The sequence below is a fragment of the Sturnira hondurensis genome, unplaced genomic scaffold, assembly GCF_014824575.4.
Source record: "Sturnira hondurensis isolate 20B ecotype Veracruz unplaced genomic scaffold, ASM1482457v3 Scaffold0018877, whole genome shotgun sequence".
NCBI classification, from domain to species: Eukaryota; Metazoa; Chordata; class Mammalia; order Chiroptera; family Phyllostomidae; genus Sturnira; species Sturnira hondurensis.
In genome coordinates this window covers 748,257-819,558 of record NW_028091508.1, presented here as the reverse complement: position 1 = coordinate 819,558, position 71,302 = coordinate 748,257, and the positions used below count along the sequence as shown (strand labels likewise).

Sequence of the window (71,302 nt, the reverse complement as noted above, 5' to 3'; positions counted from 1 at the left end):
TGCCTACAGCAGATGCACAGGTGTTCAGAGGCAGTTAGAACTACATGCAGGTCACACCATCTGTACTGTTCTCATTCACATACACACTTTGGAATGCTGCATGTGGCCAGTGTGCTGCCTTCCTAGAGTGGCACACAAAGAACATTCCAGTGAAGTTCTTAGAGCTAAAGGCCTTTTGCTGTTGTTTGAACACAAAGACTCTAAATAGCATTGCCAAGGAATTATCTGTGTGTGTGATTCAGTGTATTTTCTTCCTTAATCTGGGTCCTTTGAGACTTGGAACAGCTACACAGTGATGGGCACTTCTGTGCAGTGGGTGGTTAAGATGCTAGCAAAAGCCATAATTGTAGTGGCAGTACTGTGAGGCCTCCTATCTTAAGCACAAACCACCACAGGTGTTTTTTTTTTTGGGGGGGGGAGGCAAAATGTACAGCTGCCATTGGGATTAGAATAGCCAGCACTTTGCCCAAATGTTAAAATTATCAAAATTCTGATCAGAGGCATCACATGCAAGCCTGTTTTGTTCCACATACACTGCTCAAAAAGTGTTACTTTTTTTTTTATCTACATGAATACCAATGGCAGATCAGACGGGTCTTTAAAAATATTAAGTGAAGTCGATATAAAAATGCACTTTCTAGACATCACTGAAAAACTAAAGACTGACAAAAATGCTGATTTTATAGATTTATTTTCAAAGGGCAAAAACACTTAGACAATTTAAATACAAGTCTAACTAGAATCACTGTCAATGTCAGCAGTAATGCCAAAATGTGATCTCCTGCCAGACATTCTTCTGTATATTCCAAATCTTCTATCCTTGAAGGAAAGGGATCTGGAAAAGACAGGAAGTTCAGTGTTCCTTTTGCTGTACTGTTACTAACATTCCATGAAGATCTCTGAGGTGCTATATACAGAGTAACTGAAGTTACAAGCACTAATAATACAATGTTCTATTTAAAAAGTTTTATCATTTGATTATCCTAAAGCTCGAATAACAGCAACTAATATTTATTGACAGGCTTCTTTACCATCAAGCATTGTATTAAATAAGTTACATACACCACTGATTTTTAACCTTACAAAAGTCCCAGGTAGGTCCTACCTTTATCCCCATTTTACTTATGTGGAAACTGAGGCTCACAAGAGGCTAAACAGACTTAACAGAATGTGGCAGAGCTGAGAATAAACAGATGTCTGACTCCAGCATCTGCTTTCTTGCCCATGAGACCTCTCTCAGCCAATAGCAAGGCCATCCCAAAGTTCTGGATAGCAGGCGGGGCTGGCCTGGAGTGAGGTAGGCAGCAGTCTCTACTTCTGGGCTAACTCAAGCGGTGTTTTCTACAAGACTGCTTTTAGGAGGGCTAACACTCAAGGGAGTCTGTCTAGGAATGAACTTCTTTCAACCCCCCTCATGGATACAGATGGTCATTAAGGCTGGCCCTCTTGGATTGACCTATAACCAGAGGGGCCTGCATTTTATAACCAGTGAAAATGTCGAGCATTTCCATTTCTTCCTCAGTCTTACTTTATTAAAGAAACCCAGAGGAATTAATTCTATGGGAGAACATCATTCTGTAAGTCAAATTACTTACCTCATACCTTATTCATACACATCCTTCTTATCTGCAATGTAATCTACAATTTCTTGTGGACACATCAGCTTCTCTGCATCTATATCAGGAATCTCAAACCCTAAAAGTACAGTTTACAACAGCGCATGAGTATAGAAAAAGGAGACCCTTCAGTTTAAAGCACTGGCACTTCTGTAACACCCACCAAGTGTCTAGCAACCCTGAGTCCATTTCAGTTGTGAGTCAGTGCTGTTCTAGACAATGTGTGTATCATATTGGGTATAATGGTTGGCCCTTTTAATATATATATACATATATAAAATTCACACGGTAGAAAAATCACCCATTTAAAAGTGTAAAAATCCAATGGTTTTTAATATTGTCACACGGTTGTGCAACCATCACCACTATCCAATTGTAGAATACTTCATTACCCCAAAAGAAAGCCGGTACCCACCTGACCCCCATGGATGCCATGCCTCTCAGTCAGCATCATCTGTGTGGGATCTCAACTGAGTTTAGCTCTGTGGGATGGCACAGAAGTCCCTTGGCTTCCACTGAGGAAATCTGCCTCCAAAATTACTTGTGGAGCCTTGAATGGTCTCATTTGCACAACTAACCGTCCCAAACCAGAATAACTTGGAGTGCGCACAGGAAGCACAGCTGGAAACCAAGGTACGTGTATGGGGGTGTGCTTTTATGTGAAGGGGGGACTTAATGTTTCTATTTATATATTTGATTCAAATCCCAATTTAGACTCCCAACATTCCTTTCACTTGAATCCACCCAAATCAAGAATTACAATACGGAGACCCAAGACTCAGCCTGTGTGTGTTACCAAATTCATCCTCCATAGCCATGATAATCTCCACTTGGTCCAAACTGTCTAAGCCCAGGTCTTTCATAAAATGGGAATTTACTGAGAGCTGAAAGAAAGAGACACCAAACACAAAATCAGGCTGTGAGAACTTCTGCTTTGTAAGACTACTGAGTGGTACAATGTTCATCGTTATATGGAAAATTTACTTTTAAATAGGAGGAATCATAATTAACATTATATACATTTAATGTGTGCTGGCATTTACTGAGTGTGCTTTACATGTCAACTAATTTAACCTTGTTTTGAACTGGTTAACAACAAATAAAAGCTAATGATGGATTTCACTTTACATGTTTAATTAAGATCTTTGATTACTGCTCTGAATGACATTGGAGAGTTTGGTTTTTCTTCCTCTCCTGTTAACAACTAAGAGTACACCTTAGAAGTGACATTCCTTCCCCTCAAGAATAGCAGACTGTCTTTATCATCACCTGCCTTTAATTTAGACTTCAAGCTTCAAAAAGCCACATGCAAACAAACTATCCTAGGGGTGTCATGTCATGTGCATACAGCATGGTGACTATAGTGAATAATACTGTCTTGCAGCATATTTGAAAGTTGCTAAGAGAGTGGATCTTAAAAGTCCTCATCATAAGAAGAGAGCTTTTATAATGTGTAGTGACCCGTGTTAACTAGATATATTATGGTGATTAATTCACAATATATACAAATACATGAAACTAACAATGTTACATGTCAATTTATACCTCAAAAAAACAAACCAAACACCCCATTTATCCTACTCACACAACAGATTTAATTATTAACAGATGAATTTTTTTTATGTTACTATAAAAAAATTTCAAAGGTTAAGAAAGGTACAAAATAGTGTTTACAGTAGTACACTACCCCTGGGGTTTTTAAAAGGGTAGGAAGTACAGATCACACAGCACATATAACATACACACATGTATGTGTACTTCCCAGCACATGCACTGAGTGCCTCTGGAAATATACACAAGAAGCTGCTTTTACTACCGCCTCCCAGAGAGGAACCTCTGGCTGGGAGCACAGAGATTTTTTACTGAATGTCCTTTTGGACCACTTGAATTTTGTATCGTGTGATTAAATACTCATTTAAAGAAAAAAAGATTTAAACCACATCAGTTACCTTCTCTGGGTCAATCTTGTCATACAGTTTCAAAACGTAAAGTACACGGTCCTTGATGCCCTCTATCGTCAGAGGGGGCGCGTCACTATATGGCCGGCACAGCTGTGTAACTCTGCCTGGTACCTAAGGCAAGGGCAGGAAGGAAACGCTGAACCTAAAATGCCTTCAAGTAAATGCACTTGCTTGTGTTAGGTATCTCTCACAAAGCTTTTAAGGCTCTAGAGCACAAGTGTCAAACTCATTTTCACTGGGGGCCATGTCAGCCTGGAGATTGCCTTCAAAGGGCCAAATGTCATTTTAGGACTGTATAAATGTAACTACTCCTTAACTAGGGGCAAGGAGCTCGGTGCAGCCGCCAGGTAGAAACAAGGTGCTGGGCCGGATTTGGCCCATGGGCCTTGTACTTGCCACCTGTGCTCTAGAGAACTGCCTCATTTGATTGTGATTATGGCTCCTAGACCACACTGGTTCACTGCTGAAGAATCGCAGAAGCTCTAGCAGTTCTGAAGCATAAACATGGGCCTCCCTTCCCCTCAGTTTGGACATTCGTTTTGCTCCATGAGACTAAAATCATCCAAGGTGTGCAGAAGAGCCTAAGTCTAAGAGCCTAAGTCTCCTCATGTCATCTGCAGCAGCCATTGTAGCAGTAATTGCCTACCACCTCTAATGGGCACACACAAGTCAAAGTAACCCACATGGAAAGAGCTGTCATGTTAAACTGAGGCAGTTCGCTGAAGACCATATATGCAGGGTCTGATCTAGCCCATTGGCTACCAACCCAAAGGAGAGGAAGACGGAGCCTGACAGTTGTCACAGTCCAGTTTATTTCCCTTCAGGGTCCACGCCTTATTGACACCAGCCAATAAGCCTGGTGTCAATAAGCCTTCCTGATGGCTATGAGCCTTCCTGATCTTTGCCATGATCATCTCAAATCTCTGATATTCACCTGCTTATATTTCAACTGGGTACTAGGGTCTTGACTCCTTTATGAAATGTGAGAAAGTTTCCATCTCACAGGTCAGCAAGCTTAAAGGTGTGGAAGGTACCACACAGAACAAGAGAAAACAAAATAGCACTCAGATAGTTTTGCGTGCTATGGAAGTCCCTAATCTGAACTTGTTTGTTTGCCTTCTAAAATTGATTTTAATACTATGGTTTGGAGTTTTTACAGTATTTCCCATAGAAAATAGGTTTTGCCTGTTGGGGCTCAGGCGCCTGAGACTCACTAAGGTCCATGAAAAATCATAATTAAACAAATTAACCAAACCCGTACATACCTCTGTATAAGCACTATCTTGCAAAAAACAAAAAACCCCAACCAAACAAAAAACCCTCAGGCATTGAAGTTAGGTTTAATCAGCTGGTGAGGAGATCAGATGAGTTTTATAGACGTTCTGAAGAATACTTCTGGGTACAGGTTACCCAGAGGTTTGGAGCACTTGCTCTTTTCTGTCTAAATTTAGTGTACTTTCCCTTCTGATGACAGAATGGTTTAGGAAATCGCTGTAGTGAGAATGTCACCAGGCCTTCTCAATGACTAGAAGGTTTCTAAGCCACAGACAGAATGAAGTAGTAGAAAAGACTAAAGAGAAAGTGGGAGAAGGAATGAGCTAACTGTGGTAATGACAGACGAGAACTTGAAGAGTAAGGATGTAGTGGAGGCCTCATCTGTGTTTATTAAGAAGTGGTGGGAGGTGAAACCAGTGCTGAGAGGGACAGAGAAAGGGGAGGCTGACATGTGCACAGAGGAAGCTAGTAAGGATGCTTCTACACAGCTGTGGCCCACTAGGGGTCAGCATCATCCCCAGCAGTAGGGCAAGTGCCTGCAGAGGCCGGGTAGGCAGATGTCATTAAATGAAACTAAAGAGGCCCTGGCTGGTGTGGCTCAGTGGATTGTCAGCCTGTAAACCAAAGGGTCTCCAGTTCAATTCCCAGTCAGGGCACCTACCTGGGTTGCAGGCCAGGTCCCCAGTTGGGGCCACATGAGAGGCAATCACACATTGATGTTTCTCTCCCTCTCTTCCACCCTTCCTTCCTCTCTCTAAAATAAATAAAACCTTTTTAAAAAATGAAATTAGCCCTGGCTGGTGTGGCTCAGTGGATTGAGCTCCAGACTGTGAAGCAAAGGGTCACCAGCTAGATTCCCAGTTAGGGCACATGCCTGGGTTGTGGGCCAGATCCCCAGTAAGGGGTATGTGAGAGGCAACCATACATTGATGTTTTCCTCTCTTTCTCCCTTCCCCCGTCTCTAAAATTAAATAAAATCTTTCAAAAATGAAATTAAAGGAGTCTCCACCTAGAGGCCACATGGCAAGGTAAAGTGGGTGGCTACAGTGGGCTCAGGAGAGGTAGAAGGGTGAGAGCTCAGAGCCTGGAACGAAACTGCTTCATCTGTGCCCTTACCTTAAAATGGGGATAAACAAGAGTGCCAAGCTTGCAGGACTGTTGTGAAGAAGGGCTTAGAGCACTGCCTGATATGCACGCAGGTGCTCTGCGGGGCTGTCCAACAGGCCCCGGGAGGATGATGCCTGGCCAGTTTGTAGCTTTTGGGTGGTACACCCCCAAAGCACTTGATCCTGCTTCCTCCCATGCCTCCCCTTTGGGCCTCTTTATTGATTTCTTATCATTCAGTCAGGCTGTGACCCTGCCCTGGGCACTTTCCATATATCATCTCCTTTAGTTCTAACAGCACTATGGGGCATATAGCACCATCACCCCATTTAGATGAAGAAACTGAGGCAGAGAAAGGCCTCCTGGGTGGGGGGCTTACTCCTTACTGCCTCCTTCTGCTGGATCTCAGCCATTTACAAAATAATAATAATAATAATAATAATAAATGTGTTGTTTCTGATGTTAACTGTTTTCCCCAAGATATACACCCAAAACTTATATTTAACAGAAACCACCCAAAGACGTGAGAGAAGAAGGCACTATTTGCAGGAAAAGAGTGACTACCCTCTGGGTTAGTATAAACTAATCAAATCTGATTAGTGTCCATTAGAACCCATCTTTTCTCCACTGGGGCCCACCTCTGACTGAGGGAAACTCAAAAGGAACCTAAGGAGATGGCCTTAAAGGCCATTTCTACAAACTGCCCCCTGCACAGTTATACCCAGGCAGCACAGACATCTCAAAGTCCACTGTTTGGAAATGAACTCCCTACCCATCTGCCCACAAAATGCCTCCTTACAGACCTCTATTCCTCCTCCACCACCTGGGGCTATAGCCAGAAACCTCAGGACCAATTTCCAGTCTTCCCATCGTCTCCCTATCATGTCACTGGGTCACCCAGCATGTCTGGCTGGGGTGAAAAGGTCTCATTTATTCCTCCAAACAACTTTGTTTATTGTTCACTCCCTGACCTAGGCAAAGAACATCCACACACCTCAGTGGGCATACAGCAGCATCCTGCACAATATGCCTGCTGTCTTCCACCTCAACTTGGGCCTCTCCCTTCCACAGGCACTCTGCAGGTCAGCCATAAGTGTGCGCTGGTATTTACTGGCCTTAGCACATGGCACTACACCCTGCCCTGACTGCTGGTAACACTGCTGCCTTCAAGACTGTACTCTCTAGGGGTTAGTTCCCTCTTCTTGCTTCTGCACTGTATACACACCTGTCCTCACATACGGCAAACTCTGCCTTTACATGACCATCTCAGCAGCCTACAAGCTTTACCTGTATGACATGCACTGTGTTATGGGTTAGAATGACAAAAAGACATGACCTCTACCCTCAGAAAAGCTACAGTCTAATGAAAAAGACCAACCCAAACAGATCATTTCGGTAGTAATAAAATGAGACAAGAGCCATAACAAGGTTACGGATCAGTAGGCTTCTTCAGTAACAAAAGTTGTCATTCAATCCTTGAGAGGCAGGGAAGGAGACAGGAGTTAACCAGGAAAAGGAAAGGGATAGATTATTCAAGGAGGGAAAGGCAGGCCAAGAAAAAAAAAGGAGGCACAAAAGTGTAGTGTGTCCATGTGTGAAGAAGTTAGTTCATGTTGCTGGAGTTTTAAGGGCAAGGTGGCACACCAACACAGGCTCTGACACTGAAGAGGCAGGGCCAGGGCTGCAGACCTCGAGTGAGTCAAAATAGGTTTATCTTAATAGGGAATAAATGATGCAGACAGACCACAGCCCAGAGTCCATCATTGTCATGTACGTCATCTGGTCTGGTACCAAGCATAGTGAAGCTTTCCCTGCATCAAGTGCTTTATCTTCACCTGGGTACCATGTCCCACAGAACTTGAAATTTTCTTTGTGCTCTGGCCACCAGACAGTTTAGATTCAGGGCCTGAAGAGGTCAAGTATTGGATACTGGACTTCTGGGCTCCATTTTAGACCACTACCCTTGTTTTTCTTACCTCCTATTTTTATAGTCTTACCTTTCTATACCCAAGAAAGCAGCTTTAGCTTTTTTTTTATTATTAAGAATATAAATGAGTACGTGGTTGCTCTGAGATCAGCATGATAGACAAATTTTGAGGAGGGAAAACCAACAGCTGGGAATGGGTGGAATGAGCATTCATCCAAATTAGATGAACAGAGACTGGAGGTGGTTTGGAATGATGGCACACAGCCAACAGAAACCCTCAAAGTGAAGAAACATCCCAGGAACAGTGTGTGCTTAAAGAGTTCTAAAGATAACCAACATTTAAGGATTAGGCTAGACAGAGAAAGTGCCCACTGAGTAGAAGAGAGAAAGAGGACATGCCAAGAGAAAACAGTGTCAGAACAGCCTAGGGAAGATGGAGCAGCAGGGACTGACCAGGCAAGTTTACTGTAATGGCTGCAAAGTAGCCAATGAAGATGTGAACATCCTTCTTAGTAGCTATCTAAGTATCCCTCAACAGGCTAGTATAAGGCCTGGCAGGCACATATCTGCCCCTCAGTATATTTCAATGAACAAGAATTTACTCTCCATTTCAATCCACAAAGGATATAAAGTAGTTAAATGGGAGCACTTAGTCAAAACCACTTTGTAAATATAAATAAGGCAGTTCCTCTGCTGTACATGAAAACCAAGCAAAGGTTGTGAGACATCTTTGGGTACCCTACTGTTAAACACACAATCCAAGGACCAACAGCAGCAGAACCTGCTGGAAGTCCTTTTAAAAACAAAGACTTTTAGCCTGTTACCAAAATCTATATTTTAACCCAAGTGATCTGTACACACAATCACGTGTGAGTATCAATACTTTAAAAACAAGGATATGTGCTTTGCCTGAATGCTGAAACCAGTCTAAGGAACAAAACACTCAGCAACTCCACATACTGCCGTTTTACCCCTTAACTTCAGGATGACATGTTTAGCCTCCGACTCAGGCAATAAAACAACGTCCTACAAATGAATCCATTACAGTGTCAGTAAATCTCAAAACTGGCTGCACAAAAGGATCACTTGGCAGCTTTAAAAAAACAGATGCCCAGACCCCACCTAGAGATTCTGAGTGATTTTGCCCCAGGAATCCTATCATCTTAAATCCTTTAAGATGTTAATCTTAATAATAATAAATCCTTTTTATTCTAACATCTTAGTCAAGGTTTAAACATTATTACAATGAAGTTCTGGAGACTGAAAAGGGGTTTCTCAATTTGACCTCACGAGTCTATCCAAGATTAAGACAGTAGTTCTTAATCTTGGTGCAGTTCAGAGTCACTTGAGGAACTTAAAAAAAAACCCAGTCCAGGGCTTTTTGTTTAATCCCAGAGAGTAAATCAGAATTGAGGGGCAAGAGATTTTTCTCTCTTTTTTAAGCTACCCAGGTAACATGAAATGTGAAGGTAGGGTTGAAAAAAATCACTGCCCTAAGGAGAGTTTCAGCCTTGTAATGGTTTCATCAGATTAAAAAAAAAAAGCTAAAAATATGGGGAGTTTCCTCTCTTTACTTCCAGGAGGCCCAGAAGCAGGCAAAAGGTGCCACATGGGGAAATTTAGGGAGAGAATTGCTCTGGAGAAGGCTATGGGCCAGCGTGGCTTTCCTTCTGCACCCTGTCATTAGTTTCCTCCGATAAAGCTACCATCGTCCTTAACAGTATCGCTTCTTAGGGATAATGGCAACCAATCATATTCTGAGGGCTTACCAAGCGCCTCTCTAGGTGTTCTACCTGCCTTCACTCCTCTAAGCCTGGATGCAACTCCACAGGGTAGAGACCGGTATCCCGATATTAAGTTTAGACTGAGGCTCAGCAAGGTTACGACCTAGCCTGAAGTTTCGGTAAGCGGCAGCCCGTATTCGAACCCGAGAGTGTCACTAGGTCGCACAGCCTCCGAGCAAGGTCAGCCGAGCACCGTTAGGCAGGGGAAGGGGGAGCGAGCCAGTGGTCCTCGGTCACACCTCCTACGACTGGCGCATCCCCGCGGCCTGACCCCCTCCTCTCCAGCAAGCCCGATCCCTGACCCCTGTCAGGCCCCAGCAAAGTCATCGCGAGTCACCTGCAAGAGCGCCAGGGAGGGAACCCCGGGCCTGGTCTGGGTCCCCGCGGGGCACAGCCTGATGCTGAGCGGCCGGGCGGCGGCCGACAGGGGAACCCGGGGCAGCGACCCCAAGGCCGCGGGCAGTCGGCGGACACAGGAGCAAAGGACACGAGCCGCCATGGCTACGCCGACCCAGGCTGCACTGCGCGGCGCCCGCGGGTCTAGTTTCCTCTCTGGTTCGGCGCGGGCCACACGCAGAGCGGCACTGCCGAAGCCCATCCGGCGGTGGCGGCCCCTGGCGGCTCCTGACGGCACTGCGCCCTCGGGGCGCGAGGTCCGGCCATTCCCGTTCGGAGGTGAATGGCTGCCGGGCCAGATTCCCTAAACACTAATCATTGACACGAGAAAGGAACTTATTTTCACTTATTCTCTGAAACTTCTGAAACACGTTTTTTAAACGTTTCGACGACGCATTTCTTCCATAGGAATTAAAATTAACAGGTCCATTTAAACTCATTAAATTGAGTTTAACTCAATGTAAAATAAGAATGTGAAAATGAGTCGATTTAAGTATGTAAGACTAATAAATGTGGAAATTACAATAAAAACCATATAGCCCTGGCTGGTGTAGCTCAGTGGATTGAGTTCGGGCCTGTGAAGCAAAAGGTCACTGGTTCGATTCCTAGTCAGAGCACATGCCTGGGTTGCAGGCCAGTTCCCCAATGGGGGACACATGAGAGGCAACCACACATCGATGTTTCTCTCCCACTTTCTCCTTCCCGTCCCCTCTCTCTAAAAATAAATAAATAAAATATTTAAAAAAACATATATATGTTTTAAAGTTAATAATGTATAAATAATAGAGCTCACCAAAAAATGGGTTCTTTTGGGAAACTTTGCTGCTAATATGCTTACATTCCTTAGCAGGGAGCCCAAGGATATTGAAATCCATACATGTAACTCCAAACTCTAAGTGTTTCCTGGATGGACAATCCAACACTGGCTTCAGTTTTATGTTTCTTTTACTTTTGTTAAATTTAAGTAAAATAAAGTGTAATGTCTGTCATTTAAAATACAATGCATAGTATGACCCCAGTTTTGTAAAATTATTTGTATGTTCACTAAAAAATTGAGTATCTGCCCTGGCTGGCATAGGTCAGTGGATTGAGCGCGAGCCTGCGAACCAGACGATCGCGGTTCGATTCCCAGTCAGGGCACACGCCTGGGTTGCAGGCCGGTTCCTTGCAGGCTAACTACCAGCAGGGGACGCACAAAAGGCAACCATACATTGGTGTTTCTCTCCCTTGCTCCTTCCCCTCTAAAAATAAATAAGTAAATAAAATCTTTAAAAATTAAAAAAAAAATGAGTATCTGCCATGTACTAGTTGTTGAGGATACAGCAGTGAGCAAGCCAGACAGGCAGTCTATTTTCATGGAGTTTACTTTCCAGTGGAGAGATAGACAATACATAAAAATATACCCCCCCCATAAAATTCCAGGAAATAGTGATAAATATAGGGAAGAACAATAAAGCAGGGAAGGGAATCGTGAGGGAATATAGAAGGTGAGTTACTTTAGGTAGGGTGGTCCCTGAAGGCCTCTTTTAGGATGTATATTTGATCTAATCAATCAGGAGGGAAGACAGCATTGAGAATCATTTGCTGTTGGTGATGCCCATCAGTCCCTATGGCAATGCCAGCAGTTGACACCAGGCTTCTCCTACACCCTGATTTAATCATCACCATTTCACTGCTTATTAAACAATTGCAAAAGCGATTGTGCCACCTCTTTGGACTGGTCCGCGAATAAATGGCCAAGCTCCATTTTGAGTGGTAGCTTTCCATTTCTACAGAAAACTGATTGGCACCAGAAATCTGGAGCCCAAGGATCAGGACCCATATCTGTGTGAATCATAGTGACACACCAGTCTCTGATTATGCCTTCCTAGCCACCCTTTGGGGCACACCCGCGCAACAGACCCAGGATGGTGACATACAGCATTAACAGAAGAGGGAGAACTCAGGGAGAGCCTGGTAGCCTACTAAGCCCACACTTGAGACCCTCTCTCCCCATGATCTATCTATATTTTGTGTTCCATTTAATCCTTTTGGTCAAACATAATGAATCACCTCTTATTTAAATGACATATGTTGGGAGAGCTACTTTTTCCTTCAGCAAGCAAAGAGAAAATGTCAGCCCATATGGTTTCTGGGGTAAAGTTCAATATTAAGATTGAGATCAAGCCCTTAGCAGCTGAAAAGATTTGAGGGAGGACACTGGTGCTTCTCAGTAGCACCCCCATCAAAGACTATATAAGCATAAACTATGTCAGCTTCCTGTACACATCACCCCACCAACCCAGAAGTTATCCCTCCCTCCTTCCAGCCCATTTGCACTATTGTCTCATACCCTCCTGTTCCCCTGGGATCATTTACTTCTGATTTCCTCTTCACATCTTCATCCTTTCTTTACTCTCCTTTGAGGCCAAAGTTTCTCCTGGCCTAAAACAAGTTCAGAGGCCTCATCCACTGACCTTCACATATCCCTAATAGTACCATTCCTGCTTCCTCTCATAGTGAAGCTTCTTGAAAAAAATAATCTACACTTTCAGTCTTTAATTCCTCACTTCCTATTCTCTTTAATCCACTCAAATCTAGATTTTCCTCAACCCCTCCACTTGCACAACCACTGAAGCTTGTCATAAAGCTCACTACTATATCTTAAATTGCTAAGTCCAATAGATATAACCTTTCTGGCCCTTCCTTTTCTACCTTTTTCATGGCTCTATCTCCTCCACTCATCATTTTAACATTGTTCCTTAGGGCTCTGTCCTTGATCCACTCTTGACTTTAAAAATACAAGTTTTCAAAATTGTTTTACTCCAGAGGTTTTCATTTCCACCTGCATCCAGGCCTGGCCTCTTCTGTGAGCTTCACATCCCTGTGTTCATTGTCTATTACTTGATCTATAAACTAGTACTAAACACTCAAATGAGTTATCTTTTCCCCTGTGTATTCTCTATTTCCATTACTGACACCATTACCCACTAAACCAGAAATGTAAAACTCCTTCATCTCCTATCTAATCCTGCATTTACTCAGCCCTGCTCATTTCTTTTTCCTCCTAAATCTCCCCTCACTTCCAGAATAAAAGCCCACTTTTGTTAACATGCCTCATACACTTCCTGGCTACCTCTAGGTTCCTGACTCCATTCCCCACAGCATAGTTCTCTAGTGCTGAGTTGTTTGTGGTTCACACCATACTGTCCTTTCTGCCTGTAACATCCTTTGCTTGTGTGCTGACACCCTGCAAGTCACAGCTATGTTGTCACCCTTTACAAAGCTTTTCTTGAACCTTATGTTGTGCTAACTGCCCATCCTTTGAGCTTCCATAGTAGCACTGTGAACACACCATTTAAATTTACAACACGGTATTTAACTACTGCTTTACGCATAGTCTCTCTCATTAGACTGTGTATTTCTGAATAGCAGTGGCCTCATGGCAATCATCTTTATACCGACTGTCATGTGCCCAGTGTTTGTTCAGTGTCACTGAACTGGAATTATTGCTTAGCTCTACTAAGTTTTCTGAACTCTTAAACAGAGCTAAGAGTTATGTTTCTCAGGGTTTTTGAGTCAATTAAATCGTTGTAAAAGCTGTCTATCATCTATGATGTACTAGCAAATAAACTATCAGTCATATAAAGTTAAGATCTTACTTGTGGGAAAAGAATATAGAAAAGTTAAATCTTCTACACAAATACATCAAAGGGTAGTAATTAAGTTAGCAAAAATCAGTAACACTATAAAAAGGTATATATTTTAAAGATTTATTTTTTAAAAGAGGGGAAAAGAAGGGAGAAAGAGAGGGAGAGAAACATCTATTGGTCACATGCCCCTTTCCCCCCAAGACCTGGCCTGCAACCCAGGCATGTGCCCTGACTGGGAACTGAACCAGCGATCTTTTGGTTCACAGTCTGGCACTCAACCTACTGAGCCACATCAGCCAGATAAAGGGTATCTTTAAAACAGAAGTAACAGAGCCCTGGTTGGGTAGCTCAGTTGGTTAGATCATCATCCTGTACACCAAAAGTTTGCAGGTTTGATTCCCAGTCATGGCACATACCTAGGTTGCAGGTTCAATCCTCAGAACATGTACAGGAGGCAACTGATCATTGTTTCTCTCTCTCAAATCAATAACATATTCTCAGATGTGGAGAAAAAAAAGAAACAGAGCAAATACTTATATAGATAATGACAGCATGTTAGGCAAATAAATAATTATAGCTTGGGACAAAATTTCCAGTGATACTACCAAATTTGGACTTAAAAAACTTGTCTCTTAAATCAGGTAAAAGTGAAGACGATGTACTCAGTACAGCTGTGCTGTTGACTTAAAGTGACTCCAGTGATAACATACCCACTTGTATCATGGATGCATGAGAATGAAGAACAACTATTTCTAAATGAACACATTTCAGTAAATCCTGTACTACTTTTGTAGGTATGTAGAAATAAAGTATTACAAATGGCATAAAAATATATTGTATGTGAGTATAGTAACCTAACTGCAATTTACTCTTACTATGCAAATATCATCACCTATTCTAGTTGTAAAATAATTACTTGTTTCTGAAAATGGTCTTAATAGGTGGGAAAAATAATATGCCAAGCAGAATATATAAAAAAATATTTATTTTTTATTTTCAGAGTACATTTATGAAAGCTGGGGATGGTGAAACAAGTGTAGGATAGAAGAAGCAAGCCTAGGCAGGGCTGCTTTGGCTCTTTAGAAATGTTATGGGAAAGAAGTGAGCCAAGGTGCAGCTGCTTTCAGCTCACTGGAGAGTCAGAGAAAACGGGACCTTGGGGTCAGGTTCAGGGGATTAGCCTGGGACGAGCTGCCGCTGCCCATTACTCCCCCAGTTGCCAAGTGTCTTCCGGACCCCTAGAACTTAGGGAGAAAAAGCACACCTGAGAAAGAAAGGGGGAAGAAAGGTGTGGGCATGCTCCTGGAAAGAAAAGCGTGCATAACAAATATTTATTAACATTTGAAGCTTTATGTATACTTTTAAAAGCAAATGTACAAATGAGAGGAATTACAAAAGTTAACCTGATGTTCTTTTCCCCAATGTATAAATGAACATTAACGATCAGGAAGGCCATCACTATCAGAATAAAAAGTCCATCTGAAATACAAGTAATTACTTTAAATGTCATTCAGATACTTTTTTTACAGTTATAACTTCAAAAAGCACAAGGAGGCCAAATATACCCACAACGGCGTGTTTTTACCTTTAACTTATTAGATACACAAATATGCTTCCATCTTTTTGTCCAGCCAGCAAATGAGAATTTGTACCTGACCATTTAACAAAAGACCAGTTCTGGTCAGAGACGGGTGGAAGAAGAGCAGTGCAATGACCTAGAAGTAAATCCCAAATGGCAATCGTTCCAGAAGTCAACACTGCTGCTGCGAAATTATCCTTCACATCACCCTCCAGGAACCTAACATCAAGCAGGGAAGAGAAGATTAAAACCACACACCCCTCCCCCCAAAAAGCTCCAAACTATGCTCCCTATACCAATAAGAGATATACCATAGATGCCTCTATTTGCAATGCTGGGGCGGCTAGCTACTGTGTTGCAGTTTGAAACATAATCCCGTGTGCAGTCCCTACCTAGCTCCTGATGTATTTTCTACCCCTTGCACTCTAGTTTACGATGGCCAAACCTAGTCTCCCTAATGTCTTTGCTCTTGCTAGTTACTTTTCTTGGAGAGCTCTAACCCCAGACCTGAGCATGGCTGGGCTTTTCTCATTACTCAGGCCTGCTGCCTCCACAGAAAGGTCATACCTAATCACCTGTCTACAGCAGTGCATGTGCGAACACCAACACACACACACACACACACAATCACACACACTATCACATGACCTGTTTTTATCTTCAGGGCACTTTTCACAATGTGAGATTATCCTATTTCCACATTTGGGAGGTATCTTTCCCATAAAAGTATAATGATAAGGCAGAAGTCTGGTTGTCTTTTTAAGACAGGTGTGCCAGCACCTGTAGCCAGCTACCTGGCTTTGAATTCTAACAGAGCTGTGCGACTCTGGGCAAGTTATTTAACTTCATCAGTAAAATGGGGACATGGTGATTATCATAAAGTTTAATGAAACAGTCGATAGTACAGTACCTAACACACAGGAAATACTTCATAAAAATGAGTTGTTATTCCTCATTGCCATATCACTAGCACCTTGCAGTGTGCCACTAATAAATAGATGTCATCAGTCAATAGTTAAATACTTATTAATAAAACAACATTAACTGCCTACATGGTGGAGGCTCAGTCAAATTTCAAAGAAGTTTTCTCAAAGTACACTTAAAATTTTTCTTAATGGAAAGACTAAATTGTAAGTTTTCTGTAGAGAACATTATGGGGAAAAAACAGGGCTTGGATACACATAAAATACGTATCCAATGTCATGGTGGTGGGATCAGGGTACAGGGAACCTGAGGCTTGATTCAGATCTACTAAATATTCTACTTAACATTCTTTACCCTGATCTATATATAGTATTTCATGTTTCCATTCATCCAAATGACACAATAACACCTTTTGTGGGTTGTTGTATTTGCACAAGGGCCTTTCAAAAGGTCACACTCATGGACCAAAAGTCACACACTTGCCTCCCAGCCTGCCCTTGAGGAAGACAGTAGAGCATCACACCCATGCTCAGGGCTGTCTTGGGGTTGATCACAATAAGCTGGAACACAGGGCTTCCTGATGGTTCCTTCTCTTTGGCACACGGATGACTCAGAACAACAAAAAGGAGCCCCTAACACAGAAGAAAAATTAATAACCAAGGAAATCATTAGGATTATGGTGAGAAAAAGAAAGGGCTGGCAGATTCAAAACTAAAGACTAATAGGAACAATCAATAGACTCATAAGTACCCAAGATTTCATCACTGGCTCACTTCCTTTTTTTTTTTAAAAATATTTTATTTATTTATCTTTAGAGGGGAAGGGAAGGAATGAGGAAGGAGACATCAATGTATGGTTGCTTCTGGTGCATCCCCTGCAGGGAACTGGCCCCTGCCAGAAACTGGCCTGCAACCCAAGCATGTGCCCTGACTGGGAATCGAACCGCGATCGTCTGGTTTGCAGGCCTGCGTTCAATCCACTGAGCTACACCAGCCAGGGCTGGCTCACTTCTTTTTCAGGCAGGCTCTGCTGAGATTATCACTGAGCTAGACTTCCTGCTTCTCCAACACAGGGCTCCCAGTGATTTTTCAGCCAGTTTTTTCCAGGTGTGAATCTAGCTCACACACCAATTCCTTCCACCTTAGACACCAGTAACACCCATGCCATCCATCTGGGGAAATACTGGCCCAGGGAAAGGCATATAAACACATGGAGAGTTCTCAAACTAGAAATGTTCATTTGTCAGTTGGTTTTTGAAAATTCAGAACACATTATCCCATAAAAACAATCTTGTAAGGGGTTATTGGATTTTTAGGCTGGCCTATAATAGCTTATTAATTTATATTTATAGAGAAGAATGACAATAAAAGACACTATCACCTATGGTTGGTTCTGTAGGAAAACGTATTACAAATTTCTCCCAGCTCTAAAATGACATATTCTGGGGGGTGGGATGGGATGGGAGTAATAGACAGAAAACTGTACTTGAAAAATAATTAAATAAAAAAATTGGAAAAAAATAATAAAATGACATATTCTATTAATATTATTGTATGAACATACATGTCACACACATATATAAATCTATATGTATCTCTTAAAATTTTTTTAAAGACTTTTTTATTCACTTATCTTTAAAGGGGAAGGGAAGGAGAGAGGGAGAGAAACATCAATGTATGGTGTTGCCTGCCGGGAACTGGCCTGCAACCCAGGCATGTGCCCTGACGGGGAATCGAACATTGATCGTTTGGTTCACAGGCCCGTGCTCACTCCACTGAGCTACACCAGCCGGGGCTATATGTATTTTTTAATAAAGATTTTATTTACTTATTTTTAGAAAGAGCGGAAGGGAGGGAGAAAGAGAAGGGGAGAAACACCGATGTGAGAAAGAAACATTGATCAATTATTTGCCTCTCGCACATGCCCCACTGGGGACCAAACCTGCAACCTAGACATGTACCCTGAACAGGAATTGAACCTCTCACTTTGCAGGACAACACCCAACCAACTGAGTCACATTAGTCATGGCTATATGTACATTACATACTGAAATAAATTATTCTGGGGGATGAAATAGGGAAAATTAATTACAGGGCCATCTTAGGATGAACAACACTCATTTCTACTTTATACATTTCCAGAATGACTGAATTTTTGTAATGAGAATGAATTACCTTTATAATAAAAAACAACTGTGAGTTAAAAATGTATTAAATGCCATATATTTAACTAGGGGTTGGCAAACTATGGCCCACAAGTCAAATCTGGCCCAAGGATTATTTCTGTATGGCCCATGAGCTAAGAATGATGTATGCATTTTGAAATGGTTGGAAAAAAGACAGAGGAAGACTATTTTGTGACATGAGAAAATTATGTCATCTCTGGGTGATTCTGTGCGACAGTGGCAGAGTCGAATAGCTGCAACAGAGACCATGTGGCCTACAGAGTTGAAAATATTTACTGTCTGTCCCTTTACAGAAATGTTTGTTGATTCCTGCACTCAACTATAAATTACTATTTCTGAAGGTTGGCTTCATGAGGAACTCTTACTATCTTTTCCATTTTTGTGCTAACTGTATTAAAATTAAATAGGTATTAATGTTGTAATACCAAAGATAGAACATTTAAATGCCTAGTAGGTAAATTTAATAATTACACAGACAAATTCAACCCTCTTTTTTTGAAAGTAACACATTTTTATTGCTTTCATTAGAACTTTTTAAAAATATATTTTATTGACTATACCATTATAGTTGTTCTATTTCCCCCTTCAATTCCCCTCCACCCTGCACATCCCCTCCCCCACTATCCCCCCTTAGTTTATGACCACGTGTCTCAAGTTCTTTAGGTTCTATATTTCCCCTACTATTCTTGCCCTCCCCCCTATCTATTTTTTACCTACCATCTATGCTACTTATTTTCTGTATCTTCTCCCCACTTCTCCTCCTCCCACTCCCGTTGCTAACCCTCCATGTGTTCTTCATTTCCATGGTTCCACTCCTGACCTAGCTGTCCTCTTGGTTTGCTTTTGTTTTAGGTGTGGTTGTTAATAACTGTGAGTTTGCTGTCCTTTCACTGTTCATATTTTTATCTTCTTTTTCTTAGATAAGTCCTTTAACATTTCATAGAATAAAGGCTTGGTGATGATGAACTCCTTGAATTTGATTTTATCTGAAAAACACTTTATCTGCCTTCCATTCTAAATAAAAGCTTTGCTGGATAGGGCAGTCTTGGATGTAGGTCTTTGGATTTCATGACTTGGAATACTTCCTTCCAGCTCCTTCTTGCCTATAAGGTCTCCTTTGAGAAATCCGCTGACAGTCTGATGGGAACTCTTTTGTAGGTGACTGTCCCCTTATCTCTTGCTGCTTCTAGGATTCTCTCCTTCATTTTAGTCTTGGCTAATGTAATTATGATGTGCTTTGGTGTGTTCCTTCTTGGGTCCAACTTCTTTGGGACTCTCTGAGCTTCCTGGATTTCCTGGAAGTCTATTTCCTGTGCCAGATCGGGGAGGTTCTCCTATATTATTTGTTCAAATAAGTTTTCCACTTGTGACAGTTTCTTTCCCTCTTCTGGTACCCCTATAATTCGGATGTTGGAACGTTTAAAGCTGCCCTGGAGGTTCCTAAGCCTCTCCTCATTTTTTTGAATTCTCGTTTTTTCATTCTTTTCTGGTTGGATGTTTTGTTCTTCCTTCTGGTCCACTCCCTTGATTTGAGTCCCAGTTTCCTTTCCATCACTATTGGTTTCCTGTGCATTTCCCTTCATTTCAATTAGTTTGGCCTTCATATGTTCCTCTAATTTGTGACTAAAATCAACCAGTTCTGTGAGCATCCTGATCACCAGTGTTTTGAATTGTGCACCTGAGAGGTTCACTATTTCCTGGTTGCTTAGAGTTATCGGCTCTGGGGCTTTGAGTTCTTCTTGAGTCATAATCTTTGGTCTGTTCGCACCTGTTATGTATGAGGGGCAGAGCCTTACGTGTTCACCAGGGCCTGGCAACCCAGTTGCTGGGTTGTGATGCTGTATGTGGGGGTGGGGCCAAAGGAAAGCAATGGTGGGCCCCCTCTGCTGCCTCCCACCACCACCGCCGGGCAGCAAGGTCTGTCCCACTGGGCTCAAATGTGCGACCTCAGTCAGCCCGCCACCACTGGGTTCGATAATGGGGGCTGTGCAGTCTGTCTCACTGTTCACTCCTAATGTGTGACCACAGCCAGCTTGCCGCCCCGCGCCCTCACTGGGTCAGCCCAACGCGGGTGGGGGTGGTCTGCCTGGGTGCCTGGGGTTGGGGGATCTTTCTTGCCTGTTCCTGCTCCACTGCTGGCTCCACCCCTCTTACCGGTCTGGTTGAAAGGTTCGTTCTTGTCGGATTTGCGTATAGTTCAATTTTCTGTTCTTTGGCTGCATCTTTGTTCTCCAGACCTTTGCTGTATTCAAACTTGGTTGTGGGAAAAGGCACAGTGTTTCCACCTACGCCTCCATCTTGGCGGAAGTCCTCAACCCTCTTAATTTAAAATGAATAGTAAGCCTCAAGAGCATGTGACAGATTACCTAAGACCACAAAACTGAGTTCATGTCCACAGATAGGTGCCACTGGGCTAGGGACAGATGCATTTTACTTGTTCAAAGCCTCCATTTGCTGAGGCTCATAGGTAGCCCTAAGGCTGGGCAAGTCGGTCTCCACACAGCACTAAACTGGCTGCTATTGCCTCTGCTCATGGCCCAGTGGTGGATACACCCAGCAGTCATCCCTACTCCAACCTGTACAGATGCTAAAACCAGGCTATAAGTCAAGTTTTTAACACAATAGCTAAGAGGCTGTAGGCTGTTTGTTTCTACACAGAACACTAAAGCCTAAGGGAAAAGTATGCCTATGACCATTTAATCATCCTCCCTCAAAATATTCATTCACATCATAACTCATTTATGGCAATGTGGTTGGGAGTCAAGTCTGGTAAGAGGGATAAACATTTCTCGGTATAAATTAAGCCAGAACTTGGCTGATGTAGCTCAGTGGATTGGGTGTCAGCTCACAAACTGAAAGGCCACCTGTTCAATTCCCAGTCAGGACACATACCTGGGTTGCAGGCCAGATCCCTAGTTGGGAGCGTGCGAGAGGCAACTGATTGACATCTCTCTCTCTGTTTTCAACTGTTGTTCAATTACAGTTGTCCCACTACCCACACCCCCTCCATTGCCTTCCCCTGCCCCGCCAACTCCCACCCCCATCTTGCTCCCACAGTCAATCCTGATCCCTTTGTCTGTGCCCATGAGTCCTCTATACATGTTCCTTGACTTGCCTTTTCCCCTTCTTTCACCGTTATCCCCCTCCCTCTCTCCTCTGGTCACTGTCAGTTTGTTCTTTATTTCCATGTCTCTGGTTCTAATTTTGCCCATTTGTTTGTTTTGTTGATTACATTCCACTTATAGGTGAGAGCATATGGTTATTTGTCTTTCATCACTTGGCTTATTTCACTTAGCATAATGCTTTCCAATTCCATCCATGCCGTGATTGATGTATATCTTGCACATTGAGGTTTCTCAACCATTTTCTCTCTCCCTTCCCCTCTCTCTAAAAATAAATATAATATTTAAAAAATAAATTCACAGCCAGAAATAAATGTTTGCCAATAAGTCATATAGCCAGAAAATTTACCAAGCAATCATATTGTACCAATACTTATTTTCATCTATAAATTTCAAGAAAGAACAAATACTGCTATCTAATTTTGAAATAGATAGGCAACAGGGAAGGCCAGTTAATTAGTACTTACTAAGTTATTGCTCTCATTCAGTGATACCAAAGTAATACTCAAAGTAGATACAAAGTGGTCCCAACTGATCATTACTTACCATTTCAGAATAGGCTTTGTGACAGATGGAAGCTTGGTAGGAATCACCAATGTAGATCTTTTTCAGGAGCTGACCAGTTTTTAAATTCCTTAGACACCAAAAATAGAAAAGCTGGTAACACTCTTCCAGGAAACTGGTTTTCACATAATAGTCTCTTATTTATCACAGCATCCTTTAGGAGGGGCCCAAGGTAAAAAACTAAGGGATGTAGTCCCCCCACTGTATTGTTTAGTCAGAGAATGAGCTCAAAATAGAACTGTATTTCACTTGGCCAATGGTTTACTTTGATAGTTTAGCCCTCTGCTATGCCACTAGGGAGAAATCTCTCCAAATTCTAGGAGAAAAGGTTTCTATTACCTCATTTTAGTTGGGGTCAATAGTAAAATAAACCACATGGTATAGCTCTATCATTATGACTTTGCTACAATTCTTGTTACATCTAAAATTTCCATGGAGGACAGTGGTCAGGAAACCAAATCTGGTATGCAAGAGAAAACACCTAAAACAGAATCATAATTATGTCTCTATATTATCTGCTTATTCTAGAGCTGGTCCAAGATAACAGAGAGAGAAGGGAAGACACTAACCAGGGGTGAAAATGCAAAAAAGGATGAGAGAAGAGGATGAATATAAAAGAGAATAAAAAAAGAAAGTTTGCTGGAACCACTTCTTAGCCTGAGGATTTGTGATACTAATAACTGTTCTATCATGGAACTCTGCCTATGAAAAACTTTCGGTTGGCTCCCATTGGCCACAGATAAAGTCCAAGTTTTTTTTCATGGTACTTACAACCCTCACAAATTTAGCACTTGAAGTACTGTGTCACTCATCCCTCCTTTACCTGAAATCTTCTCACTATCTGTTCAACATATTATGCTTATTCCCAGCTCTCTGCCTTGGTTCAAGCTACCCCTTCCAAAGCCCTCTCCATTACTAATGTCATCCCATGTTGACCAATGGTCACCCATTCCTCAAGGCCCAGATTATGCCCCAACTCCTCCCAGCTGCATGAGCTCAGTTTTGACTCTCATTCCTCCCTATCTGCATCAGTTCACAGAAACCTCCTCACCTCCAATTCTACACAGTACTGTCCATATGATTCATTTTTAATATAATATATACTGTAATAGGGTATAATGTATTCATTCAACAAATACTTCTAAACTTTCTATGGCCCAGGTACTGTACACAAAAACTAAAGGCAGAAAATTAAATTCTCATGTAAGTATGTGAAGTTTTCCTCATACAAGGGATACCAGAGCAGGCTTATTCCTAACAGAGATTAGCGCATGCACTATATTTAATAAATGCTCTCTTCCCAAATCCCACAGCACTCTGTCCAAATCTCTAACACTCTGACCTTCTGCGAACTGTCGAGGAATCATACACTTGGAATTGTAAAACAATCTTATTAACCTAATAGATTTTAGGGGCCTTGGGGCCAGGATTCATATCTGATTCATATTTGCATCTTGCACAGAGAAGTAAAAACTCAAATATCTATCAAATAATTAAAAGATGCTGCTCAGCCCTGGCTGGTGTGGCTCAGTGGATTGAGCGCGGGCCTGCGAACCACACGATTGCGGTTCGATTCCCAGTCAGGGCACATGTCAGGGCACATTCCCAGAACTGGTACATGCGGGCCAGTTCCCAGCGGGGGACACACGGGAGGCAACCATACATTGATATTTCTCTCCTTCTCTCCTTCCCTTCCCCTCTAAAGATAAATAAATAAAAATTTAAAAAATAAGTTAAAAAAAATGATGGTGCTCAGTGAATACAGCCTGACCAAGATTAAATATTTAAACCTTCAACAGTAGTTTCAAAACGAGTCACTTGAACCTGTAGTATAACATAAATTGCTCTAGATACCTAACAAATCAGGAGTCCCACAGGAGAGGTGAACAACTACTCTGTATATACAAAGTTAGAGAAAGCCAGAGAGGCAAAAGGTAGCTTTTTAAAAAAAATATTTTATTCATTTATCTTTAGAGGGGGAGGGAAGGAGAGAGGGAAAAAAATATCAATGTATGGTTGCCTCTGGTGTGTCCCCCACTCGAAACTGGCCTGAAACCCAGGCATGTGCCCTGACTGGGAATCAAACCGCGATCCCTTACTTAGTTCACAGGCCCACACTCAAACCACTGAGCTATACCAGTCAGGGCTAAAAGGTAGCTTTAGATAGACAGTATGAGCCATACAGCTTTGAGCAGGTATCCAAGCCAAGAACTAAAGCAGGCACTGATAACTGATAAAAGATACAGTACTGTCTTCAGGGACTTTCATAATACAAAGTAGCACATGGGCCACATGAATTCAGACAAGGTAATACCAATGAGGGCAGAAGTGATAGGACAGAACTCAGGGCAGCTGTGGGGGAAGGTACTCCTTAGAACTTAAACTGACTCTTAGAAGCTAAGTATAGAGATCCCTCAACCTCAAATCTTATTATGATCCATTATATATGAAATGCTATATATAAGGGGGGAACTGAGGGATGGGAAGAAAAAATGGAGTTCAGGAATATGGAATAGCGGAAGAGGAATTTTTGTAATAGAACATGAGGGAAATGGAAGCTAAAGAAAAGCAAACATGGGCCCCATGGAAGTTTTTATTTCTGGGGCAGAGGGGAGAAGGATGGGAGTAAGAGTGTTTATAAAATAGCATAAAAGATAATCTGGAGGCCCTGACTGAGTAGCTCAGTTAATAAGAGCATTGTCCTGATATGTCAAGGTTGTGGGTTTGATCCCCACTCAGGGCACATATAAGAATCAACCAATGAATGCATAAATAAGTGCAAAATACAAATTAATGTCTCTCTCTCTCAAGTCAATAAATAAAAAATAATTTAATCCCTGACTGGTGTGGCTCAGTTGGTTGGGCATCATCTTGCAAAGTGAAAGGTCACCAGTTTGATTCCTGGTCAGGCCGTGTGCCTGTGTTGTAGGTTTGGTCCCCAGCTGGGGCACCTAGGAAGAGGCAACCATTTCTCTCCCTCTCTTTCTTTCTCCCTCCCTCCCCTCTCTCTAAAAATAAATAAAATCTTTTCTTAAAAATTAAAAAAACATATAATCTGGAGGTTAAATATTGATTCATGGAAATTACTGGGTTAAATTAATGGTCCAGAAGCTAAATAGTAAAAGTCTAGACTATAGAAATAGCAGAAAGAATAGAGAAGACAATTTTTTAAAGAATATTGTCCTCAAATTAAGACCTGAGACCTGGAGGAAGTACCCATGTGCAAACCTGCTGCTGTAGACAGCAGGACATTTGAAAACAGGGTCTTCTGGCATGTTATCACATGGTCTAATTTTAGAGGCTCCCTAGTTAGGAGGGGCAAGGTGTCTCTCAGGGGCCATGCTTTCCTGTTTTATCCCTAGAGGGTTAGCATTGGGCAGTGCAAAAGAGGTAAGGTAGTAGTGAAACTAATATCATAACTTTCATTTACCAAGAGCCATTCTGGCCCCAAGGAAACAATTAATGGAAAAGGCTTCTGAGAAAAAAATAAATCAAACTATTCTCTTAATACAAATTAACCTTGCCAGTACTGATGGCCAGATATGGTTCTATCTGCAGTCAGGAAAGAGAGGTGGCTGGGGACTTTTAGTTTCCTTATCACAAAGTTGTTAATTTGGATTCTGTAATTAAATACTTTTTATATATCTAGTAATTCTGGATTGTATTCTAGACATCATAAATGACACTTCACATAAACTGTGGATTCTCTTAGGTTCCTCTGAAGAATATTGATTTTTTTCCCTAGTAAACAAGTCAACTTGCATAAACTCACATTCCAATAGCTGAAAACCAAGTTTAGTTATCTTTGCCTTACCTGGGCTTCTCTGAATACATGTAGTTTAAAGGTCAGCTTTAAACTAACTAAAGGTCATGTAGTCAGCTTTAAACTAACTAAAGGTCATGTAGTCTGCTCTGAATACATGTAGTTTAAAGGTCAGCCAAATACTAAGGCAGAGATTATAGCCAGAGTTTAGGGCTCTTCTCTGACTCTCTACTTTTTGATCTTCTTACTTTTTGATCTTCCTCTCCTTCACTTTCTAGCTACTGTGGTCACACTGAACTCTGTCATGTGGTTCTTTAATCCAGAAGACAGAAGATTCTCTATCAGGTTTTTGGCCACCCAGTGTGCAACTAGGGACCACCCTCTATTAAAAGCCCTAAGAACAGGAAACTCATCCAGTGACATTTCCTTTCTCTAAGGGTTGAATGAACTCCTTCCAGTATCTTTCTTCTTTTTCTCACTCTCCAGTGCCTTCAGTTAATTGATTTTTATATTTATTCCAGAGTTAATAGTTACTTGAAGTAGGAAAGTTGGTCTGATAACTGCCACTCAGCCATTAACCAGAAGCAGAAACAATCATACATTTTGCCAATAAAATTTCATTCATTTATAGTCTACTGAGACTTATCTTTTTCATAATGTCTGAATTAATAGGATGTTCTTGTTAGGACAAGTATATAGCACCTGACAGTAAACAAACAATCATATTTAGAGTCTCTTATCTAATCTTAATGACCCTGTGAAATAAGAGGTATATACTTACATTACAGAAGAGAAAACTGAGGACCTTGAGGGAAAACTTACCAAATAACAATGTTGTTCATTATAGTGGTACCAAGCAGAGCTTCCTGAATCCCTTGAATTTCAGCAAAAGTTTGTACAGTCTCCTCAACGGGCATCAAAAACTGTTTTTCTTTGCTCCTACATTTAAAATAGCATTAAAAACCAGCATTTTTTAAAAATTTATTTATCTTGGCCCTGGCTGGTGTAGCTCAGTGGATTGAGCGCGGGCCTGCGACTCAGACGATCGCGGTTTGATTCTCAGTCAGGGCAAATGCCTGAGTTGCAGGCCAGTTCCCTGCAGGCCAACTCCCAGCAGGGGACACACAAAAGGCAACCATACATTGATGTTTCTCTCCCTCTCTCCTTCCCTTCCTCTCTAAAGATAAGTAAATAAAATCTTAAAAAAAATTTATTTATCTTTAGAGGGGAAGAGACAGAGAGAAGGAGAGAAATATCAATGTATGGTTGCCTCTTGTGAGTCCCCTGCTGGGAACTGGCCTGCAACTCAGGCATGTGCCTGACTGGGAATCGAACCAAGATCGTGTGGTTCGCAGGCCCGCGCTCAATCCACTGAGCTACGCCAGCCAGGGAAAAACCAGCATTTTGTACCAAAGCAGTTTCTAAGCAGTCCTTCTACATATTATTGAACTCTGTACTGCCCTAACTGGTGTTGCAAAATGGGATGGACATCGTCCCACAAACCAAAAGGTTACCAGTTCAATTCCCGGTCAGCGCACATGCCTGGGTTGCAGGCCAGGTACCTGGTTGGGGGCATGTGAGGGGAACTGATCAATGTTACTCTTAGACACTGATGTTTCTCTCTCTCTCTCTTTTTCCCTCCCTTCCCCTCTCTCTAAAAATAAATAAATAAAATCTTTAAAAAAATACTAACCTAAGAGCAGAAAAAAGTTTCAATCAGAAACATGTATATTCTAAACTTTGTACAATAAATATATATTTATTTTATCTACCTAAATATACTGCAAGTACCTCACATTCATAATATGCGAAATTAAACTCATCAGTTCTGTCTTTAAACCTCATGCTTCTTTCTGTATTCTATCTCAGCAAATGATTCCAACCCAGGTGACCAACCCAGAAACCTAGATATTATCTTCATCTCCTTCTATCTTCTTAATCATCAAGTCCTAGTGATTTTATCATTTCATCTCTCCCACATCTGTCTGCTTCTTCCCATCTTCACTAACACTTTCCTAATTTAAGCAAATAATTATTTGTCTCTTGTCTGGATTACTGCAACAGTTCATAAAAAGGTAAGACAAACAAGATCCATGCCCTGTTATAAGGAAAAACAGATTAAAAAATCACAATAAAAGCCCTGGCTGGTGTAGCTCAGTGGACTGAGCGCGGGCCTGCGAACCAGAGGATCGCAGTTTGATTCCCAGTCAGGGCACATGCTTGGGTTGAAGGCCAGTTTCCAGCAGGGGCCAGTTCCCTGCAGGAGATGCACGAGAAGCAACCATACATTGATGTTTCTTTCCTCTCTCCTTCCCTTCCCCTCTAAAAAGATGAATAAATATTTTTTAAAAAAGAAAAAAAATCACAATAAAGTACATAAATGGATATATGATAGACATAGAGGATGCTAAGAGCTTTGTTTTCAATATGTTGAATTTGAGGGAAGCCCAGATGTCTATTAGATAGGCATGCAAGTCTGTAGGTAAAGAAAGAGCTCAGAGTTGGAAATACATGCTTGCTATTAGTATTTATCTTAGATGGTAACAGAAGTCAAGAAAACCAAGTGTGTGGAAGAGAAGGATCTAGGATCTTTAGGTACTTGTAACATTTAAGGGGCACACTGAGATTTCAAAGATGACAAAAAGAACAAACTACATTTTGCTAAGCCTTTCCGACTGCACTGACTTCCTCCCTGCATGTAACTCCCATCCCTCTAAACTGCCTCTATGGTCCAGTATTGAACAGAACCTGAGATACCAAGCCTAGAACACAGAAAAACAAGATACTGGGGGAACTGACTTTCTCTAAAACTCTGGGATAAAATTATTCTTTATCTAATAGTAAAAACCAGGGCTTTTCTTACCCTCCATCTTCTGCAATCGTCAAGATCTCTACTTGTTGATCACAAAGGGTCCTGCTGCTACTGACCAGCCTCCTCTTTGTCAGTCCAAGCACAGCTTGTATATTTCCAGAACTTAGAAGCACTTGGCTTTCACTTTTAGCATCAGAGAAACAAAGTAATGCCCTAAACCAAACATAAGGAAAAATGCAGAGAAGTCAGAAGTAAGTTTTTAATAGTCAAGAACTAGGTAAATTTTAAATGGAAACTTCAGCCCAGGAATAAAGGGAAAGAAAAAGGGAAGAAAAAGAGAGGGGAACCTCCCCCTAAAGAATTATATACCTGATTTCTCTGATTTCCAAATTTCCCAAAGCCACACACACCAGATTACAAACATCGGGCATGGGAACTATCTGTAATACTGGAACCTAAACAACACAAAAAGCAAAAAATGATATTTGGTTGCTTCAATTTTAATCAATCTAAATTTTCCAAAATTTGTTGCATTCCTTTTTCTTCTTACTGGAACAGGATAGTTTCCAACATTTGGAGAAATGTGAGAAGGTCTGGCAAACAGCCTCTTTTAATGAGTCATAAATACAAAGAAGCTACATGTGTAACAGTGTTTACACAGTGTTTATTTAATGCAAGCTGTGTTTCTAACAATAGTGGAATAATGAAGTAAATTTTGGCACGTGAGCTAATGGAGCATTATGCAGCCATTTAAAATAAATTTATTCACTAAACAAATATTTATTGAGCAACAGCACAGAGCTAGAAGCAATGGATATTTATACTAGAGAACAAGAACAAAATCTGCTAAGAGAGTAGATCCTAGTTTGCAGGTTGGATCCCTGGTTGGGGCATGCACCGTAGGGCATTAAGAGAAATGGATCAATGTTTCTCTCACACATCAGTATTTCTCCCCCTCTTCCTCCCCCTCTCTCACACATCAGTATTTCTCCCCTCTTCCTCTCTCTCTAAAATCAATAAACATATCCTCAGGTGAAGATTAAAAAGAAAAGGTAACTATGCAAAGCGGTGGATATGTTAACTTAATTGTGGGACTCCTTTCACACTGTATACATATACACATCAAATTATCACAGAGTATACTTTAAATATATTACAAGTTTAGGCCTGGCCAGGTGGCTTAGTTGTTTGGAGTTGTTCCATACACCAAAGGGTTGAAGGTTCGATTCTTGGTCAGGGTACAAACCTAGGTTGTGAATTTAGTCCCTGGTCTGGGTGCATATGGGAGGCAACTGATCGACGTTTCTCCCTCACATTGATGTTTCTCTCTCTCTCCCCCCGCTTCCTCTCCCTCTCAAATCAATGAAAACATCCTTGGTGAGAAGTAAATATATATATGACCAGTTTATGAGTATTTGCCAATATACTGGAAAAACAAATAAAATTGTAAATAGATAAGTAGGAAGAATATGTATATACAAGAAAAAATGCACATACAAGAATATGCTAAGTGAGAAAAAAAAGATTAAAAGAAATTAATCACACTAGGATTGCAACCAGGTAAGACATGTATGAAAGTGGACAAGGCCTAGAAGAAAACTCATGCAGAAAAGAAACAGGAACGTAAGATAAACATGTATCAACAAGTTTAGAGGTGAGAATAAATTCTAAGCTTCTTCAACAAACCTAGTATAAAACTCCACCTCTGGATAAACACACGATAAAGCTAGTAAAGCACAATGTGAACTGTAGAGTCTAGATAGCAGGTACACAGTGCTCACTTTGCAATTTTCCTGTATGTTTGAAAATTTTTCCTATATGTTCATAATGAAACGCTGGGAAAAATGCTTACCTCTGTTTTGTCTTGCATGCAAATAATCACAAAGATCTCTTTCAGAATGGACCCACCTCTGTGAAGTGCCAGGAATACATTTTTTCCCACTGCCAAATATCCAGAGGTTTCCAAAGAGAAATTGCATATTCACAAGCAGTTATGATACATGGCTCTTTGACACCGGCTATTTCCCACCACGTAGCACTCACATCCACAGAACAGGAACCTGAAGGATTCTGACCAGAATAGCAACAACAATCAAGTTAAAGGGATACTCAGGGTCTATTTTATTAAAAGAATAAATCTGAAAAGTGATACATAACAAGGATTAAATGAAATACCAAGTAAATGTAATTAAAGTTTTATGCAAGTTAAAATAAAGAGCTTGGTGGGTCTTACATGTAACTAAGAAATTGCACATACATACCCTGGTTGGTATGGCTCAGTGGATTGAGCACAAGCCTACAAACCAAAAGGTTGCTGGTTCAATTCCCTGTCAGAGCGCATGCCTGGATTGCAGCCCAGGTCCCTGGTTGAGGGTGTGCAAGAGGCAATGGATCAATGTTTCTCTCCCATTCTTTCTCCCTCCCTTACCCTCTCTCTGAAAATAAATAAACATTTTTTAAAGATTTTACTTGATTTATTTTTAGGTAGAAGGAAGGGAGGGAGAAAGAGAGGGAGAGAAACATCGATGTATGGTTGCCTCTCATGCGTACCCTACTGGGTATCTGGCCTGCAACCCAGGCATATGCCCTGACTGGGAATCGAACCAGCAATCCTTTGGTTCGCAGACCAGAGCTCAATCCGCTGAGCCACACCAGCCAGGGCTGAAAATAAATAAACATATATTTAAAAATTGCATATATGCCCTTATCTTATGATATAACTGAACAGGATAGCTCCAGAATGCAATACATTCAAATTTAACCACAAAAGACAGCCCCTAACAATTTAACCATTTAGAAATCGAACATTCTGATAAACAATTCATGGGTTGAAATAACATACTATTTGTAAACAAACAGCAAGGGGAGTGCTAGGCATCCAAACATGCAGCGTGTGGCCAAAGCAAGATTTCCCCCACAATGTATAATCAATCATAAAGGAATTTATCAAAAAGCAAGAAAGATAAACAAAAATTAGTCTTGAGCAAGCAGCTCAAGAAAGTAAAAGAACAATGAAAGAAGTACAATGAAAAACACAAGGAAGAAGTTATTAACAATAAAAACGGGAATAAACGCAATGGAAAGAAAAACCTCAATTAATCAATACAACCAAAGCTAGTTTTTCTGGAAAACCAACAGAATGGACAAATCTCTTAAGTCTGATGTAGGAAATCAGGGATTGAGGAGACAGAGGCTTAACTACCTGCAGGTAAAATAATATAAAAACAGTAAGTAGCATCACTTATAAACTTGAAGACACAAATGACATGGCTGATTAGTAAAGAAATTTAGTTATTAAAATTGGTTCAATAATAGCTTTGAAATGACAGAGGTATTACTATGTATCTTTTATTGAAAAGAAATGTTAAATCTTTTCAAGCTAAATGATTTAGCCCAAGGTCAGAAAGCCAATTGGCACGGTTTAGGTGTATTTAAAGCTTTCTCCTATACCACTTTTCTCAACTGAGGGCAATTTTGCAATGCTCCCCAGGGGACACTTGACACTGTCTGCAGACATTTTTAGTTGTCACAACTAGGGAAGGGGTGCTACTGGTTCTGTTTGGTAGAGATCAAGGCTGTTGCTAAACATCCTTCAGTGGATAGGCCACCCCACCCCCCCAAGCAAAGGATTATCCTGCCCCTAATGCAGATGGTGCTGAAATTGATAAACCCTACTCTACACCAAATTACTTCAAGTATCATGAATACAAAGTAACTAGGTCACAGGTCCAATCTTTTTCTCAGGATTTACTAAAATATCATTAACAGAATATTGTAATTTATATTTCTTGGAACCACATATATCACACAGCCTATGAAAGATTAACCATTTACTACATCATAATTAAGAAATGCTGCCTGTTTTCTGATATATCACATTATTTAGGTAGGAAAGTCATAAATGGCTCCTCTTCTTTCTCTCCCTGTTAAAATGCCTGATTTTAATCTAGATGAGTTACTGAGTTACTGAGTTTAAGTTGTTCTTGGCAATAGCTTGACATAATAACTTCTTTAGGAGATGATCTCAAAATACGAATACAGGTAAATATTGTGAAAAACAAAGAACTTAATTAAATGTTTTTCTGAATCTTCTTTAACCAAGTTTATTTAATAGTATTTAGAATGAAAAACTAATCAAATTCTTCTCTATTTGCTTTCTTTTTTAATTCTATTTATTTATTTTTAGAGACAGGGGAAGGGAAGGAAAAAGAGATGGAGAGAAACACCTATGTACGAAAGAGACACATCAATCAGTCGCCTCTCACACCCCCAACCAAAGACCTGGCCTGCAACCCAGGCATGTGTCCTGACTGGGAATTGAACCAGCAACCTTTCAGTTCCCAGGCTGGCACTCAATTCACTGTGCCACACCAGCCAGGGCACTCTTCTCTATTTTCCTAACAATTCATTATATTTTTTACATCTTAGACATAAGACACATTATAAGGTTACAGTCTTCTGACCTTTAGTTTTGAAACCAATTGTAGGTTGCCTGGGTTTAAGGTGTCACAAGTAGGAACATCTGTTATTTCAGTCTGTAAAAACAAAAGTCACACCATTAGTCTACACTTTACATATGACGTCTGCCTGCATCACTTACTCATCAAAATGTCTAACTCATATGGCAAACTGCTTCACTGACAATCCCCACTCCACTTAAAAAATACATCTTTAAATTAACTTTAATTTCCCCAGAATGAACTTAGCATTTATAATTAAGTCATATCAAAGCATATTAAAATCTCCTTTTCTATCCCCACTCAAGGACATACTTATTGACTTTGGAGAGGAAAGAGGGAGAGGGAGAAAAACATTGATATGAGAGAGAAACATCAACTGGTTGCCTCCCATACATGCCCCAACTGGGACTGAAATTGCAACCTAGGCATGTGCAGTGACCAGGAATCAAACCCATGAATGACCCTTTGGTCTATGGGATGACACTCCAACCAAGCCACACTGACCAGGGCTGTGGCATTTAAAACATTCTTAAATACTGAGAAATCAATGCATAAGGAAGTCATGCTGTCCACAGTCAGTAAGGTATTTCATTCCTTTAGAAAAATGTCAAAGGAAGTGGACTGTACCTGTTCAATAGGTTTCCATGGTTCCAGGCATATATTTCCACAGAGCTGATCCTCTTTGAAAGTGAATGACTCAGTGGGGAGAGGTGTTCCTTGGGGACCAGAATCACAGTCACATTTAGGCTGTCCTCTTCCTGACACAGGGAGTATGCCATCTAATTTTGGTGGGCTGGTGCAATGGTGGCATTGTTGACTCTCACTGGTTTTCCCATGAGAAAGCCGGGATGAAGAGCAAGTTAGTTTAACAACTTCTACAGACACTTTGTGTGCCTGGGGGCCAAGATCTGGAGTAGTGCCTATGATGGGGAAAGCAGGTGAACACACATCTGCTGTTGGTCTGTTATCATGATCAGGAGTAATAGTATTTAAAGGAGTAAAAAGTAATATGGATGAGGAAAGGCCCTTCTGTTGTGGCTGGCTTTTTAGCTTTGGTATTTCAGGATGTGTTTTTCCTGGTAGAACAATCAGTTTTTCTCCCAAGTCCTCCATAATACATTTTCCCTCTTTAAGACACCTGTCTCTGTACACTTTTGTTCCAAAAGGCTCAACTGGCTTTTCTGAGTAGGACTTCAGTTTTTCAAGCTTAAGAGGTCCAAATTCTTCATCAGGTAACTGAAAGTCTGTGATTTTTAGAATAGATGACAGTTGCTTTAAACTTAACATTTCATGCTTATGAGATGGGGCACTGCAAGCATCATCGCCCAAAGCTGAATGAACATTATTACTGGAAGAAAAGGAGTCCTCTTTTTGGCAGTGACATTCTTTCCCTAAAATAGAGAGGAACAATAACATACCCAGGAGAGACATTAACCCCCAACAGAGTCTACTTCCAAACTCAAACAGGGTGTAACAGGTTCATTATTTCCCATCCATAATTCTGAAAACTCATTCAAATATCAAGTTAGTAGTTAACTAACAGCTCTTCTTTTGCACTACCCAAAACAGTATGGTGCTGACAGCCATTGGTTGGGGGAAGGAAGACAGGGGGTAGTCCAAGGCTGGCCACTGATTTGCTGTTACTTTGGGCACGTCAGTTCTCTTCATTTTCCTTTGTCCCTCATAAGGGAACTGTACTAAGAATCTCTAAAGAACTTTCTGCTCTAAAACTATGATCCTAACAGACTTTCAGAGTACAGTCTAGAAAATGCTGGCAGTTCTCACTGAAGAAAACTTAGTCTCCCTTTCAAGCAGTTATTTACTACTCTTAGACTGGAATTCTATACCATTCAAAATGCAGCTGAATGAATCCATCATCTAATAAGTGAACAAATGCTGTTACATTTATACAGTATTATTCACCCATAAAAAGAATGAAATACTGTGCACACTAGAACATGGATCTATCCTGAAAACAAGGTGAAAGCAGCCAGACACAAAAGGTCACACTTTGTGTAATTCCATTGGCATTAAGTAAGTAAATCCAGAGAGACAGATTGCAAGGGGCTGGGGAAGAAATGGAGAAGAAATGAAGTGAGAACAAGATTTCCATGTAGGGTGATAAAAATGTTTTGGAACTAGGTAGGAATCATGGTTGCATGTTATAAATATACTAAACGTTGTAAAGTTGTTCACTGGATTTAAACCTGTTCATTTTGTTATGTGAAGGTCACCTAAGAAAACTTTAATGCAGCTGCCGGTCACTAAAACAGCAGATTATGTCAACACATACAAAAGAATGTTTCTAGTTTATTATAAGATTGCTTTGCTTTCTCTTTGTATTCTTGTTGGATGGCAAGTCATAATAACTCTTATTTTTACTTTATTAACTAGTTACAGCTCATAGACCAGATCATCAGTCCAAAGGTATAGAGCAAACAAGCTCCCTATTTTTTAGGAAGCTTCCTAATACTCACCCAAGGATATTTTTTTTTTTGATTTGCGAGAAACATCAATCAGTTGCCTCCTGTAAGCACCCAGACTGGGGATTGAACCTGCAACCTAGGTATGTGCTCTGACCTGGGATCTAACCTACAACCTTTTAGTACAGGATGACACTCCAATTAATTGAGCTACCCAGCTAGAGCAGCTTCCCTATTTTTGTAAGTAAAGTTTTATTGGAATGCTGTCACATTTAAATGTTGTCTATGGCTACTTTTGTACTATATCTGAGTAGCTCTGACAGGGCAGGGACAATGACCTTTTATGAAAAGTTTACTGATCTCTAGTATAAAGCCAGAGTGAATTATCTAGTTTTTATGCTTACTTTATCAGATAACTCCCAAGTAAATTAATTTAATTAAAAAGTTTAGCCCTGGCTGGTGTAGCTCAGTGGATTGAGTGCAGGACTGAGAACCAATCATGGTTCGATTCCCAGTCAGGGCACATGCCTGGGTTTCAGACCAGTTCCCAGCAGGGGGCACATGAGAGGCAACCATACATTGATATTCCTCTCCCTCTCTAAAAATAAATGAATAAAATCTTTTTTTAAAAGTTTAAATTATAACATGTCCCTTGCTATCTTCCAAAATCTTGTGTCCCACAGACCTTGGAGAGACTGTATTGGATATTTAATCCAAAAAAATTGCTCAGATCTATTACATTTTTTAAACAACCATTCCTAAGAGTTTATCAGTGACTTCTTACTCTTGACACACATTTCATGTCAAAACACTTCCTATATTACTTATATTTTATACATGGATAAAAACTGTGTTGTACCTGAATACTAATTTTAGCTAAATGTCCAACATATTTTTGTCAACTTTTTAAACCATATTTGTGAACTCTGATACCACATGACCAGGTTTGAACCCTGGTTCATCATTTTAATTAAAACTTTAATCTCCTTGTGCCTTACATTTCCTCATCTGTAAAATAAGGATAAAAATAGATTCTGCCCTGGCTGGTGTGGTTCAGTGGGACAGAGCACCAGCCTGGGAACTGAAAGGTCATGAGTTTGGTTCCCTGTCAGGGCACACGCCTCAGTTACAGGCTGGGTCCCCAACTGGGGGTGTGTGAGAGGCAGCCAACTGATGTTTCTTTCCCTTCCCCTCTCTCAAAAAATAAAATCTTTGGAAAAAAAATAGATGCCACCTCCGTAGGGTTGCTGTGATGATTTGAGTTAGCATCTGTATGGCATGTAGAAAGTGCCAGGCACACAATGAGGGGATTGTTGTCATCATCCTCAACCTCACCTTAATTTATCATTACTCTCCTCTTACCATGAATAATTGCTTTTTCATTCTTTTCTTTGTGCAAGGTGACTTCTTTCTTGGACCTGTTAACACCTGATATGCCAGAAGTGGGCAAAAATAGTTCATGATGATGTGATGTAGGGATGCAGATTGACTTTCTTTTTCCTCTGTGTCTTCTACTGGATGGCCGGGTAACCGCCTTCCTAGAAAAGTCATCTTTAGTGGTTCCAGTGGGAGAACTGACTTCAGTTAATGAGAAAAGTGTCTGAAAAGGACTTCTTGAACTTGTTTGTCCTGTGCATGTGTCACACATCCTAGTTATACTTTCGTTAGTTTCTTCACTGAAAAGATTTAAAATTTTAGTAGCTTCCTTATTTTTACTTTTAACCCCTTTCTTTCTGACACTGAAGTGAGTTTGAATTACAGCCTCCGGGGCTACTTTCCTCTGGCAATTTGACATTTGTTGTGTTGTTCTAACATATTCTGCAGGAAAAAGGCCTTCTAGCATAGTGCAAGAATGGGTTTGATTTTCTGCAGAAACAGGAGAGACTACTTCTGGACCAAGACTCTTAGACTGACTCAGAACCTCATTTTCCTGAAGACTTTCATTTCTATCATCAAGGGCATTACTGGAAGATTCTAAAGACTCCTCTGTGTGACTCTGGTCTTTTAAGTTTTGGTTTTCATTTGCCGGTAAATTATAAGTGAGTTCATTTACAGAACATGCATTATCTGCTTCTAAGTCAAGAATTCTAGGCTGCTCGCCACTTGCACTTACAGTTTTATTTACCTCTGGGTTACCTGTAAAGACAGTCATGTTTTTGTTGTGTGCCTCGAAGTTTACAGGTGATTTAAGGCTAATGCTTTTTAAACCACGAGCAGTAAGCTCACCGTTCCATTTAGGAGGCTTATGTTGAAGGTGCAGACCACTACTGCTATCTGAGGGAGAATACAAAGAATGTGGGGACACCGTAGGGAAATTATTTTCTCCTAAGACAGCATTCACACTGCTTTGTGGCTTGGCATGGAATGGAATTAATATACTCCCTCCATTAGTTTCTGTAACTGGTGCTTGAGAATTTGGAACGTCAGATTGAGGATTCGAAAACGTAGTTCTTATTTTAGTTACAGATGTCTCAGGATTTTCACTATTGATGTCTTTTTGTTTGTTTGGTCTTTTTCCAGAGAAGATAAGTGAACCAGTGTCAAAGAAAGATTCTCTCTCTTGTGAAATAAATATTCTCTTCTGCTGCTTCTTTCTTCTCTCTGGAAGCCTACTCTGCCTTTTCTCACCATCAGGGACATTGACCCTGTAGGCAAAATATTTTTGGATATCATCTGTTCTCTGTATGTGTAATCCTTCCACTAGACCATGTCCAGGTTTAAAGGACTCAGGCTCAACATCTCCAGTTTCTTCATCAAGATGGGTGTTGATGTGTAATGTGTCACAAGAAGATACATTAGCTTTAGATTCTAAGGAGGAAAAATTGTATAATTAATATTTTTCTTTCAAAAGGACACAAAAATACTTTCAATAGTATCTGTAAATACTATCAAATATTTACTTTAAAAAGTCAATGTATTTCATTCAAGCAGATTAAAGTTCAAGTTTTTTTAAAAATAAGTTATTTATTGCCCTGGCTGGTGTAGCTCAGTGGATTGAGCGTGGGCCTGTGAACCAGAGGATCGTGGTTTGATTCCCAGTCAGGGCACATGCCTGGGTTGCAGGCAGGTTCCTTGCAGGCCAACTACCAGCAGGGGATGCATGAAAAGCAACCATACATTGATGTTTCTCTCCCTCTCTCCGTCCCCTCTAAATATAAATAAATAAATAAAGTCTTTTAAAAAATGTTAAAAAAAATAAGTTATTTATTTATCTTTAGAAGGGAAGGGAAGGAGAGAAGGAGAGAAATATCAATGTATGGTTGCCTCTCGTGAGTCCCCTGCTGGGAACTGGCCTGCAACCCAGGCAAGTGCCCTGACTGGGAATCGAACCATGATCGTGTGGTTCACAGGCTCGCGCTCAATCCACTGAGCTATACCAGCCAGGGCTAAAGTTCAAGTTTTTAATAATCTAATAAACCCTAATAATATTATGTAAAGGTAAACAAACAGAATTGTGTTAGAAAAATGATTTTTAAACTAAAAAAACTATCTACTCTTTATTGAAATCATCTTTTTTCTTAGTTTTTTTTCATAGCTTTATTGAGGTACAACTGACAAAAATTGTGAAAAAAGATAAACAATGTGATGGTTTGATATATGATACATTGCAAAATGTTACCATAATCAAGATAATTAACATAACCACCAATTCACAGTTACAATTTTTTGTATGGTGAGAACACTGAAGATCAGTTCTCTTAAGAAATTTCAAGTATACAATATACATGTAGTATTAACTATTATCACCATGTTGCACATTTGATCTCCAAAACTTATTCTGTGTAACTGAAACTCTGTACCCTTTGACCAACATCTCCCCATTTACCCCATATATTACCTAATTTTTTATTTCATGTCTTTTTTCTTAAGGCTTGGAGGCTTTTTTTTCCTCCACTGGTCCATAGGCTGGTGGGTAGGCCCACTACAGGGCAACTTTGCAGGCCCCTAGCCTCTGGCCAGATCTACCTCCCTCTGCTCACGCTGCTTCTTCTGCTCCAGCAGATTTTGCTCAAGTAATATTAACACCTCTTACATATTTCAGTAGCCTCAGATTTTATGATTATAATATCTAAGTATTAACACGAGAAAAGACCATTGTTTTTTAGAGTATTTCCTGCCAGACATTTTTCTCTGTGCATATGTAGAAATTTAATTTAAAAATCTTTCCAATAATTAATCAATAAGCATAACTTCCAAAAGTAGAGAGGGAAAAAGAACACTAAACAAATAAACTGAAAGGACAGTTTATTGCTCATAGGAGAAAATATTTACAAATCTTGCATCTAATAAGGGTATAACAGCTGTAACATGAGGACCTTTACAACCCCAGAATAAAAAAATAACCTAATTAAAATATTGGCAAAGAACTTGAACAGACATTTCTCTAAAAGAAGTTATCAAAATGGTCTCTAAGCATATGAAAAGGCATTCAACATCATTAGTCACTAGGAAATGCAGAATTAAAACCACAATTAGATACCACTTCATATCCACCGGAATGGTTATCATTTTTTAAACAGCAAATTATAAGTCCTGAAGATTATGTGGAGAAATTGGAACCATTAGGCATCATGGTGGGAACACAAAATGGTACAGCTGCTATAGGAAAGTTTGGCAATTCCTCAGAAAGTTAAACACAAACTTACCATAACACCCTACAAATGCATGCGTAGGTATATATTTGAAGTACTTGGAGACATATGTCTACACAAATGTTTTTATATGAATGTTCCTGGCAGGTTAATATCTCAAATTCATACAGCCAAAAAGTAGAAACAACCCAAATGTCCATCAACTGATGGTACATCTATACAGTGGGATATAATTCAACTGCAAAAGGGAATGGCTAATGATGAATGCCTGGATATATGTATGTTTGGATGGATGACCACTGAAAACATCATGCTAAGTGAAAGAAGCCAGTCACAAAAGGCCACATATTGTATGGTTCTATTTACATGAATGTCCAGAACAGGTTAATCCACAGAAACAGAAAATAGATTAGTGGTCACCAGGGGTTTGGGGTGGGATAGCAATGGGGTTTCTATTTGGGATGGTGAAAAATGTTCTGGAAATAGACAGTGATGATGGTTACACCATCTTGTGAATAATATAAAGAACCATCAAATTGTATACTTTATTTTTATTTTTTTAAGATTTTATTTATTTTTATATAGAGGGGAAGGGAGGGAGAAAGAGGGAGAGAAACATCAATGTGTGGTTGCCCCTCACGTGGCCCCCACTGGGGACCTGGCCCACAACCCAGGTATGTGCCCTAACTGGGAATCAAATTAGCGACCCTTTGGTTCACAACCTGCACTCAATCCACTGAACTTCCCCAGCCAGGGCTAAATTGTACACTTTAAAGAGTCTAGCTCTTTACCTTACTCCATCCTTACCTTCTGACTATTAGAAAAAGAACCACAGCCAAATACACCTGCCATTATTTGTACATCTGGCTGAAATGAATAATGAAACAAATGTAAGTAAATGGGCTACCTTTACCTGAACGGTTTAGCTGTGGTGAAACTTCTGGCTGAAGCAAACAATCCTGTTCTTTCACTGTTTTCTTAATAAAATTCTTAACCTTCTCGGCTCTTTGGGCACGCTAGAAAAAGCAAAAGCAGCTCAAAGAACAAATTTAAGGTAAAAAACATTTTTTAAAGCTTCATTATTATGAAGAAATATTTTTGTAGTGTCTGTACTATAAAACCTCAGTTTGAGAGAATAAGATTCACTTACCTGAAGGCGGGCTAGGGTCTTGCTGTATTCCCTTTTCAAGAATGCTAATTTTTCCTTCAACTGGAAGAACAACAATATCAGACAATATTGAGCAATGAAAAGAGTACTGTGAGCAGAGAAAAGGGGTACAGTGCCTACCAGACATGAGTATGAGCTGCTCAGCTGGTCCCTCAGCAAGAGGCAGTGGAGGGAGTGGCACCAGCCCACATTACTCTCACTTCTCACAAAGCACCAAGCCCTCTCCTGTCTCAGTACTTTTGCACAGACTGTTCTTATCACCTGGAGCATTTCCTCCCCAGCTCACTTTGCTAATTCTTACTGATGCCTCATGCCTCAGCTTAAATTTTTATTTTCCTGGTCTTTCTTCAATCCAGATTAGACATTCCATCTCTCCTCTATGCTTCCTTTATCACAGTACTTATTATACATTATACCTTGTTTATCTGTTTACTTCTCCATTCCCCCACCCCTCATTCTCTGTGAGATCCTCCAAGGTAGCTGAAGTTGTTATCCTCAGACATTCACCTGAAAATGAATCTCTTATTTGTCAGGTATTGGTCCAGGTATCTCTATCTCCACCACCTGGGAACACAGTTGTATTAGTATGTAAGGCTATCAGCTATTGTTCCAGGTGATAAATATAGAGTGGTCAAGCTTTCATATAATGATGCAGACAATAAACAAGAAAACAAATAAACAGGGGAGTGGGAGGGGGAGAGAGGGGGGAAAAGTACAGAGTAAGTAGCATACATGGTAGGTAGAAAATAGACAGGGGGAGAGTAAGAATAGTACAGGAAACGCAGAAGCCAAAGAACTTATATGTATTACCCATGGACATGAACTAAAGGGGGAGAATGTGGGTGGGAGAGGGTGTGCAAGGTGGAGGGGAGTGAAGGGGGGAATGGGACAACTGTCATAGCATAATCAATAAAATGTTTAAAAAATAATTAATTTTTAAAAAAGAAAACAAATAAATGGATTTCACACAGTAATCAAGTGAGAGCTCCAGAGTTATGGGAATGGATTACTTTACATTAAGGTGATCACTTTTGAGGACTACCATTTGAACCTAGACCTGGAAGAAGATGGAGATGGCAAGGGAAGATCAGAGGGAAATCAGTTTGTCCAAGATGACACAATTTATATATGGTATGTGATTCAAACCCATGCAGCCCAGCTCTAGAGTCTGTACTCTCTGCTAGACTGCTTCTCAAGATGTCCTATTAATCACCAGGCTTATCAATTATCTGTGAATTATTTCGACTAGTAAATTCCCCTCTCGCCCCCACAAGAAGGTAGGCTGGGATTAAAAGACTGTTGGTTAACGTGAATGAAGAGTGTAGCACAAAGCCTGGAACAGCCAGCACAAGATACTTTGTTAATTCTAGCTAATACCAGCATAAATAGAGGTGGCATAAATACAGATGGCTAGAGCAACACTGTTGTAGAAACACCTGTTGTAAAAACAAAAGCTGGAAACCACGGGTTTCTCAGCAGAGTAATAGCTGAAGAAACCATGGTACTTTCATACTACAGAACACTATACAGAACTTAAAAAATTGGGTCGATAAACATATACTAACATGGAGGTCAATCAAACATGGAGAAGGAAAACAGAAGCTGCAGAACCATCAAGATTGTATCATATATGAACATTCTCCTTTCGAAAAACTACCCATCACTTTTTGGTGGTTAGAGAATACAACCGCGCCCCTCCGCACTCCCCACCAGACTAGTAACAGATTAAAGGGCGGGCTAGGAGGAGCCAAGAACGAGAGAGTGTGTTGGGGCAGAGAGCGTGTCAATGGGAACTTTAGTTTTATCTACAGTTTTGCATTTTGTATTTACGCATTATTGCTGTAAAAACTTTTTAAACAAATGTGTTCTATAAATACTACCAGGCGAGCACAGCGCTCTTCTACGCTTTCACTCCCTGGGAGCCCCCGAGTTGAAAGAGCGTAGGTTAGATAGAGGTCAGCGCAGCCCCAGACCGCCGGGGACACAGAAGCCGCCCTACAATCCTGGAGAGGTTTGAGAGTTCGGAGTCAGCCCTTCCCGCACGCCCGACACCTTTTCCTTCTCCTCGCAGCTGAGGGGCTTCCCGGGAGCCTCTTCCATCGCGCCTGCGAACGAATCGAAAAGAGCAGCCGTCCGGGGGCTGTGGACAGGAAAACTACACCTCGCCCTGGGCTCCACTGGCACCTCTAGAAAGTATGGGCGCTCGGATCTCCTCAGCGCGCAAACAGCTGGCCCAAGCAATCCCCGCGCGCGCTGTCTACCCGACCAATGGAGGCCCACGTTGAATTTACGCACGCGCAGTCAGGCACTGCAGAACAAAGGAGCTGGGGCGGCTAGCGGAGAGCAGAGCTGTGGATGAGACCCGAAGCCTCCTGGGAGCGGAAGTGCAGGATTCGCCGGAAGTAGCCGGCGTCTGGGACTGATAGACTCGCTGACAGTGTATAATTAGGGCTGGGTGGAGCTGCTGGAAGGACTTAGTGGCAATGGAGTTGGGCGAGCTGCTGTACAACAAGTCCGAGTACATCGAGACGGTGCGTGCGTGTCTGCACATCGGTCCTCTCTTTCCACGCCTGTGTCCCTTTGGGGCCGGTGCCCCATCTTGTGTCTGCCCCACCCTGGCGGGTCCTTGTGGCGTGTATGGGTGTGTATGGTCTGGCTTTGTTGTTTATTCTTTAAATGACCAGTTTAGGCTTTCTCATTTTAATCCTGATTTCCTCGTGGAGATAAAATGGTTTTCAGAAAGCATGACAAGTCTCGTCCATCCTAATATTAATTACAGCTCCCGGCTTTTAAAAACTATTTGGAAAAACAAACCTGTCATAATGTATTACTATGTACTAAAGATTGTTAGGTTCTTTATAGTCAATACATGATGTCTGTAAGTTGCTCAGTGTTGCCACTATTGCTTTTCATTGAATCCCCACAATTCTGTGATACTGGTGAAGTCATTATCCTGGCTTTAGAGTTTTAAAATCGAGATATAGAATTGGGACTTGAATCCATGTCTCTTATGTCATAGGCTATAGACAGACTCACCACATCCAAATTCTGAATCCATTCTTTGAATCTCTAGTTTCCTAATCCATCCTTTCTTTATTGAAATTCTGGACTCATCCCAGAGTACACTACATGCCATTTCAAGTCCTTTTCTCTCCATATGAACTTTCTTGATGGAGAAACCCACTCACTTTGCTCCTCCTCATTTCCTGCTGTTTGCTTTCAGGCTTCTGGGAACAAAGTTAGTCGCCAGTCAGTGTTGTGCGGAAGTCAGAACATCGTTCTCAATGGCAAGGTAAGGAATAAAGCCACCTCCAGGATGCATACTGTTGTTTTCTTTCCACAGATGATCATATTAGCAGGCAGATAAAATGTTACCATGTTTCCCATTTATTGCTGTATGTTTAAAAATTCTCTTGTTTTTAATTTTCCAAGTTTCATTTATTAAATACAAAAGAGATTCAATAAAAAGAGCCAACTGAAAGTCCTTTTCCTTACATGCTAGGAACACAATACAATGGTACCCAGAACTGAAATTATTACATAGTTTTGAACTACTGAACATAAAACATAAATAGGTAACAAACTGTTTTAGTGTAGAAAGTAAAGTAATACTACATTAATATAATTATCTGTTTAATAATAATTAATGATTAAGTATTAATGGAAACTCTTAAAATTAATGAGAATATAGAAAGTAAAATTTGAGACAAATTTGTAAAATGGAATATTAAAGGCTCAGAATTTTGTAGTCTGAATAAATTGAAGTAGCAGAGAGATGAGTATAAACTTAGGAATAATATTAGAACATTTCAGAACCAGAAAATATCAAGATGCATTTGAGATTGAGTCTGTGTCTCCTGCTGTCTGGAATACTCAGTTTTCCTTGAAATGTTAGATCTCTAACCTCCAGAGGGAAAAATAGTCTCACTGTAATCAAGAGATCACAAGTATGTTCAGTAGAGACACAATTACTCTCTCCATTAGCCCATCATATCATAAGATTTAATGGAAAAGAAATATAGTTCACTAGATATAACTAGATATAATTAGTAATTATAGACACACTATTTTTGCCCAGAAATAAGAAATTCATTTAATGTCATCTGACACACTAGCAAATGCACAGAGGTATTTTTGGAAGTCCTTCAGCTAATTCTAAAACATTTTCTGGGGAAGATTTTATTTTTATTCTAGTAATATATATAACAAAATTTGCCATTTTAATCATATTTATGTGTACAATTTATTGACATAAATTACATTCACAATGTTGTGCAACCATCACCATTATCTGTTTCCAAAACTTTCATCATCCAAATAGAAACTCTACCCATTAAGGAATAACTCCCTATTCCCATCTTCCTCTAGTCCCTGGTAACCTTAGTTTGCTTTCTGTTTCTATGAATTTGCCTATTCTATGCTTACCTGGCAGGGGAGATACCACGATCACGAATTTGCCTAAGCTAGATATTTCATTTATGTGAAATCATGTAGTATTTGTGTATTTTGTTGGGGGGAGGTCTGGCTTACTTTACTTAGCATAAGTTTTTCAAGGTTTGTCTATGTTGTAGCACGTATCTTTTTCATGGCTGAATAACATTCTATTGTATGTATGCACCACATTTTTGTTTATCTATTTGTTGAACACTTCTTAGGTTGTATCTACCTTCTGGCTATTGTGGGTAAAGCGTCTCTGAACATTGGTGTACAAGTATCTATTTGAGTACCTGTTCTCAGTTCTTTTGGTTATATACCTAGGAGTGGGAGTGCTGGGTCATATGGTCTGTATTTAGCTTTGTGACTTTATAACTGTTTTCCACAAGGACTGAAGCATTTTACATCCCATCTGCAATGCAGTTGAGTACTAGTTTCTTTACTTCTTCACTGACACTTCTTATTTTCTGTTTTCTGAATGTGGGTATGGATGGTATTTCATTGTAGCTTTTGACTTGCATTTCCCTAAGAGTGATGAATAGGTTTAAATGGCTTAGCTATTTGTATATATATTCTATGGAGAAATGTCTGTTCAGTCCTTTGCCCAGTTTTAAATTGTGCTGTTTTTTTGTTGTTGGGTTGTAGTTCTTTATATATTGTGGATATTAAATCTTTATCAGATAGATGATTGCAAATAAATTCTACCACTCTAAATTATCTTTCACTTTATTTATTTATTTTTTAATATTTTATTTATTTATCTTTAGAGGGGAAGGGAAGGAGAGAGGAAGAGAAACATCAATGTATGGTTGCGTCTCGTGCATCCCCTGCTGGGAACTGGCCCCCTGCCGGGAACTGGCCTGCAACCCAGGGATGTGCCCTGACTGGGAATCGAACCGTGATCATCTGGTTCACAGGCCCACGCTCAATCCACTGAGCTACACCAGCCAGGGCTCACTTTATTTTTTTAAAGATTTTATTTATTTATTTTTAGAGGGGAAGAAAGGGACAGAATCATGTCCAATGTGTGATTGCCTCTTGTGCCCCCCCTATTGGGGACTTGGCTCGCAACCCCAGCATATGCCCTAGACTAGTAATGGAACTGGCAACCCTTTGGTTCTAGGGTTGGCACTCAATCCACTGAGCCACACCAGCCAGGTTTTTTTTTAAAAAAAATTGTTGATTGACATTAGAGAGAGAGAGAAAGGGAGAGAGACAGAAACATCAATTTGTTGTTCCATTTATTTGTGCATTAATTGGTTGCTTCTTTTTTTTTTTAATTTAATGCTTGCTCTGGTTGGTGTGAGTCAGGGGGTTGAATGCCGGCCTGTGAACCAAAGGGTCACTGGTTTCATTCCCAGTCTAGGGCACATGCTTGGTTGCAGATCAGGTTCCCAGTGGGGGGTGTGTGAGAGGCAACCACAAATTGATGTTTCTCTCCCTCTCTTTCTCCCTCCCTTCCCCTCTATATAAAAATAAGTAAATAAATAAATAAAACTTTAAAAAGAAGAAACCTTTAAATAAATAAATAAATGTAATTCTCACCCAAGGATATGTTTATTGATTTTGAAGAAAGATGGAGGAAGGGAGGGGGGAAGAGAGAGAGAAAGCGGGGTGAGGGGGAACATTGATGTGATAAACATTTATCAGTTGCCTCCTATATTTGCCCCAGCCAGGGTTTGGACCTGCAACCTAGGTGTGTGCCCTGGTCGGGATTTGAGTTCACAACCTTTTGGTCTATGGGACCATGCTTCAGCCAACTGGGCTACTTGGATGGTTGCTTCTTGTATGTGACCTGACCAGAGATGGAACCCACAACCTTGAGTGTCAGGACTACACTCTTAACCAACTGAGCTACCTGGCCAGGGCTCTTTCAACTTTGTTGATAATGTTCTTTGATGCACAAAAGTTTTTAATTTTGGTGAAGTCCAATTTATCTATTTTTTTCTTTTGCTCAAGTTTTTGGTGTCATATCTAAGAATCCATTGCCGTACCCAAGGTGACAAAGATTTACTCTTATATTTTCTTCTGGGAGTTTTGTGGTTTTAGCTCTTGTATTTAGGTTGTTAGTGCATTTTGAGTTAATTTTTGTATACGGTGTGATGTAAGGGGTCCTAATTAATTAATTCTTCTGGATGTGAAAATCTAGTTGTCTTGGTGCCATTTGTTAAAGACAGTATTCTTTCTCCATTGAATGGTCTTAGCATGATGTGGAAAATCAATTGGCCATAGATGTATGGACTTATTTGTGGAGTCTCAATTCTGTTCCCTTGGTTGATATGTCTGTCCTTAATGTCAGTACCCTGTGCTATATTGCTTTTGTTATTGTAGCTTTGTAGTAATTTTGTAATCAGAAAATATGAGTCCTCCAACTTTGTCCTTTTTTCAAGATTGTTTTGGTTGTTTGGGCCATGTTTCTTTTTATTTTTAAAATAGATTTATAAGATTTTATTTTATTTTATTTAGATTTTTAAAAAGATTTATTTATTTATTTATCTTTAGAGAGGAAGGGAAGGAGAGAAGGAGAGAAATATCAGTGTATGGTTGCCTCTTGTGAGTCCCCTGCTGGGAACTGGCCTGCAACCCAGGCATGTGCCCTGACTGGGAATCAAACCACGATCGTGTGGTTCGCAGGCCCGCGCTCAATCCACTGAGCTACACCAGCCAGGGCGATTTAAAAAAAATTTTTATTGTATCTTTTTTCCATTGCTATTTAGTCCCCTTTTACCCTCTCTGTCCTGCAATTTCATCTATCTCTTTTTAAAAAGGTGTTTGGTACTATTTGGTGTACAAAGAAGAGTAATATATAATGTATTGTTATAAAAATTAAGTCAACACCATGAACCTACCCCCCCAGTGGGTTCTTCAACTGAAGAACTGGAACGTAGCATGTATAATAGTGTGTATAATAAGGTGCTACCTTTATGTTCCTCTCCTGTCCCTTTCTTCTGCCCCCTTCCAAGAGGAAACCACTATCCAGAATGTTGTGTCATACAAATTCTGTATTTTAAAATATGTTTTACCATATACATATGTATCCCTAAATAATATATACAAGGCTTGTTTAATGTTACTTAGTTTTCTGTGACTTTTTTGCATGTAATTATCATAATAATGACAACAGAAAACACTTATATGACAGCATTTGTTTCTAAGATTCATGTGGTTTGTGCATTTTCACTGCTGTGAAAATTTATTCCCCTCATCTGTTTGGTGGATAGTTATTTTGTTTCTACTTTTGCTATTGAACAATCCATATATGTTTTCAGCTCCTGTCCCTTTTAGAAATAAGACTTTTCTGTTTTTCTGAGCTTATATCAGATGTCACAGTGCCTTTTGAAGTATACAGGCATCAAATGAGTAAAAAAGACTGTGTGTAAACAATAGAGTTATGGGGCCTGATAACTTGGGAGAATACATGACCTAGCTAAACCCAAGCTGATTGTTGTAAGTGAGAAAATAGGCCTATGTTTCCAGAGCTTCTGATTCTCTCAAAAGAAAGTAGAAATCTGGATTTTTTAAAATGTAGAACATCCCACTCTTCAAATAATAACAGCAAATTTAAATGATAAAAATGTTGCATGGGCCAAAGAAAACAGGTTTCCAGGTGCTATCCTTATACCTCCAATTTTCACCTCTGCCTTATTATAACTGTTCAGTGCAGTGAATTCTGCTTCAGTACCATTTTCTTTCCTGTAAGGTCCTCATTGGCACCTCCTTCCATTTTAATACACTGTTGTCTCAATTTCTAATCACTTCTCTTCTTTAGTTCTACCCTTTATAAATAGGAAGCCAGGATTTATTCTTGGTAAATTTCTTTGACCACTTGTAATATGATATACTATTTATGTTATTTGTGTGTTTGCTTCTTCACTGGGAGTGTAATTTAAGGTGACAGAGGAATGTACATGGATTTTCTTTATTTCTAAATTACGATTGTTATCTTTATTTAAAACACAATAAAATGACAATACCTATTACCAAACACACAGAACTCTTGGAATGTTGTTTTCTTCTGAAAGCAAAGACAGTCATTTTCTCTGATTATAGATGAATACATAAACTGAAAACAATGATTGAAGTAAATTAAGTCTCTCAGATAAAAGAAGTATATACTAGAAATAGATCTCTCTTTTAGCTTGAAGAAGATAGCTTTTAAAAACCAAGAACTACAGTGCTTTATAATCAGCAGCAGATGTGAAAGTTCCTTTTTACTGGTAGACTTTTTAAATAGTTTATTTTTTATTGTATTTTTTCCATTGAAATTTATCTCCCCTATACCCTCTTCTACCTCCTCCCACCCTCTTTCCCCACTGGTGGATGTTTTATAGACAGAACATAAGCAAATGAGATTGGTAAACTCTTCCAGGTATGATTCTATCTCCCTTTTAGTGTCCTATCAGAGCCTGGTGTTCAGGCCAGTGATTTATCTAAATTCACCTATAAGCAAGGTGTCTCCATCTGCCTCTTTAGCATGACCTTCTGTCCTGGGCCCCACATGTTTATGTAGAACTGCCTGTGGGTCATCCCCACTGATATCTCAAAGTCTACATTTCAAATGAATTTTTTGTCTGGTCTCCAGGATTACTCACCCCATTCTAGGATCTCTTACCCTCAAAATCTAAACAATGACTAAGTTGTATAGATTCTCCTTCTTTCTTTAACATCTTATAATGTAACATTTAATAAAATTATTTTTATTGAAGTGTAATGTATGTACAGTAAAAGTGTCAGTTTTAAGTGTGCAGTATGTCAAGTATTTTTATTATTTTTATCCTCACTTGAGGACTTTTTTTTCATTGCTGTTAGAGAGCACAGTAGGGGGAGAGAGAGAAGAGAGAGAAAAACATCAATGTGAGAGAAAAACGTTTATTGGTTGCCTTTTTGTACAGACCCCAACTGGGGATCGAACCCACAACCTGGCCATGTGCCTTGACTAGAAATTGAACCCACAACTTTCTGGTCTGTGGGATGATGCTCCAACCAACTGAGCCACACTAGCAGGGTGACAAGTTTTGACTGATCCTACACAACCATTACCACAATCAAAATATAAGATATTTTCATCACCCTAGTTTTGTTGTGCCTTCTGCAGTGAATCCTCCTTCTGTCCTTGGCCCCAGGTAACCATTGATGTAAAATTAATATAGATTAGTTTTGCATTTTCCAGAGTTTCATGTAATTGGAATCATGTAATGTTTGATATCTAAACTTCTTTCACTCAGCATAAGGTTACTGAGACTTACCCATGTTTTTGCATATATTAGTGAATTAGTAGTTCATTCCTTGTTACATGAGCAGTATTATTATGGAACTTTTAAGACATGAACAAAAGTAGAGAGAACATATAATGAACTCACTAACTTCTACAATTAGCAAGATTCTGACATTCTTATTTCATCTGTGTACTGACTCTCCCCAAACCCATACCTCTTTTGACTAGGGTTGAGGAAGAGAGTTGGGCTGTTTTAAAACAAATTGCAAGCATCATATACTTCACCCATAAATACTTTGAATATGTTTCACTAATATTTAAAGACTTAAATAGTAGAGAACCCTTAATTATATTTTTTTAAAAGCCCAGTAAATCCTAATATCATCTAATCCTCAGTCCATGTTCAGTCTTTCTAGTATCTCAAGATCTTTTTCTACATTTGGTTTGTTTAAAACAGGATCTGAACAAGGTCAAGTGCACATTGTGTTTGGTTAGTATGTCTCTTAAGTCTCTCCGATGTGTCACAGTTCTTTTTCTCTACCCCCTTTTCCCCCTTGCCATTTAAAAAATATATTTTTAAAAAGGTTTTATTTATTTATCTTTAGAGGGGAAGGGAAGGATGGAGGGTGAGAATATCAGTGTGTGGTTGCCTCTTGTGGGTCCCCTGCTGGGAACTGGCCTGCAACCCAGGCACGTGCCCTGACTGGGAATCGAACCTTGATCCTCTGGTTCACAGGCCCAAGCTCAGTCCACTGAGCTACACCAGCCAGGGCTCCCCCTTGCCATTTTTATATTGAGGAAACTGGATCATTCTTCTGTAGGATTTTCAGATTTCTGAATTCTGATTATAATTACATGGGGTTGTTTAATGAGGTCTTTATTCCCCCCCCCCCCCAACCCGTGAATTGGTAGGTAGATCTGGAGGCTTGGTCAGATTCCTGCACCTCCAATTTATTTTGTTTTCATGCACAGCTGCCTTAAATAAGGTTCAGTATCTCTTTTTACCTTCATTAACTGTAGTCAACTAAGGATCACTTTACCTCCAGTAGAAGTTCTTGCCTCTTTCATTCAGACTTTAGGCTGCTTCAAGAGTAATGTTTCTAAAAGGAACATTCACTTGTTTAAATCATCAGCTTAATATCTTTCATTGATTATTTTTTTACATTTTATTTTTTATTTTAGTTTTTGTTCAAGTACAGTTTTCTGCCTTTTCCCCCATCATTGATTCTTTACATATACCTTCTAAGAAAAAAAAAATCTAAGCTTCTGTGATCAGTGTACATGATCGATCCCTCATGATTTAGTCCCTTGTTTATGTTTTCAGCTGCAATCCCAGCCATATCCACTCTTTTTCCCCCCGTTCATTCATTTATTCAACAGATATTTCAAGAATGCATACTCTTTACCAAGTACGGGGAATTAGTTCCTTCCAATTTCTGGGTGGTGTTATTCAACCCCTCTGGGCAATCTCTGGGGAAGCCAGATACCACACCCTGCAGTGTAGCACTTAATCTGAGTAAAAAAATTGGGAGAAGAGCCAGAATCTCATTGAGTCCACCTCTGGGAGTAAGAAGTTGGAGGGAGTTGTGTTACCAGATAAGACAAAGGCAGGAGCAGCCAGGTTTCTCACTGAGCAAGCAGCCACAGCCTGGGATAGGTGGGTCTGAGTAAATCTGAGGAGGTGCATGACTTAAGTCTACTAGAGGTGTTCCCAATTAATGTTTGTTCATCCAGTGAGACCTATTTATAGGATGATCAGGGTAAAGCTTGTAGTGTAAGGGGAACATCTTCAGCTGCTCACAGCTTTTTTTTTCACACTTTCAGATTTTTTTAAAAACAATAAAAATTGTACTTTGTTATATATTTATTAAAAGCAATCTTTTATAGTGTATAAAATATTGACCTGATATACACAAAAATTTCCTGATAATGGTAATTAAAAACAGCTACTCCCACCCTCTTGCATCCATACCAGTATTCAATCTAGGTTAGTTTAATCTTGAAGTGTAATCCAGTAAGACTGAAGACCAAACACTTCAGGCCCTAGACCAAACAATAAAATCCATGTAAGTATTCTGATCCTTGAATCAGTTGATATCAATAAAGGAACCAGTTTTTGACGTTGTGAAAGAAATGTGTTTATTTCCAATGACAACTTTAAGTTTCTACCAGCCCACTCGGGCAGGAGGAAACCACAAAGCATCATTCTTTTGGTAATCTCGCTGTCATCTATTATTTCCTTCAGTTCCTCCATCACACTTGTATGTATGTAAGCCTATTTTCTGATCATGGCATCATTTTGTAAATGCTGTATTTGGCATATGTCAATTTCCCACTGGGTTGGAATTCCAGGAATTTGTGGCCGAAGTTGCCTTTGTGACCCATGTAGTAACACAGATAAAAGTCACTCTCCATGGCTTTCAAGACCAAACTTGAACAGTAATCCATGCAGTCAGTGTTATGAGGGCAATTCTCTTACAAGTAATTCCCTAATGTTACTCTAATTCTCAGTCCACATTTAGTCTTTCCAGTATCTTAAGATCTTCTTCTGTAGTTGGTTGGTTCACATCAGGGTCTAAACAAGGACTTAACTTTACATGTGACTCAGTAGATCAAAGCACAAGTCTCAGGCAGTGTCTCATCACCTACTCTTTTTTTTGTTGTTATGTTTCATCTATGTTGATAATTTTTAAATGTGCTTTGTTTTATAGACTATTGTGATGAATGACTGTATTATCCGAGGGGATCTGGCAAATGTAAGAGTTGGACGTCATTGTGTTGTGAAGAGTCGAAGTGTCATAAGGCCACCATTCAAGAAATTCAGCAAAGGGTATGTAATTTAATTATCTTGTTTCATTCTTGGGCAAGCTCCTGCTACTGGTGGTGTTATCCATTTGTTGAGTTATGGGGTAAGGAGTGGGTCTATGCTGTTTTGGGGAACACTGAGTAACAATTCACCATAATGAGCACAACTCAGGTGGTGGTCACCCTAGTCTAGTTGAGGTTGGCTGGCTGCCAGAAACAGAACCTGCTTCAGCTGGCAAAAGCAAAAGGGGTTATTATTAAACAGTCATAGGAATATTTGATGGAACCTAAGGGTAGAAAAAGAGGTCAAGCCTTATGAGAGGCTTTATAAGGGGCTAGACTTCAAAACTAGTCACCTAGCCAGGATCAAGACAATTATTCTGTATATCCAGTACTCACTCTATCCAAAATTATACTATCTCTTATCTGTCCTTCTCTGCACCTCTGCTTTCCTCTCCTCCGTCTGGTTGGATTTGTCTTCCCCCTTTCCTCCTGGAGCCAACCTTTCTGTCTCAGCCTCTTATTTATATCATTTTTTCATCTAAATGGAAAATGATACCAACAGATACTTCCAACAGATACCAACTAGAGATCTTAGGTCTTATTTCAAATTCATGGGAGAGAGAATCTGATTGGCTTAGCATGAGTTAAGTGTGTACTCCTAGTCTAAACAGCTGCAACCCAGCGGGCAGGTCAAGTCAGGCCTACTGATCTCACAGCGAAAATAAGGATTGTCCAAGAAAGGATATGGACAGTACAGCTTTCCTGGTATTCTCTTTGCCTCTCTTCCTCTTGACTTACTTACTCTCCTGGTTTCTACCTGTAACACCATCAGCATTTCATCCAGTAATTCAACAAGCACTAAGTTATAAGCAGGGCGTATAAAGATGGATAAAATAGCATACCTGCCTCAAGGTTCTTCAAACCTAGTGGTAGAAACATTTATGTAAACACGTAGCTTCTATATAATATGATACTATAATGTGATTGCCACTATATAATGTGATACTCCTTTCACATTGGTATGAACAAGGTAAGGGATGAACAGAGAAGATAGTAGCTAACTCAGACTAACTCTAATACCTAGGAGTATATCATGCAGGAATAATCCTGCATCTCCCATAATGATGTTCAGCTCCAGGCTTTCCATGATATACAGAGACTGGAGCAGGGAGTCACTCTAAATCATTCACAGGAAACCATTCCCTCGTTAGCTCAGTAGGCTATTGGGGGAAACCAGAAAACCTCGTGGTAGGTTCCCTTTTGTGGTTTCCTGCAGTGATTGATAACTCTGCTAGAGGTGCTTCTAGCAGAAGGTAATGACTTACCTTCTGCTAAAGTCATTATTGAACTAGATATACGGTCTAAGAAAAGCTTCAGCACTGGCTGGTGTAGCTCAGTGGATTGAGCGCGGGCCTGTGAACCACACGATCGCGGTTTGATTCCCAGTCAGGGCACATGCCTGGGTTGCAGGCCAGTTCCCAGCGGGGGACTCATGAGAGGCAACCATACATTGATATTTCCCTCCTTCCCTCCCTCTCTAAAGATAAATAAATAAAATATTTAAAAAAAAAGAAAGAAAAGCTTCAAGGATGAACATTGCATTGCTTATCCTTGCCACTGTAGCCCTGGTTCTTAGCATAGAGTCTGGCATATAGAAGGGGTTTGTTGGTGAGTTGAAGGGATGTGTAAATAAGAATGGCCCACATAAGAAATATAGTAATATGAAAATGTAAATAGTGACAACTCTTGAATAGAGGGTAATGTGGGTTTCTTCCCATGCATATGCATGTCCCAATACTAGAACTGATAATAGTATAAAGTTTGGAATTTTTAATTAAGATTAAAGAACTGGCAGTACTGCTGTAGCCTGTGATGAGATCAAGGACTTCATTGCCTCACAAGGTGTTCAGACTAAAAATAAGATGGAATTAAGGAAAATTTAAAGAAATTATAGGTCCTTGGAGGACAGATATCATCTCTGACGAAATATTCATTCCAGTCCAAATATTTTCCACCCCAAGGTACTGAAATTACTTGTAGATATGATCATGAATCACTCTCCATGACACTTAAGGAATCCCAGAGATTGAGAACAATGTTGGAAGCCTGCAGAAAGCCTACTACTAACTCACATTCAAGTCTTGACTTATATGTCACTTTCAATTAAGCTTTTACCAGACCTCCATTCTGGGTCAAGTCTCCTTCTTATATACTCACATGACATGGTATTTTTCCACTGTGTAACTAACTACTTACTGTATAATTACTTATTTAATCTCGTTTCTTCTCTTGATTGTAAGGTCCTTGTGGGTAGGATTGAATTGCTTATCTTTGCCATTGTGTTCCCATTTTCTAGCATAGAGTCTGGCATACAATAGACACTCAATAAAATGAATGAGTGTATACATTTTCAGAATATTGGGTACTAGAATTTATATCCCACAAACCTGATGTCCAGCCCCTGACATATTATAGAGCAGATGACTAAACATGTGACCTGTGAGCATTTTCAAAGGAAGCAGGGATGAGCACACATTCATTCACTCATTTGTATTTGATGCTGGTTCTTTTAGCATAAAATATTGTGCCCCTTCTACCTTGTTGTTTCCTTGGTTTAATGTTTCTGATTTTGAGCTAGTAGAATTATACAATTTCCCTAGCCTGAGGATTCCTTCCTTGCTAGGAACAGTCTTACTGAGACAAGATGTTGAAGTTGAGTTTAGGATCTGTAGTTCTGTAAGCCTTGACAAGGAATACGTTACCTTGACCTTTCTTTGTTCATCTTCTTTTCTTTCTGTAGTGTTGCATTCTTCCCTTTACATATCGGGGACCATGTGTTTATTGAGGAAGATTGTGTGGTCAACGCAGCTCAGATTGGCTCTTACGTTCATGTTGGCAAGAACTGTGTGATTGTGAGTATGGTGACTTGGCTGACTAAACAGCCTCACTTCCTCTCTAGCTCCTGTCCCTCACATCTGTGAACCTCTGCTTCTCTGACCAGACAGGGTAGAAGTAGTTTCTGATCTACTGGCATTGTATTGGATTTGGAGCTTTTTCCTAGACATTTATAATCATGGCTAATCTTTATCAAACCTCTTTTCTATGATGTTAAACTCTTTCCTTCGATTTTTCCATTTATACCTTACAGCCATCTGAGGATGGTAGGTGCTGTTGTTATCCCTGTTTATAGATGAGGAGACTGAAGACCTTAGATGTCAGAGGATTGATGAGGCTATTAAGCGGAGCTGGGATTTGAACCCAGGCAATATGAATGGTCATGCTGCTGTATGGCCTACTTGTTGCCTTACCTCATGGATCTTATAGTCTGGTGGGATGACAGGTGAGTGAAGGGTGAGGCAAAATTGACTCATAGACAGGAGGAATAGGGACATTTCAGTTAAGAGCTTGGCATATGTAAGGCTCAGAGTCACCACATGACATGACTTCATGGGAATTGCAGATAGTTGAGGATAATGGACATGCAAGGTGCACAGGAACCCGTTGCTCAGTAGAACCTGTAGGACCCTGGTGCGTGGAAGCCTCAGCATCAGTTTGATCCCACTAAGCTTCACAAGATTAGGTTTCTTGGTATTTTTATAGATGAAGAACTTGATTTTAGTTAGGATTTATAAGAATGTTAACTATCAGAACCAAACTGCTAAAGCGTTTAGGGAAAATATTTCCTACACTTTAAATTTGTACCTGAGACCAGATTCTAGAAAAAGCCAAGATTTATTTATGTTTTTAAATGGCTACTCTCATTAAAACAGAGCCGGCTTTCTACTCTGAGTAAGACTTCAACCTTCAAGTATCGGAAACCTTCCAGCAACTGTGCAGTTAACATTCCAGGAGCCACAAGAGCATGGCAAAGGCTACAGTGCAGGGGAGAACCACATTGCTGCGAAAAACATTCCAATCTGACTTATTACTCAGAATTAAGGGAAGTGGTGGTTTTGCCAATTATTCTCCTCCAGAGTTCCTAGAATTAGAGACAGAAAGTTTTGGGTTGGCCTGCTGTTGAAGAAAAAAGAAAGATAGTGAAATCCCCGTCCTCTAATTCTGTTTGGCAAAAGCTGGCTTTCCAAGCCACAGCAGTGCTTTTCTGGTATGTCCCGTGAAGAAGGGAAGGTAGCACTGTAGCAGCATAGTCCTTTAGTCCTGTCCTTTATTCCTAGAACAAATATCTGAAAGGTTCAAATCCAAATGCTATCTCCAGTGCTTGGGGAATTCTAGTCCTATGGTCAGGTGCTCTAATTCTCAAATCACTTTTCAATATATCAGTTCACTGTCAGGACATAGTCCTTGTTCAGTATTAGTAATACTTATTTACTGAGCCTTTACAGATTCTCAAGTAATGTGGGGAGAAAGATTTTTTTAGAATTGTAGAATCTCAGAGCTAGCAGTAATTAATTCTTTTAGAGTCTGGCATGCCTCATGACACACAGATCCTTCCTGCAGCATCCCGTGTGATAGTCTGACTTCTGTTTGCATACATGAAGTTGTGCGTATTAATCAGAATTGCCCAGATGACAGCAGGAAAAGCCCAATAGGCATTATTAGTAGGCACTGTTGTGCTGTGTGTTGTTCATTTACCACTGTAATCCTGACATCCCTGCAGGTTGGTTTTATGCCCTGTTTCACAGGGGAGGACACCAAGGCTCAGAGATGCTGAAGAACTTGCATCAGGAGATAGAGGTAGCTTAATGCTAGCAACATGTACTTCTTGACCCCTTCAGGAAAATTCTCCAGGAAAGAATAAAGAAGCAGTATCAGCTGTTAACCTTCTCTGCTATTGCCCATCCATTATGTCTAAGAAACACCTTCACATCTTATTTTGTTGCTATCTAATTGATCCATTTACCCAGAATACTCTGAAGCCCAGCTGAGCATCATTTCTCTGAGTGGGCCAGAATGGTTAACCATTGCACAAAGCAGGTGCATCCAGGCTGTATGCTGGCTGGTGGTACACAGATTTGTGTCCCCTGTTCCTCTCTGTCACGGTCCACTGTGCACAGATCTCTGTGTGAATGTAGTGTACCATGTTCTTTCCTTTTAGTCAGGGCTCCATGGGCTTAGTCTGAGTTATTAGGGGCTTAGATATTATCTTTGAGTTCATTTGGAAGTCACCATCACCAGGGAGCTGATCGTCTGCTGGATATTTGAAATTGACAATACCAGGGAATTCATGGGAGAGAACTTTGCAAGGAGGGTGAATAGCTGCAGTAATGACTTGCTTCTGAGCTAAAGTTGCCAAATACTTATTGCCAAGTATTGCCAAGGCTTTTGTCCACACAGCTGGAGACAACTTAGTAGATGCTTAAGAAATTCAGACCTTAGAGGTATAAGCTTTTTAGAGGTGAAAATTCATTTGGCAACCTACATGGAAATTTCTAGAAATACATCTAATTTGGGTATTTAATAATGGGGAAAATTTGGATATAATCACATGAAAGTATCTTTCATATTCTTTGGTAAAAATCTGAGGTCTCAATAGGTTAACATTGTCCTGGTATTAGGAGTTCCCCATTCTCAGCTAGGTATATTGCATCAGCTCATTTGACCAAAACACAATGAATCACAGGTCCTGTTGGTAGAAACACAAGTCAATCAAGACCCAAACTTACAGCAGGTAGCCTGAAGCACACGTCTAAACTACATATAGGAGCCTCTTCTTGCCCTCAGAATGCTGTGGATGGTGGCAGAACTGAAAATTGGTGGCAGTGGACAAACATAGGCATAAGGTTCAGCCTAATCCTTCAGATGGATGGATGGGCTAATACAAATTACAAGTATAGAAGTGAATCCTAATTTCCTGCACAAGTGGCTCTAGGGCTTCAACTGAAGTCATGCGGATCCATAACATAAAAGGTTTTTCTGGGAAGCTTTCAGGCAGGGCTCTTTCCTCATGGAAACAAGATGGCTGCTCCCGGCTTCCATCCTTTCCTCTAGAAACTTCATTGGGAAGAGCTTCTTTTCCCAGTCGTCCCCCAGCTGAAGCCCCAACATTGATATTCATCGGACTGATTTTTGGCTCAAGTGTCAATTCCCTAAGCCAGTCACTGTGGCCAGCTTGGGGTTTGGAGTGTGGGATAGGAATTGAAGCACATGGGCCGAGCTGGGCATAGAGATAGTTCTCAAGGGAAATACAGGTTCTGTTAAAAGACGAAAGGAGAACAGATGTTGGGCAGGTGAAACAGATGTCCATTAAATTAACAAAAGAGACAATTAACTTAAACAGAGCCGTTGGAAGACTGAATTTCACATAGTCTATAGTGCTTAAGATAACCTGAATTGTCCCTAGCATACAGCCCTCACCCCACATGTACACACACACACATAATCACACACACTGATGCTCACATTCTTACCTCTTCCTTCTTGTCAGGTACCATCTGAAGTAGGGAATTGTGGCCAAGCCTCTTGTCACCGTCCCTGGCTTTTGTAAGATATCACAAATGAAGGAAATATAAAATAACCTTCCATACAGCAGACAACGTTTACTCTTATTTTCTGATCTATTTCCTACTAATAAGATTTTAATTTCAGGGGCGTCGGTGTGTATTGAAAGACTGCTGCAAAATTCTTGACAACACAGTGTTACCCCCAGAGACTGTAGTACCACCATTCACTGTCTTCTCAGGCTGCCCAGGTAACTGTGGGTGTTCATTATGAAAACTCAAGTTCATTTTCTTTCACAAAAACAATGTATGCAATTTCTGCCTCTGACAGTATGTTAGTCTAGCTAACTTAAAAATTCTTATGCTACAAAGTACCTAAGAATGATGTTTACAACATAACAAGTATCCTTTTAAATGCATAATTGGATAAGGAAGTTATCAAGGGTCAGAAGCAAAAAATGAAACTAAGTGGATATTGTAAACATGCTTCAGTTGATACCATCTTCAGAGTAGAGTGCCCAGGGTTTCATACTGTGTGGGGATGAGGAAAGCCTTGCATACACACGTGGCAGAGGCTCCTTCAATGGGTGCCTGTCCCTCAGTAAAAAGTTGATGTAGAACGAGTCTGCCACCAGCACAGGAAGAGTATAAAGAAGCATGTTTCTTTTGCCTGGGCTCTAGGTAGGCAAAGGAAGTCTCTCCAGAGAATTCTAACTACCATCTTACAACTCACATTGGTTGGGAGTTTGAACTTATACTTCCTGCCCTTCGCAGGAATGTCCAAAATGAAAAGTTAACATAAAGCAGGTCTGAGACCAGTGACAACCTTAGGACACCTGAAAGAAGTAAATGCATCCCCTCTTGACCCTGGCTGACAGAATGTTCTCAGGTAAAGCCCCTCATGAGCTCAGAGTTCCTGATTACACAGCATGTGGGGAAATAGAAATACATTATCCCAGAAAGCTTGGAAAACTCTGAAATCAAAGGAAGACAGAAACCTAACATCCTCCTCTACCCCAGGATAGTGTCATTTCTTATATGTGTTGTTTACACAGTTGAAATTCTGTGGTGTGTATACAGGCACATTACCAATTCACAGGTGGATACCTGCCACTGTGTAGATTGTTTTTCCAGCTTAAACAATCTCATTACTCAGATCATTGAATATGAGTTTCAAAGATGGACAATACCATCCACCCAGATTCTTTGGGAAGGAAATTGGCCATTCTGCTATATTATGCATTTCTGCTTTTACAGAGGAGGGAAAGACATCTTTAGTAATTCTCCCCATATTGGGTTCCCACTGTGAAAAAGTATTAAGTGTTCTCAGCAAGTACTAGGTCAGATTGTCAGGTGAGCTTCTGATGCAAGATGAGAACTGTGTTGCTAGAGAAATTTCTTCATCTATTTTAACATATTGAAGATCCTCAGAATAATTTATGGCTGATGCCAGGAGTCAGGGAAGCACTGCTAGGGATTTCACTGTGTTTGGAACCTCTGATGAAGGATTCAAGCTGCCTAGAACCTTAGAGATCACTGTTTAAATGAGGAAACAGGCCTAGAAAGGGTGTGTTATCCAAGGTGTGAGAGCTGGTTAGTGGGGAAGCCTTGATGAGCAGTTAGACACCCTATTTACAGTTTAGTACCTTTTGCACTGTGATAAGATACTTCCCATATTCATTTTACATAGTTTCACAAAAAAATGCTAACCATCTAAATGCTACAATTGTCAGTCTCCATCTTTAGTAAGAGGCACAGGGTTGCAGGAAAACCAACTCATTTTCGCAGCGCTCCATAGCATGAAACTGAGTCTTGGAACAAAGTGAGAGGCAAAGAGAGAATCTGGGTCAGGAACCAAAACTCAGGCTTCTAGAAGCCAGGCAGGCAGATCATGGACATGATTGAAGTAATAGCCTATCATGGCTGCTTATGAACACAAGCCTAATATTTTATTCTGTATGGAAACTCGATTTCTTAACAGTACATCTTGGGCATTTTTTTCTTGTCAATATGTAGAGATTTACTTCATTCCTTTTAATGGTTATGTGTTTTTCATTGCATTAAAGTAGCACAATGTAAATAGCCTATGCCCTGGTGTAGGGTGTCATTAGAAGTTGTATAGTACCTGGTTATTCACAATTAGAAACTGCTGCATTGATGCTCTTGTACATGTATTATTCAATTGGGCAACATTATCTGTGGGACAAATACTTGAAGTTGGATTGTCAGGTCACAAGGTATGAACTTTTAAAAGTTTTGATAGATGTTCCTAAATTGCTCTTCAAAGTAACTGTATGAGTTTGCACTTTCACCCATAGTGTAGGAGAGTGCCTGTTTCCTGGATATTCTTCAATGTGATGCTCACGTTTTGTTTCCCTATAGGACATTTCTATTCTGTTCCCACCTATATATTGTCTGGTTGATGTTGGACTCATTTTATTGTATGGTTAACAGGGCAGTTTCTTTCTTCAGGAGTGTTCCCCTTGGCTTGCCCGGAAAGTATCACACCAGAATCCAAGGGATGGCCAAGTCGCTGTCTGGAGCAACCTCCAGTGCAGTCAGAGTTGTTTTAACTCTTTAGATCATGCAATAATGTACTAAGGTCTTTTACCTGGGATAGATTTCTCCATTTTGAGAACAGTATTTTTTATTACCCCCCAACATAAAAAGTCTTATCTTCTAGAAGATCAGTGGAAATAGTCTGTTAGTACCAAAGATGGGAAACCTAGCATTTCAACATTTTGTGACTAAAGAAAAGGGCCCCTAGGGGTTTGAACAGGAATCACAGTTGCAGGCCTCCCCTGGCTCCCCATGGTTGACCAGGTCTTTCTTTCCCCAGGACTCTTCTCAGGGGAGCTCCCAGAATGTACCCAGGAGCTGATGATTGACGTCACCAAGAGCTACTACCAGAAGTTTTTGCCTTTGACACAGGTCTAATGTCTCTGCCTCATGTCTTGAATTCACTTGAGCTCTAAGATAAACTTGGGGACAAAGTACAAAGAGCTCTTGTGTCTTTGACACCTTCTACCCATCCATTTTATTTGTTGTTGTTGGGTTTTTTGTTTAATTCTTTGAAATTTCTCAATCATCCTCGGTCTAAGCTCTTAAGACTTTGATATAGAATGTCTGGAAGAGTTGTCTCCAAAATGCTCTGCTTAAACTATCTATTAACAGTCATTTCATACCACTCATTATATGTGGAACACAGAATCATCTGCTCCCAACACTCCCACCCTTGGTCCTGTGGATGGCTGGGGCCTGCCTGAGGCCGGCTGCAGAGCACAGCGCTCTGTCCCAGCCTGGTGGTTACGAAGCTGGTATTCAGCTCATGGCCATAATTTCCCACAGTGAGTGCCACTCATAGGGTCACTCTAAGCTTGCTGGCTGCTAACATATTTGGCCAGTTGCCACAATTGCTTATAATCATGAAGAAAAAGTGTTCACAGCTTTCCAGAGACCAGATTTGCGTTGGCTACTGAAACAAGAAAGCAGGGGTGGTGGTATCATCTTTCTCAGATAATTTCAACTCTCATTTTAACCAAGGGTGACTAAGAAAAGACTTCCTAACATTCTGTTGTAGGGCCTTTGGCTTTCCCTGGAAGGGGGATCCTTAGCACCCAGATTTTATTTTTGTGAAGTCCCAGGTTTGAATCTCCCATGTGGATGAACTAGTCTGGCAGCCCCTCCTTGCTTCAAGGTATTTGCAGGCAGCTATATATACCTTATTTCACTGAAGACAGCATTTGTGATATCTGTTCCCTGACCTAAAACCATTTAACCCTCCCTTTAATTGCCATAAACCTCACAGTTCAGACCAAAATATCTGTTCTTGAGCCCAATCACATTTATACACTGGGGCCTCTTAAAATCACTATGTGGCACAAGAGTCCCAAGCAGTCAGTGAAGTCCCCAGCGCCATTCTTACTGTGTTCTGGCTAATAGTACAATCCTCCCTGGTTCTGCTCTGACTTCTTGATTTAGAAGGAAGATTTAGGAGTGAAGTACTCAGAATGTTGGCCTTGCTTAATGCTCTGATTCTCCTGTGAGTGCTCTGGTTCTCCATGGAACTGTTTAGCCTTGCATCTAGCAGGCACGCTACTGACTCAGTATCTATTTATGGGGTTGACAACTGTATGTAATTATCTCCGCTCATTCAGTGTAAAACTGCTTTCTGGTTTGTCATTTTTTTAATGTTTGTACACTAAAAGACTGACAACCAGCCTTGGCTGGTGTAGCTCAGTGGATTGAGCACGGACCTGTGAAGCAGAGGGTCGCCAGTTGAATTCCCAGTCAGGGCACATGCCTGGATTGCGGGCCAGGTCCCCAGTAGGGGACACATGAGAAGCAACCACACATTGATGTTTCTCTCCCACTCTTTCTCCTTCCCTTCCCCTCTTTCTAAAAATAAATTTAAAAAAAAAAGATTGACAACCAAACAAGTTATTTAAAGGTGATCACTCTTCCCCTCTAGTGATGGCTATCTGTATTCCTCAGGTACTTTACTACGTGCCTGGTACCCTGCTGTGTGCTTTACATTCACTAGCCTGCTCATGGCTCACATTTTACAGATGAGAATATTAAATAACTTGGTCCAATGCATACAGTGAAGAAATGGCTGGCCCAGGAGTCACAGCCATGTCTGTCTGGCTCCACAGCCCATGCTCTTCAGATGGGACAAGCTTGCCCTTAGAGCACCCCTGCTGTGCATCCTGTCTGATACCAGCAGTCAGTGATGGTTGCATGATTTTTTTTTTTATCATATCCTGGCCTCTCCTCCAGGCCCCTTCTCCTTTTGTGCCACCAAACAGGTGAATGTTAGAGTTGGCGAAATATAACCTCTTGCTCAACTAGAGAACTCTTCCAGGTTATGTCCAACATTACCATCCCACCGATGTTTGAATACTTGCTACTGTAAGTGACTAACTGTCCATTTTCTTTGTAATCTTTTACAGTTTTATTGAGGTATAATTGCCATGGTTTTTGACTGTCCATTTTATTGGTGAACAACCCACAAAGTGAGGGGGTGGGTTGAGTCTCTTAAAACAAAACAATTTGAAAATCTTTAAGTAACTCAAGTATATGATTCCAAAAGTCCAATCCAGTTAGAAAGGACTTGTAATGAATGAAGTAAATCCTCCCAGTTCAGAACCCCAGAGGCCACTGCTCTGAACAGGTTCTGGTCTCTCCTGGCAGAGGTAGTCTGCATATGCACAAGCAGGTGTGTGTATATGTGCACACCAGCCTCTCCCCCTTTGTACAAATGTGATCAAACATGAGCTGTGCTGTTCTGTACCTCTCTGCTTTGACGTAACAGTCTATCTTAGAGATTGCTCCATATTAGCATGTATAGGTGATTAAATATCAATTGCCAATAGAGTGTTTACCACATACCAGATACTCTTCTGAGTTCTTTACATTTATTAATTCCTCTGATCTCCACAACCACCACAAGATCTGTACACTTATTCTCCCCAAGAAACAGAGATTAAGTAAAGTGCCCAACTTTATACATCTAATGCAGTGGTGAACGTAGGCATTCTGTCTCTAGAGCCCATGCTTTTTTTGAATCCTCACCCAAGGATATATGTATTGATTTTTAGAGAGAGGGACAGACAGAGGAAAACATTGATCAGTTGCCTCCCATATGTACCCCCACCAGGGATCAAACCTACAACCTAGGTATGTGCCCTGACCCGAAATCAAACCTGCAACCTTTTGGTGAGTCCATACTTTTAATTACTGTGCAGGAATCCCTTCCTGTTATACCTTTCATTGCCCCAAATTGTGTTATCTGGCTGTACAGAAAGCTGCGAAAGTGAATATTTTGGTTCTTCAGGCAGGCAGGGAGAAGGGGGATTGAGAAAGTTTTGGGTAAACCATCTAATGATGTCTGCTACAGGCAGGAAGTCTAGTGTTTCCTCTGAGAAGACAGTCTCTTTGTTTTGTGCCTTGTTGTCTTGTAGCTATACTTGTGGTCTGAGTAGTTAAATGGGAGCAGGTGTCTGTGGCGAATTGTCTGGCTTGCAGTCATTAATAGTATCTGAAAATTCTGTACCATATAGTTGGCACTCCATAGAGGAATGTACTAACTAGATGAAATAAAAATCCACTTAGAACTGCTTTGTTACAGTGACAGAAATCTAGCTTGAACTGGTTTAAGCCAAAAAAGGAAAGGAGGAATTGTGTTGACTTACACAACAAATCATGGAAAAAAAACTAGCTTTGGAGGCAGTGGGATTTGAACGTCAGGTAAGTTACTCAGCCTCTGAGCTGTGCTGTGGGGATTACAGTGGCACACCGTAGGGTTGGTGTGGATTAAATGCAGACATTAAGGATAGCTTCTGGCATGTAGAAGACACTTCCAGAGTTACAACATCAGATTGAAGGAACAGTGATATTCAGGGATTTAAACCCCATCAGAGCTATTTGTTTTCATACCTTTTTCATCTTCACATTAATAAAAGTATGGACTGGGCCTGCTAAAACAAGGAGATCATGAAAATACAGTGGCTCAGATGAGATAGAAGGTCATTTCTCTCTTACTTAATAGTGCAAGGATAGGCAGGTGGGTAGGTGGCTCTACCATGTCACCAGGCCCCCAAGTTCCTACTATCTTGTCATGTGGCATCATTTAGCTATAAGGTAGATTATAAATTTAGTCTCTAGCTGGGGAGCAAAAACTGAGGACATCAGAGAAGGCAAGCTCTCCGAGACATGTGTTTTGGCTTCCTTTTCTCTTACTGTAAGTGGGCTTTCTCCATCCATTGGGGCAGGTGATAGCTAACAGCTCCAGACTTACATCTCCCAACTTGGTGACCCCGAAAGAAGGGTTTCTTCCCCCCAGTTCAAATTTGGAAAATCTCAGAGAAAGGTTCTCAGTGATTTGTCATGGGTCCCATGCCCTCTTTGATCCCTTAATGTGGCCAAGGGTATACAGCACTCTGATAATCCTGATCGGGGTCAAGGCGTTTCCTCCAGCCCACCATGGTGGAGAAACAACATAGCCCATTAACAGAGCAAGGTTCTGAGAAGACCAAACAACCTCTACTACAAAATGAGTCTGTAATTATGAACTGATACTCTTTGAAAGTATGTTGATAGTTGTAATTATGTGTCCTGGGAAAGACCAGCTGGACTCTGTGTCCATGGTAGCTCTCACCTGGGAACAATCTGTCATCAGACAATTACTTTCACCAGTCTTTTTGTCCTCTGAATATTCCCAGTAGAGTAGGCAGATGGGAGAGGGACTCTTTCCAGTTGGCTTAGGGCAGAGGAGAAATTTAGTGGCTAATGTAGCTGATAAGGTCGGGGCTAGATTAGCTGTCAAACTGGATCCGAGGACTCACAACAGTGTCATCAGGGACCTGTCTCTCTTCAGCTCTCTATGCTTCATTGAATTGACTTTCTTCTCAGGCTTCATGAGTGACCCCCACAGCTTGATATTGGTAGAAAGAGCTCCCCAGCCCTGACAAACCCCTTAGATCTGGCTGTTGTCGCACCAAACAAGGGTGGTATTCAGCCTCAAGGAATCATTGTGGCCAGAAGTTGGAATACACTGATTACTTAGGCCTGGGGCACATACCTACGTGGACTGAGACTTAGTGCCTGGTGGTGGTATTGGGGTAGGGGGTGGTGATTTTGCCAGAAGTGGTGATGAATGGATACCGAGCAGGAAAAAACCATCAGGTGTCCAGTTCAGGCCTTTTTCTTTTCTCTGGATGTTTCCATTTTCCTCTGTCTCTCTGCCCACCATTACCCAATCTCATTACTCTTAGTCTTGGGGGAGGAGGGTACCTCCTGAGCACTATGGGGCCTGGACTGGGGAAATAAAGCGGAGGTAGCTAGTCAAAGTGCAGACTGTGAAGAGCCATTTGGGCCTCGGCTGGTGTGGCTCAGTGGCATGAACATCAGCCTGCAACCTTGGTTGCAGTAACCTGGTTGCAGAACCAGTAACCTTGGTTCCATTCCCAGTCTGGACACATGCCTGGATTGTGGGCCAGGTTCCCCATTTGGGGGCTTTCAGGAGGCAACCAGTCAATGTTTCTCTCACACATCAATGTTTCTCTCCCTGTCTGTCTCCCTCCCTTCTATCTCTGAAAAGAAGAAAAAAGCCATTTTGGATGCTTCTCTGCCTGGAACTGCTTCATCATGGGCACCGTAGCACCTATAGAGGGGACTTTGTCAAGGTCTAGGTAAATTCTAATTATGTACCTGTGTTATTGCCTGAATCCACACTAGCTGTGACCTCCTAAGGTGGCAGGTGTGAACCTGTAGGTATCCAGCACATACTTAATGGGGTAATTACTTGGACTTGAGGCCTTCATCCCACTAGCCTCCACTTCAGGCCAGATGAGATATTTTAGGACACCTGGTGCAGGGAACAAGGTTTGAATGGTTGACTTAGCCTCCTGTTGACAGATTCTGTTCCACCTGGCTACACAGGGCCTTTGTGATTGGTTGGGATCTGTGGTGGCTTCTGAGTTAGTCACTTCCACATGAGTGACTTCACTCAGAGCTTGTAGCACAGTTCGTTTCTGAGTCACTCTGACCCGTCTGGGTGATAGTAGACTTGAAATAACAAACAAACATTGCTCTTCTTTAACACATCCTTGGAAGTTTCTTAGCATAAATGACGGATCTTGTTGGCTAGGGAGACCTTCTTTGTGTCTTTATATGGCCAGTGGGAGCCCACAGGGCACTGTGTACCCAATTTTTATGGCATCTGGGACCAGTTTCATGGAAGACAGTTTTTCCATGGATGCATCACTGGAGTTGGGAGGAGACAGGAGGCAGATCTCAGGTGGTAATATAGCAAAGCTTCACTGCTTGCCTGCCACTCACCTCATGCTGTGCATGCCTGTTCCTAACAGGCCACGGACCAATACTGATCTGTGGCCCCAGAGGTTGGGGACCCCTGCCATAGGGTATCCAGAACTTGGAGCCCAGCCAAGTTCCGACTCACCCTCAGTCAATCTCTAGGACAGATTGGCATCTAACAGACCCGGGTGGTTGCTATGGGTGGTCAGATCTAGCTGGCTGGTCTCCTGGGATAGCTTCTGTGGAGCTGTAAGTCCCCTGAAATAGTGCTGGGAGTGTTGGGACAATGTCTTTAAAGGCCTGATTATTTCAAAACAAGTGTCAACAAAATATGCTGCCAGCTTGGACCAGTCCTCATAAGTCCATGATTGCTGCAGCACTTCTTGAGCCCTCAAGGAGAGGATGGTGCTTTTGCAGACATGCACTTGCTGCCCTTTAGGGCAAGGAAGATGGGCCTAAACTCATGCTGTTAATACATCATCCATTTATTTAGTTAACAAATACTTATTGAGCCACTGCTAAGTTCCAGGAGATACAGTGGAGAATAAGATGGAACCTGGCCCTGCCCATAAGGATCTATCTTACAGCTTAGTGGTAGAGAAAGCCAAGGAGACAAAGTAGAGATCTCTGATGGAGGCTTGAGGGTTCGTTCTTGAGTGTTCATCACAGCCGTGAAGAACATGGGTGTTGGAGGTGGCAGATCCAATCCTAGCCCTGTACTTTTGAGCAAGTTGTCTTCCCTTGTGGAACTTCAGATTTCTCATCCATAAAATGGGGCAGATGTATAAGGGTTGTGATGAGGATTTAAATGCATTCATATACATAAAGCATGATATTAGCTCAGGATAAACACTCCATAAATGATAGTTTTAACTACTGTTGTTACGAAGTGATACACCTTGAGTGAAACCCCTTATAGTATTAGGTACAGCACTCTTACATTTTTTAAAGTTTAAAATTAAGAACATTATTTCTTTATAATTAGTCTACCACAAGAAGACATGGGGAAAAGGAGTCACCTTTTCTTTGCATCAGTGGGGTACCAGGCATGTATGTGAAAACATTTAATCCTCCCAACTGTCAAAAAAGTAGGGATTTTTGCATCCCATTATATAGAGGAGGAAACTGATCTTCAGAGAAGTAAATCTTCCCAGGGTCACGCAGCTAATAAATGGCTGAACTGGAATGAGACCAAGTCTTACCTACTGCAAAATTGGAGTTTTATGCAGCTCCTCCAGTGTCCTGGGCCTCCAAAGCACTTGGCCCTGAGGACTACACTTGCCATCCAGTCAAGTAATCCTTTGTTTTCCTGAATTTTTCCTTGGTGGGTTGGCCCCAGTTGCATTCATTATGCACTCTGACCCAGACCCTGAAGGAAGAAGAGTTAGCACAGGACATCCTGCTTCCCTGAGGAAACAAAATGGCATGTTCTGTGTCTCCAAGTCAGTTGGACATCAAGCACATGGTTTGTGCATATGAAAATCACCCAAGAAAAGAAACGTAGAAGTGGAGTCCACACTTTGTATTTTAGACCTTGGATCTAGACATTAGCCTCTGGTTTTTATGGCCTCATTAGTTCCTTTTCAGCTGCATTCATCTCACCTTTTGGGGTCTGCTGGGAATTTTCTGATTTCCCTTGGAAGCCTCAAGAGCCCAAGGTAGCAGTAGGGCCAGAGCAGAGGGGGAAAACAAGGAAATATGTTTCTGGGAACAGAAAAGCCCTGTTGGACACTCTGAGCATCCTGGGAGTAGGCACTGGTTCCGTTTATTTCAGTAACAACAGTAAGGACATGATCATGTGCCTGGTACCATTTGAAGTGCTGTACTCATAGACTCTCTTTAGAAGAACCTTAGGAGATAGGCATGTCATCTAGATAGAATCCTAGGAGATGGGCACTATATATAATTATCTCCAATTTATAGACATGGACAGTAAGGCTCAAAGAGTCACACAGCTAAGGAGGGGCTGGCAATTGAACCTAGGATTCTTTAGTCCATGAGTTTAACCATATGTCATACTGCCTTTTGGTAGGGAGGGAGTGAGCAGTAAACGAATGAGTCTGGGCTTTGGGGCTTGCCAGATAAGGCCCAAAGAGACAGTGTGCAGAGAGCCAGTGTATAAGCAGATGTACTATGGAGTCTGCAGAGTCCAGTTGGAATTCAAGCTATGTCACCTGGTGGCTACATGACCCTGGGTGAGTAACCTTTTCCAGAATTGCTCATTTCCTCATCTTCAAAATGGGTACAATAATCTTTTTCTCCTAAGGCCATTGTAAAGATTAAATGATCACTTCTGTGAAGCTCTTAGCCCCATGCATGGCATATAGTAGGTACTCAATAAGG

General features: G+C 40.8%; 3 protein-coding genes and 1 pseudogene across 6 annotated transcripts; 1 reads left to right on the top strand and 3 right to left on the bottom strand.

Moving 5' to 3' along the window:
* Nucleotides 1–678: 678 nt before the first annotated feature.
* Nucleotides 679–10,205, bottom strand: NDUFAB1 (NADH:ubiquinone oxidoreductase subunit AB1). Its single transcript, XM_037070656.1, has 5 exons — nt 10,005–10,205; nt 3,566–3,688; nt 2,413–2,500; nt 1,596–1,695; nt 679–835 (listed from the first exon to the last, which is right to left on the bottom strand). The coding sequence occupies exons 1-4, from the start codon at nt 10,164–10,166 to the stop codon at nt 1,604–1,606; spliced, it is 465 nt and encodes a 154-aa protein (XP_036926551.1). The 5' UTR covers nt 10,167–10,205; the 3' UTR covers nt 679–835; nt 1,596–1,603.
* A 4,463-nt stretch (nt 10,206–14,668) lies between these two features.
* Nucleotides 14,669–43,551, bottom strand: PALB2 (partner and localizer of BRCA2). 3 transcript variants are annotated; one of them, XM_037070653.1, is made up of 13 exons: nt 43,340–43,551; nt 41,270–41,851; nt 41,033–41,135; nt 36,890–38,335; nt 33,732–34,495; nt 33,108–33,179; nt 30,553–30,714; nt 29,014–29,099; nt 28,696–28,857; nt 26,655–26,771; nt 22,052–22,139; nt 16,682–16,830; nt 14,669–15,493 (listed from the first exon to the last, which is right to left on the bottom strand). In XM_037070653.1, exons 2-13 carry the CDS (start codon nt 41,555–41,557, stop codon nt 15,283–15,285), a joined length of 3,648 nt encoding a protein of 1,215 aa, XP_036926548.1. In that variant the 5' UTR covers nt 41,558–41,851; nt 43,340–43,551; the 3' UTR covers nt 14,669–15,282. The 3 variants fall into 3 exon arrangements, with proteins under 3 accessions (XP_036926548.1, XP_036926549.1, XP_036926547.1); XM_037070654.1 differs by having other exon boundaries at nt 41,270–41,329; XM_037070652.1 differs by lacking the exon at nt 43,340–43,551 and having other exon boundaries at nt 41,270–41,982.
* A 127-nt stretch (nt 43,552–43,678) lies between these two features.
* On the top strand, nt 43,679–64,289 carry DCTN5 (dynactin subunit 5). 2 transcript variants are annotated; one of them, XM_037070649.1, is made up of 6 exons: nt 43,683–43,818; nt 44,511–44,579; nt 53,648–53,766; nt 56,545–56,656; nt 60,291–60,393; nt 62,982–64,289. In XM_037070649.1, exons 1-6 carry the CDS (start codon nt 43,771–43,773, stop codon nt 63,077–63,079), a joined length of 549 nt encoding a protein of 182 aa, XP_036926544.1. In that variant the 5' UTR covers nt 43,683–43,770; the 3' UTR covers nt 63,080–64,289. The 2 variants fall into 2 exon arrangements, with proteins under 2 accessions (XP_036926543.1, XP_036926544.1); XM_037070648.1 differs by lacking the exons at nt 60,291–60,393; nt 62,982–64,289 and adding an exon at nt 57,515–60,284 and having other exon boundaries at nt 43,679–43,818.
* Nucleotides 52,920–53,351, bottom strand: LOC119003995 (protein mago nashi homolog; annotated as a pseudogene).
* Nucleotides 64,290–71,302: the final 7,013 nt, after the last annotated feature.

Bases quoted from the DNA above. Each gene is read 5' to 3' on its own strand.
- DCTN5 (XM_037070648.1), top strand. From the start codon at position 43,771: ATGGAGTTGGGCGAGCTGCTGTACAACAAGTCCGAGTACATCGAGACG. The intron at 44,580-53,647 runs GTAAGGAATAAA...TTTGTTTTATAG, and splicing joins ACATCGTTCTCAATGGCAAG to ACTATTGTGATGAATGACTG. The intron at 53,767-56,544 runs GTATGTAATTTA...TTCTTTCTGTAG, and splicing joins TTCAAGAAATTCAGCAAAGG to TGTTGCATTCTTCCCTTTAC.
- PALB2 (XM_037070653.1), bottom strand. From the start codon at position 41,557: ATGCTCCAGGTGATAAGAACAGTCTGTGCAAAAGTACTGAGACAGGAG. The intron at 33,180-33,731 runs GTACAGTCCACT...TTGTTTTTACAG, and splicing joins CATGGAAACCTATTGAACAG to ACTGAAATAACAGATGTTCC. The intron at 28,858-29,013 runs GTATATAATTCT...TGTTTGGTTTAG, and splicing joins TTGGAAATCAGAGAAATCAG to GGCATTACTTTGTTTCTCTG.
- NDUFAB1 (XM_037070656.1), bottom strand. From the start codon at position 10,166: ATGGCGGCTCGTGTCCTTTGCTCCTGTGTCCGCCGACTGCCCGCGGCC. The intron at 3,689-10,004 runs GTGACTCGCGAT...CCCTTGCCTTAG, and splicing joins CCTCCCTGGCGCTCTTGCAG to GTACCAGGCAGAGTTACACA. The intron at 2,501-3,565 runs GTAACTGATGTG...TCTTTCTTTCAG, and splicing joins ACAAGATTGACCCAGAGAAG to CTCTCAGTAAATTCCCATTT.